Source organism: Vanessa tameamea, chromosome 23 (genome assembly GCF_037043105.1).
Source record: "Vanessa tameamea isolate UH-Manoa-2023 chromosome 23, ilVanTame1 primary haplotype, whole genome shotgun sequence".
Lineage (NCBI taxonomy): Eukaryota > Metazoa > Arthropoda > Insecta > Lepidoptera > Nymphalidae > Vanessa > Vanessa tameamea.
In genome coordinates, this window is record NC_087331.1 from 5,087,997 (window position 1) to 5,160,085 (window position 72,089).

At 32.1% G+C, this 72,089-nt stretch overlaps 1 protein-coding gene across 1 annotated transcript; it reads left to right on the forward strand.

Annotated features, from left to right (window-relative positions):
• Nucleotides 1-16,432: 16,432 nt before the first annotated feature.
• LOC113401875 (titin homolog) lies at nucleotides 16,433-42,980 on the forward strand. The gene is made up of 6 exons (XM_026641949.2): nucleotides 16,433-16,568; nucleotides 17,969-18,180; nucleotides 20,844-21,057; nucleotides 34,442-34,619; nucleotides 41,976-42,112; nucleotides 42,773-42,980. The coding sequence occupies exons 1-6, from the start codon at nucleotides 16,493-16,495 to the stop codon at nucleotides 42,853-42,855; spliced, it is 900 nt and encodes a 299-aa protein (XP_026497734.1). The 5' UTR covers nucleotides 16,433-16,492; the 3' UTR covers nucleotides 42,856-42,980.
• The last annotated feature ends 29,109 nt before the right edge of the window (nucleotides 42,981-72,089 follow it).

A 72,089-nucleotide genomic window follows, 5' to 3' on the forward strand; every position in this document is an offset into this window, starting at 1 on the left:
TACATGACATTACAGTTCATGATTGTTTGTATTAGTTTATGTATATGTATATCTTGGTACTTAAAGGAATCTTGTATAGTTATAGAATAGTTAGCTATAAGTCTTTTCAGTATAAGATTTGACAAATAATATATGTATATGGTGGAAGATAGATCACATAATTGTTTGTAAGATTTTATTACATGCAATAATTTTGACGGCAATTAGGTTGATCTAACGGACTTTAAGAATGAGGTTATATTTTAGATGTGTCTGTTTTGTATTTTATTATTTATTGGAGAAAGGCAAAATATAGTAAGTGTATTTGAAGAGTGTCCAGAAGAGTTAGGTTTCGGCGGTAGAGTATTTGATAAGTGGTCATTACCTTGGAGACGGGCTTGGACAAGAGCTATCGCAAAGTAAAGTTAGCAATAGAAACGCTCTTGGAATAAGATAATCCGATGGACCTTGACCTGGATGTGTCTCGAGTCTTAACTCTCACCAATCTTGTCGACGGATTCGGAATCATCCCCATCGGATTGTAAGAGTGAAAAATTTAGTGATTACATCTGTGTTTAAGCAAGTCTTCAGCACAGCCGCCATCATTGTCGGAAGGAATTCAAGTTTTCCTTCGTGCGTGGTAAAAATGAAGCAAGATAGCATTTTGTGTGTAATTTATCATTTACAAGTACTTATAAAAATAAAAAAAAAATTAAATCATATAAAGCGATAGTATCAAAGAAGTACCAGGAAACCATATTGTCATAAGAGAATTGAACAGCAAATGTAACTCGGGGGACAGATAGCGAATAATATATTTGCCTTTTCACAGTTCAACAAAGAGCTACGCATTGCGGCATTATGCAGAAAGGAACATACATGGCCATGGATGGGATTGCGCGATTTGTATCTCATATATTCGGAAAAACAGCGAGAGAAATTGCCTTTCCTCTTACCGGTTTAACTGTTTGTAGGGTGTAACGAATATATAATTGTTAGGGATTGTACATGAGTGTCTTGATAAGAGCTAAGGAGTCGCATTATAAGTAATATATAATGAATAAGCACTATAACACGCCTTTAATAAAAGTCTTTGATAAATTTCGAGTCATTAGACACGTTTAAAAATATTATATTTTGTCAGGTATTTCTTTTTTTATACATTTTTACGAATATCAAGTTTTAGCATATTTTGCCGATTTTCAGAAGAGGAGCGCGTTCTAATAATTTCAGCTAAGTTTAAGTTCAGTCAATATTGTTTTTAACTGGTAATCTAATATATAAAACAAGGTAAATATTAACTGTCTTTGCCTTTTTGTAATTATAATTTAAAAAAAATATATGATTTGAAATATTTTATTAAAAAGAGGAATAAGTCAAAATCGATTAGTTGGCTTTTTTAAATTATAATTTGTCTTTAAAAATTATAAATTGAAATATTTTCTCAAGTAATTAATGCCTTAAGAATATAAATTAAAAATAATTTTATTTTTTTAAAAACAATCTATTGTTTAAATGCGCTAAAATGAAAAAAATAATCTAAATACATATTTACACTGTATATACATATCTATACTAGTGGGTCTCTCGAAACTTTAACGCGTTTATTCAAAAGATTTCATAGGAATTTCGAAACCTGTGACAGATTTTAATTTCATTTTATTGTAAACTGCAAGTCACTCATCTACATTTGGCGCCAAAATCATGAAACCTCTTTTAAATGAAATTTTTAACATATGTATATATATACTTATTAGTACAGTTAGTATTGGTGTTTGTCGAAAACAATTAACTTTAATTTTGTTTACGTTTTTCATTTTTTTCTTATACATCCTTAGCGCTGTTCTCTAGCCGCCCAGTAAGCTTTTTCAAAAGAAATTCTTTGTTAATTCGAAATATTTCACCTGTACATACTTACATTGCAAGTTAAATAAAAGCTTGTAATTATGAAAACGAGTACAATGTCTCTACTAATATAACATAATTGCAAAAGTAACTCTGTCTGTTGCTGTTTCACGGCCCAACTGCCGAGCCGTATTCGATGTAATTTAGTATAAAGCAAGTTGGAGTTCTTTAAGTTAGAACTTAGGTATAAAAACTTATATACCTAAAACCGGGCAACCAACCCCGAAGCTGCGGGCAACATGGTTAGTTTCATAAAAATATCTTAAAACGTATCAAAATATTTTATTAACCCGTTAGATATTGAGCTTTATAGTTTAATAATCATGTTAAGTAATTTAAATAGCTTTACCGAATCTATACCGAAACTAACTGTAACTCAGCATAAGATTAGTCTGAATCACTTTCATTCTGAACTGTGTGATATTTAATTACGTTAAGGTTTACGGTACAGAGTAATCGAGTTAGTATAATAACAGGCACAAGAGACGTAACGTTTAAGTTCCTATGTTTGGCGGGGTATTCCCAGTGAATGATTAATTAATATTTATAATTGTACCAATGTTTATTATCTGTGGTGACTTGTCATCCTGTAGCTCATTTGCTCGTCCACTTTACAGTTCCAAATTTAAAATGTAACATTGGTTCTCCAATATTATTTTAATATTTTTTTATTAAAATGCATCTATTCGTATAGCCTAATTTTCTCATATATTATGCCTTCAAAAAAGAAGCACAGCTCTTCTGTTTTTAATTTGAATAGCTTCCTATTCATGGATTCTGAATTACGAGGATATTTAGCTTCTTTTTTTTTTCGGCGGACGAATGCAGCCAGTATTTTTCTACTTTTCATTTAAATTATTGGACTCTTTAATGGCGAGTACTTTGAATTTAGAACCGATTTCATTGAGTTCCGTGAATTATAATGAGGTATTATCAAGTATTTTCTGGTTTAATTAAGTTTAAAATTTTCATTGAGTCCCGTTTGTTCTTTTGTTCCAGAATACTCAGCATTAAGAAAATTAAAATGGTAAGTTTTGAGCAGCGAAGAAATTTTCTCTTTTTTAGTTTGAGGTAAAATTTGGCTCGGTTATTGAGTATCGTAAAATGTCCCAAACGATTTAAATATCTAGATTGCTGTTATACAATTTAACTGACAAACTTCAAGTCAAACTTCAATAGAGTAAGTAGACTTCGATTTCGTTTTGTTTCATTCAAATGCGTTATTGGCGTTATACTTCTTTTGGTTATGAAAGTTATGAGAGTAAATTTTTATAACACGCGGGTACAGAGTGATATGAAAACTACATGACGAAGTCGCTCGCTAAGCCGCCAATTACGTGTTGAGTCGCTCGATATAGACTAGTTTATTTTATTACGAATTTAAATTGTGAAATTTTAAATTTCTAAATGAGTATTATTAGTAGTGAAAGAAGAATAAATTACAAATATAATAATTATTATATATATTTTTATTAATATGTAGATTAATTAATACAATTATTTAAACAATTTTTTTTTGCCACCTGATGGAAAGCACCACCATGTAAGAAATGTTAACCATTGCTTACATCAGCAATGCACCAGCAACCTTGGGAACTATGATATAATGTTCCTTGTAACGTAGTTACACTGGCTCATTCAACTTTCAAATCGGAACACAAAAATATTGAGTACTGCTGTTTGGTGGTAGAATATCTGATGAGTGGGTGGTAGCTACCCAGATGGGCTTGCAGCTCTACCACCAAATTAAAAAAAAAACCATTTTGCTATCATACGATAGCGTTAAAATAATTCAGTGACACATCTTGACTAAAATATAAAACAGGTTAATATGTTAAGTTCAATAAATTAAACATTTTTTTTATTTACATCTTTAATAAATTTTACATTGAAACGTTCATTCGTATACCGTAATTTACCTTAAAGATGAAACTAATTTGGGTCAAAATATTAATTAAATAAACGAAACAAAAAATAAATACTATAAAGCAGACATTAATACTCCTAAATATAAATACAAAAACATCTGAGCTGATTAATTATGAAGATGTTGAATATATTAAAACTCCTGTTCTTATAACGTTTTCTCCATAAACGTCGAATATTAATTAATGGAAATTAATACAGTATGAGCCAAAAGTACTATTATTTAATTACTTAGTTTTATGCGAATATACATTTATCAATATCGCATATATATATATATATGATATATATATGTTACTACAGGCACAAGTGACATAACATCTTCGTTCCCAAGTTTGCTGACGCACGACGCGACGCTGACCAAGTTTACAGCGCCAATGTCTATGGGCGTTTGGTGAATAATTACGAAAATGTGGCTCATTGTCCGTCCGATTTCCTATATAAGAAATCACTTCCCGTCATTACGCGATCGTGTTGTGAGTTTCGAGTTTGTTCACATAGAATAGCGCTAAAGTTTATTAAATGTGTTAATTGTGAACACTTATAAACTACACTTGTCGTATTTATATTTAAGATTAGTCCATCTATAAGACCTCTTTCTATTTTACTTAAAACTCTCCCCCCCCCTCTCTCTCTCTCTTTCTATCAGTATTGTTTTATCATACGAAAGAAAAATATACAGCATAATTTAAGTAATCGCACCCATTTATATGTACGACGTTTAATTTTGAAAATATAATTTATTGAGAACAAAGATTAGACGATTAAAATAATGTTTCTCTGACAAATTAAATTAAATTAGGATCGAGTCCAATCATCGTGTCCGTAATTACTGTAATCCATTCATTCAAATCTGAAGAATATTAATGAATGAGAGTTATTTCATATTGGTCGACATTAATTATTTTTGTTATTGGAATTTTTATTTGTGTCCTCCATTTTTTATAATTTTTTTAATAACTTTTGTATTAATTTATTTTATTAACGTAACTTTTTTATTCGTATTTATTTATGAGTTTCTTTGAGATATCTCACATATGCTGGGAGTTCTGTGCATTTTAAAAAATAAACTCTTTTAAAGAAGCAATATATCGATGGTCTAGAAGACAAACACGTTAATTACAGATTTGGTAATTGTTCAGGAAAGCAATTATTTTATGATTTTCAATCATAGCCTATAATTTAACATTTTGTATTGACTGTTTTGAGAATTCAATGAAAAAAAAAAACATTACATTACATTCACATTAACAGCCTGTAAATGTCCCACTGCTGGGCTAAGGCCTCCTCTCCCTTTGAGGATAAGGTTTTGGAGCATATTCCACCACGCTGCTCCAATGCGGGTTGATGGAATACACATGTGGCTAAATTTTGTTGAAATTAGACACATGCAGGTTGTCTTACGATGTTTTCCTTCACCGCCGAGCACGAGATGAATTATAAACGCAAATTAAGCACATGAAAATTCAGTGGTGCTTGCCTGGGCTTGAACCCGAAATCATCGGTTAAGATGCACGCGTTCTAATCTCTGGGCCGTCTCGGCTCAAAAAACAGTTTAACAAAAACGGTGTCACTTATAATTTTTACATTAAAGTTACACCACTATGATTGTCACACTAATGTCACATAACTTTATTTTTCAGCTTAAACGTTGCTGAGTAATAATAACATTTAGATCCTTTTGTGAATGGTGAGGACAGACCTATGATTTGTTATTCTCACATTGTCATTAATTTATTTGAACCTACTTCGATGACAGTTAAAACAAATGCACGCTTTAAAATATGGCAGAAGGAGACAGAATTTTGAAATACCGATAAGGGTGAAAGAGCACGATTTACGAACATTTTTACACTTAGCACGTTTGTCTTCTAGACAATTGATATACTCAATATCAATCACAAATTCATATATCAATATTCACTTTAATAATGTCCTATGCGGGTTAGTTACTAAAATGTAGACAATATAGACGATATGACTTCTTTTGTTTTTTTTTGTTCATATCAGCCTAATTTTGGCAGTCTACCAATGAATACAAAGACTGTTACGCCTGGAGCCTGTTATTGCAAGAGCGGATATAGGTCACCTAAAATCACTAATTAATAATACCATAAGTGTGATAAATTAAATATTTACAAGCTGATAAAGTATATTACTCTCAGAAAACCATGGTATTATTAAAGAGTTAGTACCACCTTCTAGTCACATGTTTTCGCGGCTTGAAGGTTGTGCGAGCCAGTTTAACTACACACAAGGAACATAACATCTTAGCATAGTTAATATTTATGTTCTCGAAAGATCTATGAGTGGTGATCACTTACCAGCAGTGACCCATATTACAGTCAGCCAACCTATATTTAATGAAAGTAATGTTTGAAATCCTAACACGTAATATAATCCAGATCAGTTTATAAACATAGTAGTTAAAAAAATGCCATCAGTTTAAATCTAATTGAGGTCTAAAACTCATTACGAACAGTCATGAGTATTGTTTGTAAACAGGTGCAAAAATAGTTCGCAACTGAACTCTCTAGAATAAATTAACAGACAACTGCGCACCCATAAACGAAATAAGCTGGCGCTTAAAGCGCTTTTATGTCTTAAGGATCCAACGAATACAATTATATCCACCAGCAAAGCGCTTGTTAGCCAAAGCCATACACCCACTGTCCGTGTAATACAATTAACGTACGTATACGCCTCATTAGCTTCCATACCAGTATATTTGGAAAGCGTCCAAAAGGGACACTTTTTGTCGGGAAAATATTATTTTATTACGGTACCACAGTTCACGCGACTCTGTGGGATGGGTTAGGAGAGCGTTTCCATTTAACAATATCATTTGAATACACAAGATAAATTTATATATTTTACCTAATCGTTATTATATTTACTGTATTTACATAGTGGTAGGACTTCATACAAGTCCGTCTGGGTAAATACTACATCAGATATTCTACTACCAAACAGTAACACAGTAACAGCCTGTAAATTTCCGACTGTTGGGCTAAGGCCTCCTCTCCCTTTGAGGAGAAGGTTTGGAGCATATTCCAACGATGCTCCAATGCAGATTGGTGGATGTATGTGGCAGAAATTTATTGAATTTAGACACGTGTAGGTTTCCTCACGATGTTTTCCTTCATCGGCGAGCACGAGATGAATTATAAACACAAATTAAACACATGAAAGTTCAGTGGTGCTAACGTCTATTGGCAGTGGTACTAAATCATCATCAGATGGTCCGTTCACCTACCTATATTTAAAAAATATATATTTATATTATTTAAAATTATTTTAAAACTATTACATGCATATTAAAAACTGAAGTTAAATTGTGATTTTTAATTAAAACAAACCAGAATAATTATTATCATTTTACCAATCATCATTGTTTTAAGAAATAATAAATAAAAATGTTTTTCATAAAATTCGTTTTGGGAAATATGACCAATGAAAATAAACCATTATCTATGACGTAATTTTGAGACCTAAAAAACGAATACGAGATTGTTTTATTAATTAATAATTTATATATATTATATGAGTCGAGACGGCCCAGTGGTAAGAACGCGTGCATCTTAACCGATGATTTCGGGTTCAAACCCAGGCAGGCACCACTGAATTTTCATGTGCTTAATTTGTGTTTATAATTCATCTCGTGCTCGGCGGTGAAGGAAAACGTCGTGAGGAAACCTGCATATGTTTAATTTCAACGAAATTCTGCCACATGTGTATTCCGCCAACCCGCATTGGAGCAGCGTGGTGGAATATGCTCCAAACCTTCTCCTCAAAGGGAGAGGAGGCCTTTAGCCCAGCAGTGGGAAATTTACAGGCTGCTAATGAAAAAATGAATATATTATATCCGAAAAATAACCATAGAGTTGTAGTGGGAATGTTTTCTCATACAAAGTATTCGGGCGACCATATGTTAGGTTTTTGCGGCCAATTTACTTCGTCCCTTTTGTACGTCGTGTGGTATTTTTTTGTTCTTAATTTAAGACGGTTGTGGTATGAAAGAGAACCTTTTTTGTACGTTTTGCTAAATTTTCTTTTAAATTATTCTTGTGTACAATTTTATAGTACAATCTTATATTATACTTGCTATTCCCAAGTCCGTCTTGTTAGATATACCTATCACTTATTTTATTGCTAAACAATATAACTTTGTATCGAGTTCAGGTTTAAAGAGTTCGTTCATCAGATATTCTATCGTTAAACATCAATAGTTAGAATTTAAAAAGAAGGTGTGAAAGATGATATGGCTGGAAAGAATGTTACTTGTGAGATGACGTCAGATATCAGACCCCAAGTAAATTGGTATAAGGGCAGGAGGATGATGATTATGAGTTAGAATTAAAAAAAAACAAGAGGTGTTTTGGGACACTTGGTCGGAACGAAGTTGCTTTCGCTATTTGTATTAAATAACAGACACAATAAAATCAATTAAATTTTGATAATAATTACATGCCAATTAAAAACTATTATTAAAAATAAAACATTACCGTCTGAATTAAAACAATAACAAATAATAAGCTTAACAACAATGGAAAGACACAGAGAGAATGAGAAAGAGCGGGAAAGGTCGCTCGGAGATCACTCTGCTGTGAGCCGCGTAAAAGAATTTCGTTCCAAAAAGTTTGACTATATATTTTTCTCAACTATTAATAATTTAGCTGATAAATACTATTATTAAATATTTTTATGAAATCGATAGAAAAATATTTACATTATTATTCCAGTTGTATAGAGACCATGGTTACAATAGTCAATTTACTTGCCAAGAATATCTTAGGATTACGAGTCGACGCCGCAAGCGGCCATTTTCATCCAAGTGAGAAGTGAAAATTCCATTTAGAGTAACTGATTCTCCTCGGTGACCACTTTCCATTGGATTCTTGGAATTGTTTAAAATCGTGACCTATTAAAAGTAAAAATAAAGTGGACGAAAGCCTGTAAGTATCCCAATGCAGATGTATGTTTTTTCACGATGTTTTTCTTCACCATCGAGCATTAATTATAAACACAAATTAAGCACACGACAATTCAGTTATGCTGGTCGACAAGTGGTTTCAACCTGCAATCATCGGTTAAGATGCACCAACTGCGCCATCTCTGCCCAAAACCGATACAATCCAAAACTAAATATAAAATGAATATCAAGTTTGACTATAGTTATATGAGGCCTTATCGCTACAGTAGCGATCTTTTCCACAATATATTTGGGCTTAGAATATAAAATATGAGGGAAGGGACTAAAGTTATTTGTAAATTATAAGGAAATATTTAATTTAATACGTACAAAAGAATTAATATATCCAGACAAATAAATAAAGATATTCATGTTAGAACTGAAGTTATAAATTACGAGTTTATATAACTATAATGGATTTAGTGCTAGGTATAAATGTAATACTAATACATTTTTATTATTTACAATCGAAATATATAAAATAAATAATTAACAGGCCCGTGATATAGCGTCCCTTTTCATGGTGATACTACAAAGAAGTTTGGCAATAACTGAAAAGGATTTGGTCATCACTGTTGTAGGGTTCTATTTATAGGAACTAATCTATTTAACAGGGTCAAACATGAAAATAGTTATATTTTGTATACATTTACTATACAAAACCAACATCAACTAGACTCTCATTACTTTTTATGACAATGATCAAAATCTAAGAGTATGTTAACATTTAAGTAATTAGTATTAAAGAAATAGTTAGACGCAACTTAAATACTCGGTAGCGCAATAGGATTACAATATGGGACAAATATTATCATTAAAAAAATATCAAATCTTCTTATATAATAATAACATAAACCGATTTTTGTCCCAGTGATTATGGGACGATAGCTGCACGTAAAAAATCGGTTATGATTTCGTTTTGAAGAGCTCCAGCTGTAGATGTTCAGAAAATGGGCATGAAGAGGATCCTTGATTACAATTTAATATTTTTTTACGATTTAATTTTTGGAGTGCGGTGCTACGGCTGTATAAAAAAAATGAAAAACGTGCGAACCTATTACGACATACCTACTTTGTATCGTAGTACACGAGTGGCCGATAGATATTGTCAATATGTGAGAAGTTTCAATAGTGCACAAATTCCGGCGGCACTCGCGAGGTTTTTGTAAGTACATACATAGAAGTATTTAATTAAAGGGAAATAAAAAAAAAATTAAACTTAGCAGATTAAATTAGTAAATTACATGGTACTAGTTAATTTACGCGACAAGCATTTATGATTAAAGAAATTGTTTATAATGAGGTTATAAATTGATAGTTAAAATTTTAAAGGAACATTTTGTTTTCTTCTTTTTAGAGAATTTAAATAAAAGCTTTTTTTAAAAAGTATTTTTACTTTGAATTTATTTTTTACTTTTTAGTTATGACTGTCTAGGTTTCTGAGTCTATTCATCTCATTCAACGCATCATTGTTGCAAGGTCGTTTGCCGGTTAATTTCGAACAGTCTAAATCTTTAATAACAAGACCCTCTAATGATTTTACCCTACTTAAGGCCACGTATGCTTGACCAGAAGGAAAGAACTTCTTGCCTAAATAAACAACGGCGTGATCGACAGTACTACCCTGCATTTTGTGTACTGTGCAAGCCCAGTATAATATAAGTAGCAGCATTCTTCGTTCCACGGTTCCGTGACTATATTTTGCTGGAAATTGCACAGACTTGGGCTGAATGAGGTGAACACCGTCTTTACCGAAATCTATACGGACGGATTGTATATTGGATTAAGAGTGATTTTAGCATATTTTTCAATTTATTCTTGACAACCTCTTTCATTTGACACCCATATTACATAAATGCATAAAAAATAACTATTCTGCCATCTCGAATGTTCCACCATATTGGAATTAGAATGACGTCACATTATTTTTCGAATTACTCACATCGAGCCATTTCATTTGATACCTATATTGTAGAAGTGCATAAAAAATTACTATTCTGCCATCTCGAATGTTCCACCATAATTATTGGACTTATAATGACGTCACATTATTTTTCGAATTATTCACATCGAGTCCTATCCTTTGATACCTATATTTTAGAAGTGCATAGAAAATAACTATTCTGCCATCTCGAATGTTCCACCACATTGGACTTATAATGACGTCAAGCAGCTTATCGTGTATTGTCATCCAAACTTAACGTGTATACAAAATTTCAGTCAAATCGGTTAAAGATATCTACTTCAAAATTGAGTAGCAAGATTCCATCCGCACATACATATATACATACATTGCAAGTTAAAAAATAAAAAAAATAAATAAATAAAAAAAATTAAAAATCGTTTCATCGTTTTGGTGCCAAATGTCGAGTTGACTTACAGTTTATAATGAAATTAAATTTAAAAAACCTGACTACAGCCACAAGGAACACAACATCTTAGATTCCCAGGTTGGCGGCTCAATACATATGGACAGTGGTGCCCACTTACAATTAGGAGGCCCATTTGCTTGTCCGACAACTTATAACATAAAAAAGTATCACTGCTTGGCTTTAGAATATATGATAAGACCACCCACCTGCCCAGACGAGTTTGCACCTATATATCCCATGTCCAAAAGCGTCCTTGAGCGTCAATAGCGCAATGGTTTACTTGTCGCCTAGCGATGTAAAAAGTCGCAGGATCGATCCTGACCCCTTGGGCTATTGTCCCCACTCCTAACACAAGTGATAAGCTTAAAAGGAGGGGTAAATAGGAATATTAGTAGTTCCTTAATTAATCTGGGGCATTCGTAGTATTCTTAAAAAAATATCTATTAAATGATAATCTTTATGAAATGTAAGCAAAAATCATTATACCATAATTTTTCATCGAAAATAAAAAATATTCCTAATTTAATAAAACTTCTAATGTCTACACAGAATTGCCTGTTCAACGAACTAATAGCTGCGGGGAATAGCGTTACCACGATCGTATTCTGGTTTAACCCTTAGGTACTTTTCTTGCCTCTGTGACACACAAATTCCATTTAGGGATAAATGTCTCTTTTTACTTAATAAGATTGAAAATGTAATGGATATAAGGTTTTATTTTATTATAATAAGTCTATTAGGTTAGTTTCTTTAGGTTAGGTTTGTTTCTTCATGACTACTAATGCAAAGGCCTAGTTATAATACTAATATAAGTTATAACGACTAATTGGTTAGTACAAACACGTGAATCTTAACCGGCTATACCGGATTTAAGCCCAGGCATGCATTATTACATTATGTTGAGCTCGCCGGTACCGAGTGCCTTGGAATACCCACTAAAAAACCAACAGTGCCCATTTCGTCTCTACGGCAGGCATCACGAGATCGCTTTCGCACGCTACCGTGACGTCTCGACTGTTGGCATGCCTAAGCAATCTCCTAATACTTGTAAAACCCCTACATCCCACATACCCCTACACCCCAAGGTACAGAAAACCCCTAGGGGGTTCCCAAGGTGCAGGAAACCCCGTGGAAGACATTTTGGTGGGTGAGTCAGCGGAGACACTTTTCTGTCGCATCTGCTTCGCGGCTAAAATTTTAGTATTTTAGGAGACATTCTCTTTTGTTTTCATTCAAAATATCTCGCTGCTGGTCATATCTCTGCGATAGAGTTCGCAAACAGCACAGTATATCAGGGTATGGTTCGCCATGTCCAAGGGTGCATCTCACTCATATCAGGCGGGTGTCACTTTCTACTTGGTTATTTCGTGAAGGTACAGGACACAGTTTTATCCGGTAAGAACTTGCATCAGCCATAATGTCAGCGTGCCGCGACTCCTCCCGATCCGGAGACTGGTGCAGTCTGTTGCGGACTGCTGCTTTTTGGACCTCTAATCTTCCTCCAATTTACGAATCAAGATTCGTTCGGCTAGAATCCTGTTTTTAAAAATTTGATGACTATACGATACCCGGACGTTATGCAAAAATGCGTAAATTTACAGGTTTACCAAACAATACTTAACATTTCCATTTATATCAACAGTACGAATTTCATTTATATTGTTTTAGTATAAAATACAAGTTTATAACAATAAAAGCGCTAGTCTAAATAAATATCACAATGAAAACGAACTAATTAATTTAAATGAAACTTGTCACTGCTTCGCATTACAAGTCCGCAGTGGCCGTGCGAACTTGTAATTTGATGAATAAAAGACAAAGAACCAAATGAGAGTTGCACTTTTAAACATACTTGTAGTTGAGGAGTTTTATACGCAAGTTGAGGAGTTTGTTTTAACAGGTTTTATCACTTTATAACATTTCTCGATGGAGTTCTAAAGTATGTTGACTTTTTAAGGAAACGTATGGCGATGTAATTTAATTCGATAGTTTGTTTTATATATTTATTACAGCAAAGTTTAAATTAATACATGACTAAATTAGGAAGGTCATGAGTATTTGCAAAATTAGTGCTCCACTACTGGGCCAAGAATCAAATTACAAAAAGAATGATGAGCATGAGAGTGGAAGGAAGATCTAAGAAAAAATGGATGAAGGGTGTGAGGAGGGATATGAGAGAGATGTATGTGAACGATCAGATGATGAATAACAGAGGAGAATGAAAAAAGACATGCTTCGACGACCCCAAGTAGATTGTACGGCCGGACACGAGCAGGGAAAAGAAAAAGACTACTGGTCCAAGGTATATTGATTACGATGTATAAGAGACTAAAATTTAATTCAACAATGCAATATGACTATTCAAAAGTGAGTCTACTTGAAAGAATATTTTGTTTTTCTATGACAACTGCCTATCAAGCTTCCGAGTCAATGAAGAAATAACGGCATAGACTTCAGCAGTGCGTTTCTGTAAAATTATAATTCGTGTCTCACTCGTGGAGAGTTGAGTGAGTTTCGAGTTTCTTATTACAGAATTCAGTTAAACTATATAGTAATATTAAAGTCCTACTTAAAATTCCAAAAAATGTACAATTAGCTTAACTACTTACTAATGTACTATTACAACTTACTAATATATATACAAAGAATTTACAGCAAAAACGTAATCACTAAAATAAAATAATATTTCCTTAGTTAAAAATATAATTCCCACAATAACACTTTTAATCAGAAAAACAAACAAAAGTCGTCTAGTTTTCCTTTTCACTAAGTAAAAAGGACACTCGACATCACTTGTTCGCTTTCATTTATAAAGGAAGGAAAGAGACGGAAAACTCATTACATCACCCTCCACGCATAAATCCTTCGGATGATCGCCTCACATATTGTGCATGAAAGTAAAATGCAACTAGGGTTGTCACGCATTGAAAAAATATACCATTAAAAATTTTATAACGATTATAATACGTGAACATGGAAAATGTATGACATTTTTTTATCTATTTCTTACTCATCGTGATCTGTAGTATTTGTTGTATCATATGAAGTATTTTTACATATACATAAGTAACCAAAGTATAGGTATAGGAATGTATCAATGCTTCTGATCCTTTTTTCCAGGGAATATCGAAAAAAATACAGAAATAAAGGACAATACCCATTTTAGTATGGAGCCCCGTCCTATGTTGCGTCAATGTTGTATCAAATCCTAAGTTGTTTTTATATTAATAATATACGCTTTAACAGACTATCCGATATCAAGACGTGTAGAAAAATAATGAAAATAATTATTTTGATGAAAATATTATTTTTATGTACGGGCGCGAGAAAAACCGTTACCAAGAATGGGCATTCTCCGCTGGGCAATATAAGTGAAAGAAAATCTTTATGACCCAGTAACAATTACACTTACATTTTGTAATTGTGATCCATTTTGAATTTGGAAACGAGATGGTCTTGTGGTTTGAAGGCGTACATTGCGGGGTTAAAACCAGGCAAACTCCACTGAATTTTCATGGGCTTAATTTTTGTTTATAATTTATCTCGAGGGAAAAATCGTGAGGAATCCTGCACGTATCTAATTTCAATGGAATTCTGCCACATGTTTATCCACCAAAACGCATTGGAGGAGCGTGGTAGAATAAACTTCAAGCCCTCTCCTCGGAGGGAGAGGAGGCCTTAGCCTAGTAGTGGGGCATTTTCTTACTTAACTTTAACACGTTTTTAAGATTATCCCGCACAAATATACGCACAGAAAGAGAAATATTTTTTGTTTGATTTGTTAGGTTTTAGTAAGTTGTCAGTACTCATAGGCTTACATATGCAGTTATTATGAAATCACAAACAAATACATTAATTTTATTTATTGTTTAGATAAAAGCAGGGTATGGGGGAAATGAATCATATTATTTTATGACTGTACGAAAATGTATCGTGCCACAGACGGGAATAAAAATATAAGGCGAATATTTATGTCACGCAATACTGGATAATTTATTTATCAATTAATCAGAGTACTTTTTGTAAGTTTCTTTTAGTATCAACTTTTAAAAGACACTTCTCATCACTAAGCTGCACTCGATAACTTGTGTTGATTTTTTAATTTTATATTCTCATTTTGAAAAATGTATCACTTGGGTGACTATGTTGCTCTGGTAGGCTACACGAATATTCTTATTTTTACATTGATTATAATATATTGTCTAGTTTTGCTTATTTATATTTTGTATACTATATTATATAAATGTAACCAGGTCTAAAGTAGGAATTGCAAGATAAATATTACATTTGAGGAGATTTGCACCTATGAATATTTATATAATAGTCTTTAACAAACTTGTGAATTTGAAGATAAATTGTCCAAGTAATAATATATATTTTTAATTAAGTTGGTAGTAGGTTAGGTAGGCTTAGGGTAGGTAGTTTTACTTGGTGGTAGGGCTTTGTGCAAGCCCTTCTGGTTAAGTACCACTCACTCATCAGATATTCTACCGCCAAACAGCAGTGCTCAGTATTGTGAGTGTGCCAGTGTAACTATAGGCACAAGGAACATAACATCTTAGTTCCCAAGGTTGGTGGCCCAATGGCGATATAAGGAATGGTTAATATTTCTTACAGCGCTTGCGATGGTGACCACTTACCATCAGGTGGCCCATTTGCTCGTCCGCCAAACGATATCATAAAAAAGAGTAATTAAACTTATGTTAACAACTATAATATGAACAAAAGATTATTTGTCCTGGTATATACCAGTACGTAATTTATTGTATTTATTTAACATAACTGGAAAAACAGATTTTTTAGTTTATCTAAAATTGCAAGACTTTAGAAATATACCAAAATATTACATCAAAATAATCTACGATTATATTTTAATTTAAGTCACGGGTACTATATTCTAATTCTTTATTGGAAAGAAAAATATATTTATAATCTTAATCTATTTGTTATTAACAGTAAGTTTTAATAACATCTTTACCTACGCATTATATTAGGCAGTTCTCATAAACAAATGTTTTCACTTTGTTCATCTATTTCTTTTATAATATATTATCTTTGAAGATATAATAAAGTGTTACAAAAAGCATTTGAGAACAAATTTTCTTAGGTTTGAGGAAGCTTGGCACGGTATTCATTGTATTTTAATATTTGCATGACTGCGTCTAGTCTAGCTCTAACGGGATTAGTATCGAACTTATAAGGCTGAAAGCTCGAGGGTTAAATCTTTGGTTCAATCTTCGGGCTGGAATATATTCGTAACATATAAAAATAACTATTTTTATAGGGACAAAGGCGTCTAGCCAGATGAAATCTATGGCGTCTGCTAGCGATTGACAACATGACGTCAGCTGCCCTGCTCGTCTTCAGCGCACTACTCACCAGGACATTATGCGTGATCGCTCCCCAAATACCAGGTAACTATAATTATTGTTAAGGAAGAGAAGATTATTAATATTCATAGTTATTAATTATTCTATGTACAGAACTGTTTCTATGGTACTTTATTACTGCTTTAAAGCCACTCATCAAGTTGGTTTACAATGCAATTGTTGGTAATTATTATTTATTAATGCAATATGGCCACTATTATTAGGAACAACATTAATTAGTATTCGCTCATTCAAGTTCTTTATGTTTAGATAATTCATAAGAACGTATTTTGTTTTGAATTTGGAATAAGATATTAGTGACGTTATTCATAGATTTTATATCGATATTCACAACTTAAAAAAATAATAAATAAATCTACAATCAAATCATTTAATTAGGAATTTAAATTGGTATTTAAAAAATATGAAGCTAATTTATTAATATATTAACTCTGAGTATTCCAATTACAAAGAAAATAAATCCTTAACTCAGGTTAAATCCAAGAATATATTGGTCTAATTTTATGTCCGTATACTGAGCCTAAATAGCTCATTCCACTTAAAGTCATTCATGTTCTTGACCCCTTGGGGTTTTATTGTATCCACTCGTACAACATGTTTACAAGCAAGTTGGAGAAGAAAATTTGTAATAAAAGTAAAGAGACTAATTATTTAACGACAGTTTTTTAGCTCAGAAAGTGTTTTAAATTTTTTTTTTTAAATTTTAGTCTTGATTTTAAACGCGTGTCCTTTTTTTAGAATAAAAATAAATATTTTACAGAACACTAAAATAAATATCACTTAGGTATATTTTTATAATTCAATTATAATAATTAAGTGTTTATTTTTAAACGTTTTATTATGATAGTCAAGACCTGTCGTTCCCGATAGTGCTGTTATAGAATTTCAATTCAAATATAAAACAACATTCGTTTTAAACGAAACATCCTCACTTAACTCTGTAGCTTTAAATTTTCTTTCCTCAACAAATATTAAAGTGTCCATTTTATTTTTGTTTAATATTCGTTTGTCTCGCCTTTCGCAATTTTATACGAGCATTCTCGCTTATTTCTGCTTTCCGGGAGTCTTCAAATGGCAAAGTTGAAAAATAATGTGACGCTTAGAAAATTTTCTACTGAGTCAGTTTCAACCGTTTACGTTATAAAAATTTACGGTATTTTCGTTTATAATAATAAATAAAAATATATATTTTTGTCGTTCGAATGTGCTTCTTATATTACATCAAACGAAAATTAATCTTTTGCCTTCTTTTGTCTCTACTAATATTATAAAGAGGATTGTTTGTAAGGAGTAATCTCCGGAACTAATGATCGAATTTTAAATATTTTTCACCCGTAGAAAGCTACGTTATCCCTGAGTACTATTATATAAATTACATTATGACGTAATACTTTTAATATTTACAAATTTTGCATTTCGTTCAGATTTCAAAACCGGTGACAAGAATGTGATAAAGGGGCCGTTTTGGAACGAAGTCTTCACGGAGGTGTACGAAGATCAGGAAGAAGACATTTCCACGACCACATCGGAGCCATTGCCTTTCTTTGAAGATGACGCTTCCACGAACAATGTAACTGCACAGTTGGGAAGCCGAGTCCACTTGCATTGTCGAGTGCATGATTTAGGCGAAAAAACCGTAAGTTTACTTCCATAGTGACAAGTGATTTGTGACGCGTTTGCATCGATACAGTCGCGATGCGGTCGTTAGCTGTGGGCTCTCACACGCGTAATCACGATTCAGTCGCGATGCAAACACGATACCGTCTCGCTTCTGTTGCGATGTAAACGCGATTCAGTAACGGCAATATCTCCATTATTTTCAACAAACAAACAGAAACAGTCGCGATGCAGTAGCGCGGTAGCAGCACAGCGATCACTTCTATAGTGGGTTACAAATGCGACTAATGCGCGTTAATAGCATCGCTGCAAAAAGTCGCCGTGGGTGAGCGGCTTTAGTTTATATCTAATACAATAAGTGTCAACTCAAAGATATTTTACACACTAAATTTGAAGGCTTGGTATGCTATTCTTATATTATACAGCGTAGTGGTTTACGGGCCACTTAGCGTTGTAAAAAGTCGGAGGTTCGATCATTATCCCTCAGACCATTGTCATCCCCAGTTCTAGCACAAGATTTACTTTTAATGGGAGGAATTCCTTAAAATTATCCAATTTTGCAATATTTTTAAAAAAGTCATAATTTTCGGTGGTATACTTTTTTTCGTAACCCAAAAGTTGACTGACATAGAATTATATTTCGACAAATATTCATTAAGTCCATTATTTGTAATACGAATTATCTGTAGTCAATAAAGGTTAAATAAACGATTAATTTAAGGGACGACAAGCCGTTTCTCAGGAGGTCAAAACGTTGCTAACTATACAATGTAAGCGTAGATCGGTGCTTACCGTGCGAGCTGCTGGTTTATCCACTATGAAACTCAATCAAATCAAAATTCAACAACCATACAATAATTACGAAATATACAAAGCTGTAATAATGAGTGATACAAGAAAAATACCTTGGTGATATAAATATAAGTAGGTTTATAATAGTTTCGACACACTTAATGTTCATTAGCAGCCTGTAAATTTCCCACTGCTGGGCTAAGGCCTCCTCTCCCTTTAAGAGAAGGTTTGGAGCATATTCCACCTCGCTGCTCCAATTCGGTTTGGAATACTCATATAGCAGAATTTCTTTGAAATTAGACACATGCAGGTTTCTTCGCGATGTTTTCCTTCACCGTCGAGCACGAGATGAATTATAAACACAAATTAAGCACATGAAAATTCAGTGGTGCCTGCCTGGTTTTGAATCCGACATCATCGGTTAATATGCACGCGTTCTAACCACTGGGCGATCTCGGCTCATGTTCTATATTGACTTCACTTCACAATCACGTAACTTTGATCTTGGAGTAATCGTGCAAGAATATTTAATGTAAAATAATAATAATAACTCTTTATTGTACATACACGAGAAAAAAAAAAACTTACATTCAATAACACAATATTAAAAAAAAAAAGAATAGTACAACAGGCGGTCTTATCGCTTAAGAGCGATTTCTTCCAGACAACCAGCATGGAGGAGTTAATGTGAAAAAGCGGAAAGCGCGTGTACAGCACAGAAGTTAAATACTATATGAAATTATATTTATACACAAATTATTACACTAAACAAGATAAATATACTACACAAATACATATATATCAAAACATATAAAACATACATACATACATATACAGATATATACATACATAAGAATAAACATACATACATACATACATATATAGATATACACGTACATATATAAAAAATACACATACATACATACATATAGATATAGACAGCATGTCATAAACTTATGTACGAGTACAATCGAATACAAATATGAATAGCTAGTGATAATGTAATTGACATATACCGCCTCATTGCATACACCGGTGACAAGAGCCGGATTATTTTTCACGGAGCGCGGAATTGCAATACGACGGGGAAATGCTACATATAGTATAATTTGTTGTTTTCTTGTTAGTATAGTTTGTTGTTTTCCTGCCTAAACGCCGAAGTGCTCAGACGCACCAATGGTAAAAAAGTTGTCAGACCAGCCCTTTGAAAATTAATTGTAGCCAAATAAAAAAAAAACAAAAATAATTAAATCTCTAGTTACTACTGAGTTTCTTGCCGGATCTTCTCGCTAGAATCTGCATTCCGAACCAGTGGTAGCTTTACTTAAAATAGTTTGTTAAATGACAATTCAAAAATGCTTGTAAAAGCCTACTTGAATAAAGTATATGTTGATTTCTTTCTTTTCACAGAGAAGTGCGATTTAAAAACACCTTATTGAATTTATTAATTTTGTCGAATAGCTGAAGCGGCATGTGTTGAAATACTGATATTTTTTTATGAAGTAATCTATACGGATCGCGCGCTACCTATTGTACGTTGATGGTACTAAACTTTCACTAAAAGTATTAATAACAACTGTACAAAGTCCTAACTCAAACGATCCAACGGGAGGACGCATAGAATACAAACAAAATAGGCATTTATTTAATATTTTGTGTTGACATCAAATTTGGTTACCCGATTTTGAGGTAGCAGTTCGTTTTAAAGTATAGATTTTAATTAGTCGTAACAAATACTTAAAACTGGGCTTTCATTGGATGAAGAAGGCCGAGATCCTTTGGCTTATCTTAGGAGAGTTCTATGACCAGCAATGGAAAAGGATTGGCTAAATGATGTTAACAAATATCAATGGAATATACTAACATATTTTTATTTGAATTTTTCCATAGATATCCTGGGTAAGAAGGCGAGGAGATGACCTGCATTTACTTTCGTTCGGTCGTCATACATACTCAGCAGACTCCAGATATTCTTTGGCGTTTGAACATCCTAATGATTGGCGCTTACTCATTCAGTATGTGAGTGAAAGAGATGAAGGATATTATGAATGTCAGATGTCGACGCATCCTCCCCTCGTGAGAAGAGTTCATCTCGCCGTCGTTGGTAAGAATAAAATTTTATATAATTACTTTACACATATTATTAAATTGATTTGTTAAGAAAATACGGCTGATCCAAGATAGTTTGTTGCTAATTTATTTCTAAAGATTCACATTGAACCTTGACGTGTCACGTTGTAACAAAAATTGCTATTCCGTCTTAACCCGTGAGTTTCGTAAAAGTCGATTAGTTTACACGTATGGAACTATTCGAAATTTAATTTAAAAAATAATAAGTTACACTTATTACACCAATATCAATACTACAAAGATAAATATAGATAATATAAATATTTTTTACAGTCTATGTGAGTGTACTTATCTCAAAAAAAAATCGTTTGTTGGTGTATGTATTGTGATGTGTGTGTTAAACTTTTTTTCCTTTTTTGTATCACATATTGATAAACGATTTGCGCGCCACGTAAACATTTTACCATGATTGTATGGAAGTCAGATAGCTTCATGACACCAGAGTTTAATTGAAATCATACAAATGGAATAGGAATGCATACATATAAATTATCAAAAAATATTTTTTATGCATAAATTCTCCACTTCTGGTCTAAGGCTTCCCATTGTTTGACGAGAAGATTGGGAGCTTATTGCGTTTTGATTCCCAAAACAGCTGATTCCTTTAACGTTTTCTTTCAGAAACGAGCACGATATGAATTATAAAAACAAATTAAACTGCAAATCCAGTAGCCCAGACTGTATCCTTAAATCCCTCATATAACTGTTACTAGCAAAGCATACAAGTTTATTGAATTTTCCACTTACATAAGTGCAAACAATTTAGGAGTGGAAAAGCCAATACTCCAATAGGTCAGGATCAATAGCCAGCTACGTCACGTCACCCTGCGGTCCAGAAGCCATCGAGCTATTGATGTTATAATACTATAGATATAATGTCAGTAATTGTAATCAGTTACCTTATCTAAGGTGTATATATTTAAGTGAAAGCCTCCGATTTTTCCTCTTTTTTTATTTAACACGTATTTTAATATGTGTGAAATTAATGAAATTAGAACGCGCTCTAACTAGAACGCGTGCATCTTAACCGATATTTTGGGGTCAAATCCAGGCAAGCACCTCTGAATTTTCATGTGCTTAATTTGTGTTTATAATTATTTTTAGGATGAAACTCGCATTTGTCTTATTTCAATTAAATTTTGCCACAGAATATTGTACCAACTACAACAAAATAACAATACAGCAAAAATAAGCTCCAAAATCATCTCCTTAAAGGGATAAGAGACGTTAGTCCAGTAGAGCGACATTTTTAGATTGTTAATTTACTTTCTATAAATAAATCCAAGTAAACTTTAACAACAGATGGATTGTAAACTTTTCTGAGAATATTTCAGAGTTATACAAATCTTCCATACAAAGTTTTCAGTTATAGTTTTGTCAGCGTTTGCGGTTAAAGTAGCTGGAAGGGTGATTTTCTCAAAGAACATTTATAACCCAAGTATTGCTTCAAAACGTCTTGGCGTGTTATTTAACTTGTTATATCTCTAAATTGGTTGAAATATATAAAAATACCCCAAGTACATTATTTGCCGTGTTTACAACGAGGTCGGTAAAATGCGACCTTATAATGGCTCAGGTGTTTATTCTTTTGTATAAAATGTATTGCATGAAAACGTCTTTGAATATATATTAATGTATTCCTTTGAAATAGTTGAACTTTATAAATTCATGGCCGTATGAATTCAAATAGCATACCTAGACTTTAGACACAGAAATCCCAAAGTCGAAGGACACTTGGTCCACTAGTTTAAAAATAGCGAGTAAGGCAGAAGTGGCATAAAGGTTCTACCTAGTTAGATCTCCAAGTTTTAGCTGATGTCTTTCAAATAAAATGTTCTATTTCTCCATCGACTCGACTGCATCGAAAAACTAAAGCGAGTTTAACGAAGTTTTCTTACCATTTCATTCGCAGGCGGATTTTATTATACAATATTTTATTTAGATAATAAAAATAAATTTAAGTAATTCTGGTTTGCCATATTAAAAAAAAAAAGTGCTATCGTGTTAAACAAGATTAAAAATAGATTGCGTTATGTTTAAATTAATTTGGAAACATAAATACACATGGATGCAATCTAATTTTAAACTATCATTATCATAAACATGAATGAGAATAGTTAGTTGCTAGTAAAAATATATGGCGCTCTATAGTATTAATTTAAACTAAATTGAAAATATTAGCATTCAGACTTGTTGCTGTAAATTGGTACATAATAAATATATAATTCTATAAATGATATTTTAATATGAATAATAAATACAATCAGTATCTTTACTTGGGGTAGGGATTTAATCCCGTCTGAGTAGATACTCAGACGGGTGGGTAACCACCTACTCATTATATATTGCGCCAAGCAGCATACTTTGTATTGTTGTGTATGGCTTAGGCACATAAAAACATAGATCCCTTGGTTAGTGGCGCATTGGAGATGTTTAAAGGTGTTGGTGACCACTTACCATCAGATGACCTATTTGCCTATATATTACAAAAACAAACTTTAATTCTGATTGATCGATGTCGTTTTGACGGCAGTCTTCTTAGGTGATATTGAGTGTGTGACCAAATGTTACCCTCAACATTCTTTCACTATTATAATCGTCACGGCAATAGGAAAAGACCGGGCAGAAGTAATTTGCAGGAGCAGTAGCTTTATTTGTTTGGGCAAGGCCGTGTGAAGACTGCCAAGTTATGCCACACTTCGGACTGCTGCTGTAAATTTTTCCTGTGACTATGTTCACTTTGCGGAGAAATTATCTGCTGAGCAACGTTTTATTCCGTATTTACTTATTGGACGATTGTATAATATGGCCGGATATGACTTAAATTTTTTTTTTATAAAATATTAATATTTTGCAAAAATAAGCCGAAGGTTCTCTCGGTATTATATTATTATATAAAATAAAAAATCTTGTAATGGAAATTTTTGGAAAAAGGATCATAAATGCGAAAACAGAGGGTACTTCGTATATTGCTTAATATTATTGCTAATTGTTTTTTTTTTTCTTAAGCAAATTGACATTACTTTTCATTGAAAAAATTACATTTAAAAAAAGTTTTTAATAGGGGTTACCGAGAAAAATTTAATGAAATCCAAATAATGTCTACCTTGTTTAATATAATTAAATTCACGCTTTAATGATTTAATTTGTAATTTTTTTATTGTTCTTTTATACAAGAAAAAATTTAATTATATTCGTGAAATGTTATATTCTACACCAGCTATTGTAAGACCATTTCTAAGGTAGTCTTTATTCTTAGGTCAAACAATGAGAGAGATAAAATTCCAAGCACAATTCTCGTCTAGATAACAGAAAGCTAATCTTGCGTCGATGGCCAGCGAATAAATAACAAAAATATCTTAAATAGAAAATGTTACCAAAATATCGTAATTCGAAAGGTTTTGTTTTCTAAGTGACAAAAGACTTTTTCGTTTGGTCACGAATTATCTTAATATATCCAGTAATGTGATATGCGTAATGACATTTACTAGGGTGGCTTTGAAAGAGCTGATTTAGGTCGTGCCTCGAAGGTTAACCGACCATGTGAAGGACGTCTATGAAAGTCAAAGTGTAGTGTCTATAAGGTGTAGGTATAAAATCCGTACGATTTTAATACGAACGTGAATTTTTCCCATAAAAAGAATAGTACAATCTTACTTATTATAATAAAACATCATAATCTTACAATTTCAATATATAATTTACATAAATTGTAATTTGCGCCATTAAAATAATGATTGAGTATGTGTTTGCGTTTGTATCCGTGGGTTTGTGCGTGTAATATTCATATATGCGTTACAAGATAAAGACTCTAAATAGTATTTTTTCTTTTAAACAGCATATTGAAGAATAAATGATAGAAGCGAACTTCAGAACATCTATCTATCTATCGTCTATCTATCTTTTGCTCTACAACAAATACAACACCCCCCCCCCCTTTTACAATACACAACCAAATGGGATGGGGTTGCGGGTGGAAATTACAATTTAGGGAAGAGTGAACAGGAATTTACAGCATTTAATGAAATATTATGATCTATTTATGTTCAGTAAATAATGTTTCGCAATCATCTCACGACTCTGAGTTTTCATAATAAATGCATTCCAAGCGTTCCCAGTTTTTTATTCATACGAGAACTCACGATGCCAACATTCCAGACAGCAACGGTACGTTTTGCGGTTCAATATCATGCCAAAATAACTGTATGAAATCAAATATTTTCGTATATTTGGTCGGTATTTTATCGCAAATACAATTTATATTTCGATGACTGAATACTAACAGGTTATAAGCATGTGTAAATAATATACTGATTACAATTTTACGATTTAAATATAATCATATAACTGATTATACGATAAATCAAAATAAAAAAACATTTAATATTTGACTTTTACTGCAAAGTTTATATAAGTCTCTAACGTTACAAGGAAACGTTTTACATTACATTACATTAGCAGCCTGTAAATTTCCCACTGCTGGGCTAAGGCCTCCTCTCCCTTTGAGGAGAAGGTTTGGAGCATATTCCACCACCCTGTTCCAGTGCGGGTTGGTGGAATACACATGTGGCAGAATTTCGTTGAAATTAGACACATGCAGGTTTCCTCAAGATGTTTTCCTTCACCGCCAAGCACGAGATGAATTATAAACACAAATTAAGCACATGAAAATTCAGTGGTGCCTGCCTGGGTTTGAATCCGAAATCATCGGTTAAGATGCACGCGTTCTTACCACTGGGCCATCTCGGAAAAAGGAAACGTATTTGGTGTTAAACTTAGTGTGCTGTTCGAGGTAGGAGACCTTAAGGTCTGTTATAGCTTACCACGCAACACTTATAATAATCATCAGTAAGTCAATGACTATTTGATGCAAGCTTTAAGCTTCTTAACTTTAATGAACTTAATCGATGCCGTTATGTCCGTTATGCCTGAAATTAAATTAGCACACTTTGTGTTCAAACTTTATGGCGTAATATTTATTTTTGGCGGTAAATCATTGACTAACTAGTTCCTATCCACAGATGGACCTACAAAAAGCCCTACTACTGGTACATAGAGCATAGGTACTTTAGAATTTATTAGTATTTTGAAGATACATTAAAATATAAACTAAAATCGTTAGTGATAAAATTATATTACATACGAATATACGTGAACCGAAATAGAGTTGAGTCATAAATTTACTAATGATCCTATCAAAAACTTTGTAATAATCAGCAGTCGTAAAGACAATACCCCTTGAAGTCGAAGACTACCCTCGAATCAAAATGGTATGTAATAGTTATTATCTTCAGATGTTGAACGGTGTGATCGTAAAGTCAACTAAGTATGTAATGTGATATTTTTATTGCATTGTTATTGGTCCTTGAATAGTGGCAGCTTAAGATATTCTCTAACGCATAATTTACGCATTGAGAGACATGTACGCATTTTGAAAGTTAATGAACGATAAGGAATGAAAAACACCTCTACGTATTCCAATTGAAGTAGGAAAAAAGATAAACAAACCATAGATTTACGTATTTCATGCGATTCGCTAATAACTCAGCTATGTTGTGCACTACTAAAAGTTTATGATAATATATCTTTGTTTATAACACAACACTATTACACTTAACTACTTATTTCCAATTTAATTTTAATTCCAAAACATTCCGGTAACAGTTTCGTCGACGTACAAAACGTCATTTTTTCGCAAATCCATTTTGAATATCGTTAATTAATCAAGCTCTCGACCAATGATACCGCGTCAATTTGCCGTCAAATGTTGTAATTCGGCTTTTGTCCTCTTATGGATAGAATAGAGTATATATATTTTATCAAATTCACGCAATATTATATAAAATTAAGCCGATAATCTTTAGTTCATATAAGTAACTTTTTCCGTACAATTTAAAAAAAGGTTAAATAAATAGTTCAAAAACCAATGCTAGAAGTTTGAAAAAGATAATGAGATTTAACTTTGCACGAATACCCGACTCAAGGATTAGAGTTTAAAATTATGGTCACTCTTATACCGAGCATAATCCGATCTCAGTCTACAGTTACACGTCTATGTTCTGCTAAGAACCGAGATTAAAACAAAATATAATCATCATACTAATATTAAAAACGCAATAATAATTCGGTCTGTTTTGTTTTTACGGATAAGCCGTTAATTTTTACTGACGCTGACAAATTGATACTGTCGCTGTAATATTTACAATTTCTTACATCGCCAATGGGCTACCATCCCAGAAAGTTCTGTTCCTTGTACCTGCAGTTACATTGGCTCAGTTACTCTATAAATATAATCGGATCTGTCTCCTCAGATTGACGTGCACAAAGGCCTATCTCCAAGTAAATTCTATAAAATAATCTTAATAAGGATTAACAAAAACTAAATACTAACTTACCTTACTGTATGCAATTAAGGATTTCATACAGGTTTTGTTACCCTTAACACAGATTTTAAATGTATTACGTTTAAGTATATTTTATATGTAAATTGGATTAGTTATCAAAATTTAAATTTTATCGGTGTTTGTAATTACTCACCTAAATTAGTTGTGGACTTGTATTTTGCTTTTCATTTTGAGTAAAATGAGATTATATAAATAGTTATGAATTTAAAAATCGAATGTAATGAAAAATAAAAAATATATGGAAATTGAATACTTATAAAAGATTAACAAATATATATATATATATTTTATCTTTTATTTATTTCACACAAAAAAAAACATCTATAAACTATTATATGATTGCACTATGAGTAAAGACTTAATGTGTAATATAATATGGTCATCAAAAGAAAAACAGGTCAAGTACTGGCTATCCTAGCTAGGCTAAATTAAATAGGCTGTGTTAATCAGTCCTCTCCCCGAAAGTTGAAATAATTAAAATATACAAGAGATCTATCGCCTGGGTATTACAAAACGTATCTTATGTAAAATGTTTATAGGTAAATAATGAATTAAATTAAAGTAGGTTATAATTAAGTGTTCTTTTTTTGTTTTTTTTGTGGGTGCGGGAGTGTTCGTGCGTCTTACTGTATATGCGTGTGCGTGCGTGTGTGTGCGTGCGTGTGCGTGCGTGTAAGTGTGTATGGGTCAGTTGAAATTAGGTTATAGAAGTAATATATTTTTCTGTTTCATCGTACGTCTTGTTAAGCAGGAAAGCAAATACGATTTTTTTAAACTGAGCTAGTGGCAATTTATATATAAACAGTTCTGCATTCAGCTTATTATATACTTTTAATATATTAAAAATATAAAATAAATATTGTGTAATGTAAGTAGCTAAAGCACTTGTGTTATGGAAAATCAGAAGTAACGACGGTACCACAAACACCCAAGACAACATAGAAAACTAACGAACTTTTTCTACATCGACTCGGCCGGAAATCGAACCCGGGACATCGGAGTGGCTTACCCATTAAAACCAGTGTACACACTACACGATGGAGGTCGTCAAAATATTATTTAACATAGTATTTGTTTTTATTATTGCCTAGAACGTGATTACTGTTGCAAGTATTCGCTCAGTGGTCAAAATTTACACGACAAGTTTTACAAACATAAACGTATTATAAAAATCAACCTGTTTCGAACATTCTTTTTTCAAATAATAATTCTTTTTTTTTTTGTTCAATGGTTACAAAAGAGAACTGCTTGTCTTTGTCTATTTATAAATACACTAGCTGTTCGCCTTGGCTATGCTCCTTGGACGTTGAATATATTAACGGATTAACTTAAAATATTATGTTAATTTAAGACCTCTTTGGTGTGTATTCACCCCTTAGGGTAGAAGATCCACAAACGCTTAATTACGATCTACGCATTTATAATCAGTAGCCCAAAAATAAAATTTCATTCTTCTAACTTCAATATTGACGGACTTTCAGACTAACCAATATACCAAATGTCAACCCTTGTTTTCCCCCTTAGAGGAAGAATATCCAGAAACGATTAAATAGATATTTACTGATTTTTTATCAGTATCCCAAAAATAATAATAACAAATCTAACTTAAAAAATGACAGACTTCCATAAAAAACCTGCCTTTATTTATATTTAATTATTAATTAATTTATATTTAAAATTCAACCTTTATTTCATCCCATTAGGTGCATAATTTCAAAATTCCTTCCTCAGTGAGTGTCTACTCAATAAAACGATCCTACTCACCAAGTTCCATAGCCCTAACGTTAATAATACGCTCGGCGATTATGAATCAGTCAGTCAGGACATGTTATATTATACATATGTATACCTTAATAAATATACATGAATAGCGTAAGTCGATTTTTATCCCAGTGATTATGAGATGACAGCTGCTTGTAGAAGATCGTTTATGATCTTATTTTAAAGAGCTCTAACAGTAGATGTGCAGAAAAATAAAGAGGATTCTTGATTGCAATTGAATAAATTGTTACAATTTAACAAATAATAATTAATTTTAGAGAGTGGGAAAAATGTCACTGGCCGGGTAGAGAGCGGCGCTGTAGCTGTATACAAAAAAAAAAAAAAAAATGTAAAACGTGCGAAATGAAATCAAAACAAAACTTGTCATGGAATTCGAAATTCCTAAAAATCTGTCGATTAAACGGGAAGTTCCGCGGGCGCCCTACTAGTATAGATTGATTTATTGTTAGCTTTATGTTTAATTCAATCAGAAACATAATGATTCAAGTGCTATATGAGTTTACTTGAATAAATAATATTTACATTTTATCCACGTCATTCGTGTCCGTTAGGACCCGTAATTTACATACCTTTGTCCTTAACCGAGCACCAAACTATCATCTCTATGTAAAATTACATTGTGAACGGTTCAATTTAGCCGTGATACTTTCCAACTTACAATATTAGTTCGATGATTAAGTGCTAATTGTTCTTATGATTGGCAAAAGAAAGTACAAAATACATTGTATGGACAGTGTGAGAGATGGCCCATTGGTTAGAACGTGTGCATCTTAACCGATGATTTCGGGTTCAAACCCAGGCAAGCCACTGAATTTTCATGTGCTTAATTTGTGTTTATAATTCATCTCGTGCTCGGCGGTGAAGGAAAACATCGTGAGGAAACCTGCATGTGTCTCATTTCAACAAAATTCTGCCACATGTGTATTCCATCAACTGGCATTGGAGCAGCGTGGTGGAATATGCTCCATACCTTCTCCTTAAAGGGAGGGGAGGCCTTAGCCCAGCAGTGGGAAATTTACAGGCTGTTAATGTAATGTATGTATGTAATGAGCAATGATGTGCAGAATATGGTGAACTGTAACCGAGTATATGACTAGAGCGAGAGCCTGTGGCTACCTCGTTGGTCTAGTGACAATAGTACGGAGGGAGGGGTGGGTGATCACCTTTGCCCACTGAGGAAAGCTCCGCCGAGCCACAAGCAGAGCAATGCACGAACGGGGCCGCGGATGCGTTACATCGCCACGATCCCGCAGCATTTTCAATCCATGCAAAGGACAATCGCAGTGGTATTAGTGGGTAGGGGTCTCACATAATCCGGTTTACAATCCCCCAGATTTGGTAGTTTCGGTGATAGGGATTTGTGCAAGCCCGTCTGGGTAGGTACTACCCACTCATCAGTACTAGGTATTGATGTATTTCAGTTTGAACCATATGAGATAACATCTTAGTTCCCAAATTTGGTGGCGAATTGGTAATGTAAGGAATGTTAATATTCCTTACAGTGCCCTTTGTCTATGGGTGGTGGTGACCACTTACCATCAGGTGGCCTATTTGCTAGTCCACCAACCAATATCATAAAAAAAAGTTCTGCCGGATTTTCCATCCCATTGGATTATGGGAGTGAGTGTGTGTGCCTAAATTTGCGACCAAGCTTGAGCACCTTAAATATAGTGTATAATTCCTACACAGTTGACTTATCACGTTTATTAGGCATCGTGGCCGAAATTGTAAGAAATGTGATCATAGTCATAAAATGAAATTTATGAATAAAAGAGAAAAACATCTTAAATCAATTTGGGGCAAACCTTTACACCAGGCATTCAAAAATAATATGACTAAAACCTGTATCAGGTAATTTGACTAGAGATTAAATATTAAAGAAAATCTTACTACACGGTTAGTTATTCAATTGAATGTGTTTTTTTTTTCTTATAATTAATTTATAGTCTGCCAATAAATTAACCTACTATATCACATGCCTCTACATAACTAATAATATCAGCTTAAATTAAATTCCAGGATCCAAGATGATCCAATAGTCGTTAACATTTACTTCGACCTTAGAAAATATTTATTCATAATAACCGCATGATTATTATTTAAGCTAAATAATTTATTATTTTGTCGTAGGAATGTCGTTAAAATATAATATAATCATGATTATATTGACATTTTAACAAGTAAAATATTACCATTTTTGTTGGTCAAATATTTTCGTATTATTCGATGAAACGAGGACCGTTAGATTTATTATCGTCTAGCAATGTTAATGAAATTCCATTTTAATAAATATTGGAATAAATTTGATGTATATTATGTCATACTACCGACATATTCTTTAACTTCGTGAAATCTAAAACACTTTCATCGAATTGCAGCTTTAAAAAAACTTAAATGAAAACAAAACAAAACATTTATTTCATCAAACAAAATTATGAATTGGGTCGTTTGTTCGTTTTGTGTTCAAATAATTGTAAGTAAAACGAAATTGTATCAACTTTTATTATAAAAAAAATAACATTGTTTTTTGAATAAGGCGCTTTGTAATGTATAAATCCGATTACAATTTAAAACAAAATGTTTATGAGAGTGGTAAATCGTGTAAATTCGAGTGGACCTGTATTTATATAGCGTTACAATTGCCAGGTGAACAATACTGTACATTTGCTTTCCGTGTTTGTTAATTCTGGGCTAGTGTCACGTTTCGAAATTTATTGGAGCTTACGTAAATCATATTGTTTTACGTGTTAATTTACGGATTATTGCTTATGAGAGCTCTAACTAAACATTCGCACTTTAAACATTGAGATCATTGATAAATGGGGCATAGATATACTCATTTTACATTTGTTTTTACATTAGCAGCCTGTAAATTTCCCACTGCCGAGCTAAGGCCTCCTTTCCCTTTTAGGAGAAGGTTTGGAGCATATTCCACCAATGCGGGTTGATGGAATACACATGTGGCAGAATTTCGTTGAAATTAGACACATGCAGGTTGTTTTCCTTCACCGCTGAGCATGAAATTCAGTGGTGGTTGCTTGGGTTTGAACCCGAAATCATCGGTTAAGATGCACGCGTTCTAGCCACTGGGCCATCTCATTACAGTATTATATAGATTATTATGTTGTATTTCAATAACAAACCAGCTATATTTTTTTAAAGAATATTAGGAAAAGCAAGGTCCCTTTACGCTTTAAGCTTGTGGTAGGAGTGGAGAGGATTACCCCAATGGTACAAATATGGGTCAAAATCGAACTTGCGACTTTTACATTCCTAGGCACACCGGAAACAATTGCGCTAACGACTTTTCAGATTTTTGATGTCATTTGATTGGTAGAAAAGAATAACTACATAGTTTTTCCCTGATTGACCTTGAGGTAGCGTAGCTCACGAGCCTACCTGAATAAAGTAGATTTTTATTTTCCTCATATTTCTTATGCATGCAGAAATTAATAAATGAGACATAAACTGAGATCTTAATTGTGAACTTAGAAATTTATAGAACGACAAAATTGTCACAAGCAACCTAGTCGTGATATAGGACTGTTCTATATTAATAAACAAAGTTTATTTATACTGGTAGGATAAGGTGGGATAAACTAGTTTCAACCAGTTCTAAGAATTAATTTCGTTGTTGATTACCATAAGTTTATGTTTCTGTTTCATCCCAGATTTAAAGTCTTTGGGTATAATTAATGCGTTACTAACATTTCCAGTTAAATATAGAAACTAGATTTCACCCGCGCCTTTGCTCGCGTTTAAGGGTTTTAGGTATAAAAAAGTAGTCTACGTTAGTTTGCTTTTACCAAATTTCATCAAATTCCGGTCAGTGATTTAGCTGTGACGGACACACAGACATACAGAGCTACTTTCACATTTATAATAAAAGTATCGATAAATAAAATTTTTGCCTATCATAATCAAAATACAATTTATTAAATTAACCAATTTTACATTGTAATTTGACCAAAATAAAAAGCGTCAGACTACCGTCAAATTTATATTCTACCGATATGACTCAGCAATAAATTTAGTTTATACAGTTTATTAGCGACCCGGCCCGGCTTCGCACGAGTGTAATGCTGATACTACAAACCGCTATGGTAACCCTTTATTTGAACCCTTCATTTTAAATCTGTAATATCTTCGAAAATATGCATTTAAATTACATGCTGTAAAGGGCCATATTGATCTATATTAAATGTTTAATGTTTAAAATCGATGACCTAAATATATACATGAACAGACAGAGAGCGGGACGCGACTTTGTTTTATACTATGTAGTGACAACTAATTAAATAGTGTATGTCCATTGTTTATGAAGAGATAACTTTACTCTTTTTCAAGCATAATTATTGCGCGCAGAGATTTGCTGAACCTCATTTTATCCGTCTGTTGATTCGAAGTACCTTATACTTTTAATAACAATCAATGAATACGTATAAAAATCGATATTTTTTTTTGTCATATGTGTTATAATCTTGTATTAATATTTATATTTTTGATATTTTATGAAATTACCAGCTATTTCCTATTCGCACGGATAAAATAAGGGTTTACATGAAATCTTTGTATTGAAGGAGAAATACACAAAGAAAAGTGCTAGTTTTTATTTGGGCCACTTGTAATATAAAAAGCCTTTGTGGGATTTTACTATCGTGTTAAATATCATGGAACCGAGATATTCGAGTGGCATGTGAATCTTGACTTTTTATGTGGTTAACTTCTAATATATACAAAGTAAGCGTATTAAAGTTCATTTCGTTGACAAGGAAGACACCATAGGGAAATCTAACAACATTTTTGAATCTGGGGTTGTTCCTAAAGTTCAGTTATATAATGTTTTGAATACATTGGTTTTACTACCATTTAATGTTCGCTTAGGATTTTATTGAGACTTTATTTATACAGAGAAAAAAGGAACACAACTAGACTTATAGCTATGCTGTCTGGTAATAAAAAATGGCACACTTAAATTAAAAAAAAAAAGATAGAAATTAAAGTGTTAAGAATAGATAAACATCAAGCGCACGGACAACATGTGTGTGCGAACACAAATATAACAATAAAAAAGTATATATATTTATTTATTGAAAAACAATTTTGTATGAACGTTCCTTTTTAAAGTATAATAGCTTTGCCTTGCTGATGTTTCTTTATTTGTCCTAACAGTGCCAAAAGTTGAGATAGTGGACGAACGTGGTCGACCGCTACAAGATAAATTCTACAAAGAAGGGTCGATCATAGAACTGAGATGCGTGGTCAGCGAAGTTCCACAACCAACGCGGCAAGTCAGCTGGAAACATGGAGGCAGATTGCTCAACTATGATACGAAGAGAGGAGGCGTTAGGTATGTTGATATTGATTATATTCGACTTTGATATTTTATTTGAAGAACTATTTGCATTAAAGTTGTTTGGTTGAATAACAGAGGTTTTGAAAATTTTCTAAATAAAATTCAAGGTGTATCAAAACTCGATGACTGTTTCAAGATGGAAGATATTTTGGACAATTTTAGATTCGGATATTGACTTTATAATAATAATAACTAAAACGTTAGATAATACATATTTCTTTAATGTTGTGTGTAGTAATTAACAATTTGTTAAAACGTCAATAATTATTAACGATTAAAGTGAAATTATTTAAGATTTACGTGTATTAACCAAAACACGCATCATATTGCAATAACGGGCATTTATCTTCGCTTTTGACTTTGTATTCGCTTTTGTTGCTTCTCTGTGATGCTCGCCGCACTCCATCTGCCTTTAAAAACTAAAACACTCGTAATTCTTCCGAGATGTATAGTCATTTTTAAAGCGTAATGATTGCTCATTAAATAAAAGCGAATTCGATATAATTTTATAATATATATGTATTTAAATAAAAACCGCAGACCCTTAAATATTACATTTGAGTTCAGGAATTATATGCCGTAATTTATAACGAATCGTTTCGATTTATTCAATAGGTATAATCTCGTTCATTATACAGTATTATGTTGTAGGTATGAGATTAAAATCAATGATGAATATGTCTACAATTAAATTGCGTATATTTTTAAACATGATTTGTAAGTCGTTTAAACTTTCCAGTCGTTATTGTTCTCACATCGCTTTAGAACACGAATATGTATGAAAACTTTAAATATAAAAGTAGTATGAAATATCAGCTTTAACAATATTTTTTTTACAGCGGTAATTGCTAAAATCATGTTGTCTTCTACTTTTGAATATCAAATCAATGATGTCAGAAAGGGAGAAAATTGAGTTTAATTAAACATCGTCCCAATGTATAAAAACATCGTCGTGAATTCCTTAATATTTCAAAATACTCTATAGGAAGTTTTCTTTTGATCAGTGGTCCATGAGTGGAAGAAACGTGACTGAATTAAAAAAATAATATATTTTACAATAAAACCTTTTTAAATATGCAATGAAGTTAAAATTAAATATATATAGTTTTTAAAATATTTATGTTATATTATAATGTAATCACTGGCTGTGTGTTCGCTGAATTATTTAAATTTATTTTTATCATTTGTTGTATGTTGTTTCAAAGATACAAACATATGTATATTATTTTTATAACTCCCGACCAAAACTATGTAAGGCTGACATACCAATGCCGCGCTTTTTCGCTTTTGGGTTTCAGGAGGAAGGTTTTGTAGAATGCGGTCACGCATTCATTGCCCGCCCTTTTGTACACAAACGCGTTTTTTAAATTTTTATTTAGATATGTCATATATATCATCGTATAATTATTTTATATAGTCATATAAATAAACCGCCAGATTATAATCTATCTCGCGAGATTGTAAGCTGTCAAAAAACACAAAAGAAAACGTATTTAATTTCGATTGTTTATAATCTTTCGGTTAGTTTCGTTTTTATGATCTAATAGTACATACAATTTAACGGTCACCTACAATTTTTAAATACCTGAAGTGACGCTCATATGAAATAATTAGGTCAAGCTTATTTAAATTCATAAAGTAGAACATTGAGAAAAAAGAATAAATAAATGATATGATGATGATTTGAGTTTCTTACCGGTTCTCAGTAGAATCTAAATTTTAAATAAGTTTTTATTCGTTGGCCATACTTTAATTGAATATATATAATATTTTTATCTTAATATCAATAATTCGCTGCAGACATTGACATCTGATATGTTATTGTTATGTATCAAAATATTGTCTATGTTTTATAGCTACAATTTGTGTGTGAAGCATGTTTATGGATTTGTTAGAAACAATAAGTATATTTGTTATCTGTGTGTGTTGTTGTCCTGTTTATATAACGGGACACAATAAAGTTTTTTGTTGTTTGTTAGTAAAATAAATATTATTAATTCAAATTCCTTTATTTATTATATAATAACATCAATTACGCATAACAGTAAATAAAAATGAAAATATTGTGGACATATTTGTAATCTATGTACGATATCCAGTAAATTCGATGTGCAGAAATCCTGTCCTGTAAAGTGTTGAAGCTTAATTCTCCACGCTGTTGCCATATGACATAATACTGTGAAAATAACCAAAATATACTAGACACCGCTCGTCTATATCAGTTAGTTGTCTAACTTTTCTAACCGCGTATGCTGCGGAGCTGAGTCTTCCTGTCAGGGACGATAAATGAGGACTTCGCTGAAGTTTGGAATCCAATGCTATTCCTAAAAACATCGTAGTATCGGCTACATCAAGACGGCCATCGTTTAAAGATATATTATAATTTTGCTATCTAAAATTGGGTAGGGTAAAAGCCACACGTTTTGTTTTTTGACCATCAAAACTAAATTATTTACTGTAGACCAATCCTGTATCTGTGAAAATACACCGTTCACATCTACATACTCAGTTTTTTCCTGTCGACCTTAAAAATCAGTAAAGTATCGTTAGCAAACAACACTATACCCTTAAATAGAAAGGGACACAAAATTGATCCTTGTGGAACATCAATTTTTAACGTAGATCCAGAAAACTTTATGTCATTAATAAAACTTGCTGGACTGTTTAACTTAAATATGAAGCAATGAGATCAAGACCTTTAATACCGTTGTATTTCAGCTTATAAAGAAGCGTTTCGTGTTCTACACAATCAAATGCTTTAGACAAATCACATAATACTCCAATAGTATTCTATGATTTTTCAATTGAATTTACATACGCAGGTTGCCTCACAACGATATTATTGAAAAAATACCAATGTAAAAATTATCAGTATTTTTCCGGATGTGTAACTGGAATAACAGAATAAGATCTATTCTTTGTTCAATTCGGTTCAGAACCAAAGCGATATAGTTTCAGTTAATACGATAAACAGTGATAGTATTTACGTATTCATATCAAGGAATCACCTGCCACCTTTATTACTATCGAACATCATTACTTTGTATGTTAGTGAGTGTAAAAGGAACATTTTAGGCAATAAGTACATATTATGTTAAATCGAATGGTGTGACGTCCCATAAGAATTTCTTTTTATTCTTTATACAATTGTCTATCGCTAAAATTTACCTGTTACCGTCAGACGGCATCTTGTTTTCGAACAATAAATTAAAAAAATTATAATTAGCAAAGGAAGTGTAATTAAAGTTCTACGGAATGATAATTCCCTTTTCTATTTAGACTTAATGAATACAATCGCCCATAAATCTTAACGGCTGTTTAAATAAATAAGGGCAGCTTTAATTTAGACAATTTCTTGGGAAATAAAGTGTTTTGTATATATTTGGAGAAATTTAGTCTTATTTACTTATTAAGTTAATGACGTAACATATATGCTCTGTTTCTAGGCAAGTAATATGTATGTAATGTATACACTAAAACAAATATAGATTACATATGAGAAAATGATGTTTTAGTGTATGCGTGATTTTTTTTGTGATTATTTCATTAAGAAAACTATTGCTGCTATTTCAGTTTCAAAATTAATCTACTGAGCAATGGGCCGCGATGGTAGAAACCAGTCAGGATGACATCATAATCATCATTAATATTTTTTTCTTTTATTTCGATAACGCTTCTAATGATTTAGCTACAATTTTGTATTTAGATAAAGTTTTACTTTTAAAATTCATTTACATAAGTGCATAGTACTTTTCATTATTAAACGAATTTAAAAAAATCAAATTGTTATCAGTTTACCTTTTTTAATGATTATAGTGTAGAACGCGTTGTCATTACTTTTATTATACAATATATACTATCTATATTAATATTATAAATGCGAAACTCTGCCTGTTACCTCGTCACACTTAAATCGCTGAACCGATACAAATAAAATCAGCTAGTACAATATTATATGAATACTCTTTGTTATACAGACATAATACTTATACATCTAACGTCACAATGAAAGCGATATTTTCTACACAATATAGCAGGGAAAATGAACGAAACATTACATAAAGACATTTTATAATATAATCAAAAAAAACAAAATATATTCAATTATATTTATGCCTAAAATAACATTTATAACATACATTCGGAAAACAGGCAACAGCTTAAATATTTAATCTTATACAGAAAGGAATTTTAATCATATTATGAATATTAATGTAATATTTTATTATTAAAAAAAAGAATTCTCATATTGTCCTTAAAATGATTTCATAATTCACTCTCTACGCCGTAGGAACATTTAATATGAAGAGCATAAAGCTTTTAAAAAATTAAATACATATTTTTTACGTACGGTTTTATAAAAATTAAATACAATAAGTCTTTTTTTTTAAACGATAAATTTTACTTTGTTTGAATATAAACTTTAACATTGCGTGAGTAAAGGACGTTAATTGGTCAGCTTATGATCCTAAGCTTTGAATTCTCTCCAGTCGACGCGAGTATCTGTTGCTTTTAATGGCAACATTTTATACGAAATAATCGCAACCGTGTCTACAGCTGTTGATAATTTAAAATAAAACATGTGCGCTTAGATCAAATACATTTATTATCTGTGGAAGCGATTAATCACTTTGCTAACTGATGTCCTAACTGACGTCTTGATTTGTGGTCACTTTATCTGATGATACAGATAATAAAGATGGTATTTATAAAGAGCGTCGTGTATAATGTAGCAGCTATGAAATCAACTGAACGAAACTGAAACAAAGAATTATTACACAATTAAAAATATAAAAAACGAACATTTTAGTCCGAATCCGTACAGCCGATTCCAATCGAAGAAGAAATGAATATAAACAAACCTTACATTTAAGTAGTCCATGCGATTTGTTAATAGCTCATTAAATTTGTGGACCACTTATTCTTCTGACTGTACTTAGTTAATATAAATTTATTTATAATATTACAGTGTTCTACTTAACTGCTTATATCCATTTGAATTTTACTTCCAATGTTCCGACAGTAGTGTCAACGTTGAAACCGATTTTTTTCGCAAATTTCAATAGTCAGTTCGATTTTAGATATTGTTTATTTGGCTTTTGTCCTCTTGTGGTTGAAATAGACTATAGTGTTATAGCTTCGACCATTTCAATAGTAACTTACCATTAGGAGCCCAATTTACCAATCCATTTACCATTTAAATTTATTTTTAATATTTATTTAATAAGTGTTAAAAAATTAAGCCTTTCAAATTTGGCAGGCGCCCAGGGCTTAGCCGCTGAATAATTTAATTGGAGCATATTTGAATTACTAAGTGATTCAAATGCTTTTGACTTTTTGTCTTTTTTTATCATAGAATGCATAGTTTGAGGCTGATGATAGGCATTTTTTAAATAAATATTTTGTAACAACTGTTTTTTTTTATCAATTCATGATTTTGTTTTAGCAATAATTCCATTTATTTCGTTTTCCAACTAACTTATCTTTAGTTGAATGATTTTTTTGAACCAGCGTTACTAATTTCGTTATCAAAGTTATTATTAAAAATTAATCAACTTCACGTAACAACGAATATCATGACAGTGCAAGATTCACGGAACCACACGTTTTAATTTTAATAAAAGAATACCTACAATAGGATGAAAACACTAGGATCAAAAATCATAATTAAATTTGTTAATGGCATAATATAATAGAATACACTTTTATTTAATAAAAGTATAAATACCAAGCAAAAACAAATGAATACTTTCTTAAAGCTAAAAAAATAACTAAAGGAAATGCTGAAATAAATATAAATAAATAATAAATAGATTAGTGTCTGTGAGATCGCGGGCTAAGGTTCTTAAGGTTAGGTGGTTAACAGGTTCCCTGAAATCCAGTTAATCCCTAAAACAAATCTTTTCACAATTTCATAATAAAATTCCGCAATACTCAGAATCGCTTTATAAATATAGTAATAAACGCTGTTGCCAAATTGTGCTAAAATCTAAAACGCGGCTTAAATAGAGCAAGGTTACTCGTTCTTTTGTTAAAATTGTTATATTATTCAATCTCAAACGAGAGCGACGTTCGGCCACCGTCGCTAGCTTCTGCGAAAAACTTCACTCTTGAGATTTGTTAGATCTGCATAGTAAGGAATTGTGTTGCGATATTTTTTTGTATGCGGAGTATAATTTGATTGAAAACATTTGTTTTAAAAAAGCAAAATCCATGTCCTGAAAACTGACTTTGTAGGAATTACTAACCACTTAAATACTTTACCGTCAAATCGATTGTAATTATAAGTCCTAAGATATCATATTCCCTGTGCGTACAATTACACTATATCACTAAACCTTGTACCGAAACACAATTCAGCACATTGATTTTTGGCAGCAGGTAACTAATAAACGAATACAGGTCTACATAGTATTTCACTAAAGAGTTATAACTAGTTTAATAATTATAGTCAATCGCATAAACGAAGAATATGTTCTATACCAATTAGACATTTTGGTTCAAATAGAGCGAATGGTGATGCTTACTCTTAATTGACTAATTATTATTTATTTTGAAATTTTATCATTATAGGAAATATACAATATACAAACCAACAATATTATAAGAATAGAAACACGAAATCCCCGACGCAATCAAAAGGAGTTATAGAAGTATATTGTTTTGCGATCAACTTTCCTTTATCCGGCTCGACGGACCAATAAACAGAAACAATGGTATCTGTAATTGAACTGAGCCCTATCACGAAATTCCATGAAACATAACGAAAAGGATAGCCGATCTGAGCGTTAATTTCACTGCCAATTTGCATCCAAGAAACTTGAACAAAGAAATTGTTTGCGGTCCTTTGTTAACGTATGTGGCATTTTCGGGGGCAAGTTTTATTTGAAAGAAATATTGCGGTGTTAAGTCTCGTGAATTTTGTTTGAGAATTATAAAAATCGAATAAGTTTAATTAAAACACTGATTCCATATATTTCTAAGACGTTTCCAGGTCGTAAGTGTCATTACGTGTGACTTGGCACGTTTGGAAAGTTATGATCTTACAGTTTGAAATGGACCGACTTTTATATATTATTAAAAATGTCAAGAACTTTTAACCGAGGTAGTTTTAGCGTTATTTTATAAAATGTATTTTTAAAAATAGAACAGTGGCTTTTTTTAAATAAACAGACGATGAAAAATTGTATACTGTATCTGTTTGCAGTAATGTTTAAGTTCCATCGAATTATGACAGCAATTGTGCAAATATACAATATAAAACATGCGTATATTTAACTAGAAATAATGTCGACAATAAAATTTTAATGCCATGTATAAAATTAATAGTAAATGATCTCGTTTCAACAGTGTCAAGACAGAAGCCACATCTAACGGCGCCTTGTCAAGACTCTACATAGCAAATGCGAATAGAAATGACTCCGGTAACTACACGTGCTCACTAGCGGATGTCGCAGCTTCAGCAGTATCTGTGCACGTGCTCAGGGGTAAGTATTTAGAGTAAGCATATTCATTAAAAAAATAACCCAAGCAATATTCTCTTTCTCTTGTTATTGAGGTATATTAATGACATGAAATTTCCTAGAAGGCTGACAAAATAGCCTTAAATAATAGACAAGGTGAAGAATAACAGTCAACTATGTCTTTATTTACTTTCTTTTCCAAGTAGTAATGTAATTTAAAATTACTATAAATGTTTGTCATAAAATGCATAAAAAAAATTTCAATGCAAATTTTAAAGTTAATCAAGCTTGGATTCAGGTTTGAAGGTTGTGCTTAAACCTTTGTAATTACAGCCACAAGAAACATGACATCTTAGATCCTGCGGCTGGTATTATATCGGCTATTTAAGGTCAATGACCTTTTAGTAAGAGTGACTGCCTTTCTAAAATATTCAATTAATTATATTTAGAATAATGGGCATTCTTATTAACGATTTTATATCATACGGAATGTCATCATTATTCTGATTCATTTTAATAAAATTTTTTTTCTAAGTAATTGAATAGTATCCATTCTTTTTATTGACGTCAAAGAAAAAAATAAGTTTTAATTTTTATGTTAAATGTTTATACTATAAGAACACACAACAATTTTTTTTCGAATATACATTTTTACGAATTGTCAATTTATTCAAATCGTTACAGGCGAGAATCCGCTAGCAATGCAAAGAGGAAAGGCGTCCATCTTACATCCATCGCTGATTTTGTTTGGCAGTTACATCAGCTGACATATAGCCAGCGCGTTATGTACGCGCAACATTCTGTAAAAAATAGACTAGATTTAATCATAGTATAAGGACAAAGATTTTTGTGGAAATTTTGTGGTTATTATATAAATTTTAAAATGTCTCAACTTTAAATAACTAATTTTAATTATTTTAAATGAGGTAAAGAATATTCGACATCTTTCTGACTAAACATGATTATTAATTAAAATTCAATCAAGCACCTCCTTATTTAAATATTTAATCTCTATTTGTACATATAAATAAAACCGTAACTGATCGAAATTTGTACACAAAACATATTTGAGAAAAAATTGTACTGGGGGTATTTATTAACGCAACAGATAAAAAAAATATGTTTGTTTTAAGAATTTTTGTCTGTTTGTCTGTTCGTTTGTTAGCGCTAATTGCGGAAACGTCTTTACCTATTTGGACGCGGTTTTCATTGATGTACTGTAGTAAACTCGGGGTAACATATAGGCTTGTTGTTGTTTTATTAAAATCAGTCCACAAATAAAAAAGCTATGACAATTTAAAAAAAAAATACATTTAAATATTCATTGATCAACCATATAATACCCTACTACTTTTTAGGCTTAAAGTCACGCGAACGGAGTCGCAGGCACCAGATTGTTTGAAATAACATCGTGCATAAATTCACAGAAACTATATGTCAACCAATATTGAATTAGTTTTACCATCAACTTAATTTGAAAAGTGTTCATTTATTTGTCACTTTGGTCATATCCTGGAAAAAACAGTGAAAGGATTATAAAAAATAAACAAAACATTCCAAATGGACGGGTGACATCCATATTTATTATACTATTGTCAATATTTGTTGTGTAGTCATTACTGCATTCGAAATTCAAAAATAAAAATATCATTCGCACGTTGTAGTCGTTTAAATTTGTCTCCAATGATAAGGTACGGTTGGTGCTCGTGACGAATATTTGCTAAAGCCATACACGGATATTTATTGCGGCCAGTGTAAGTGTCGTCTATGTATGCGTTATGCGTATTTCAGCTTACAGTGAATAATTAACAGTCAGATACTTTCCTTCCAATATTTATAATTTTTTCAGAAAGAAAATAATAGTTATGTGATATATGATTGTCACTAAATGCATTGGTTAAATAAAATCGCTTCTTGTTTGGCTTAAACCGTATCTTTTCACGTCAAAAGGAACTTTTTTAATTTAAAAATTCTACGACAAGTATGAAACTACTTTATTGCTAAAACGGCGTCTTCCATTTCGAAATGTAAAGTGTCATAACACTATCTTACAGCATTCGTTTTTCTTCCGTTTCACATTGTTTTCTCTAGAACAACGTGTATAAATTTCGCATTGCCGTCTAACTGCAACTGTTTATGATGAAACTCACTCCACTCGAGATTAACTTTGAATTTCAACGAATATAACTCGACTCGTATTTCCTTTGCCTGGTGAAATTAAAAAAAAAAAAAACCTCACGAGACTTTCAAGTAACGTAAAATAAATGTTGATTTGAAATTAAATAAAATATCTCAACGTGATGTTCATTTTTTAGCAAACTGGAATGGTTTGTGAGCGGTTGAAGTTTGTATATGATTTGCATATATTATGGTAAGAGTTGTTTGGGCTAATAGTAAAAATTGCGTCATAATTAAAATGAACCATTAAAGTGACACGACGGCGTAGTGGATAATGTTAATATTAAATCATTAAAAGATTAATCTGGTGTTATAGGTTTACATTTAAAACAAAAAAAATATTATAAATATCATTGACGCAAATTAACTACGGTGAATATAAAAAAAATATATATTTTGATGTAGCTGTACGTAAACATACTTTGTTAAAAATATCCCCATGGAGTTGTCGAGCATTAAGACTATAAATAAACAATATTGCTCTTTTTAGTAGAATGAAGGTAAGTTTCAATATCTGCATTACCCAGATATATACGAACGATATAGCATTAAGAAAAAAAAAAAAAAAATTGAACAGTATCAATATCAATTTGTGGTCTTACCTGTTGTTAACGTCTTGGGCTGTTAAGCTGGATGCGTGGAGTTAAAAAAGAAAATTAAAAAAAATGTTTAAAAGTATCATAGTAAAAAAAAGCGAATTGAAATTTTTCGTATTCTGCAAGTTACACTAAAACAAATGAACGTAAAAAATAATATTTGTATTCATTTCCCTATCATTATGTTAATATTTGTTTAGGACGATCAGCCTCTGAATTAGATATTGTAGAAGATGGAAGAAGAGTGGGGAAAACATATAAAAAACAGTGCCAGCACCCCGCGCGATCTCTTTGCTGTTCGGCTGTTATCGAGTCAACATCTCGGCAACGTCATTCTGTTTGTTGGGTTTTTCGTTAGATTGTTCCGTAATTGTTGTAATAGTTTCGGAGGTCTTACATTTTTAGTTTTTGTTTAATTTAATTTTGGTTTGTTAAATTTAATTGTTTTCAAAGTAGATTCGTTTTGTGAATTGTTTTCTTAAGGGTAGTAATAAATTTGTATTTAAAAAAAATAACTTCTGGTCATATTTCTAAGAATATAAAATTATTGTTACAAATTTACAACTTTAACTATCGTTACACATGGCAACACTGTGACGGAATATATCAATTATCAAATACAATACCCAATCATAAACCGAAATGCTTATCCACTTCGGTTTTATTATTGAATTTATTTTTCATTTAGCTTAGGCTTGTATATGTATGCGGAAAAACGCGTATGTTTATTTTTAGTATATTATATACCAACAAATAACACAATAAAGCAGTATAAAGAAAATCAAAACATATGGGGTAAACCACACATAAATGGTGTCTCAATTTAATCAGCATTTAGAACGGGCTTAGTTTATAATAACAGTTTAAATTACGTCAATTGGAGTCATAAGAATGAAACATTTAATAAATGGTTTTTTCCGAAATCTTACCTAAATGAAATAAAAAAATAGGTGTGCGTTTCGGGACGCCCGATTAAAAAAAAGTCTGTCCGAAATACGGCTATCGCTGTGGGTTAGAGTGAGAGAGGAATAGCCTGCCTACCGCTGCCGTATGCGTAACAGACTGGTGCCGTAATGCGTTACGTAACGAAGCGGTTTACCCTCCCATAAGAAGTTATCGCTTCAAAAAATAAATACTAAATAATGACAGTTTAAAATGAGTACCTACTTCTTACAAGAAATAGTTCGTTTCCTAATTCGTTTTTTAAATATGAACATCACTATTCCAAAATTCCACCTAGACCCTGAAATATAATTATAATTAATGTTTCATAGTAATTTAGATGGCGGATATCTAAACAAAAAGGTTTAAAAATATATATTTTTTTTTTAAGATTTTCGTCGTAATTTTTTTAATTTATTAATTATTAAATTGGTTTTAGGAGACTTTTAGTATTGACTTGTTTTAAAAAATCAAAATCAAAATATACTTTATTCAAGCAGGCTTTTTTGATGCGTCATTTTAGAGAACTATATTAAAAGTAAACCTACCACCGGTTCAGAATAGATTCTACCGAGGAAAACCGGCAAAAAACTCAGTAGTTAGGTACTCTTTGTCAACATTTGTTAATACATGTTTAATATTTGTAATTAAAATTTCTTTGATATATTTGCAGCAACAAAAGTACTTGCAAGTATTTTTAAGTTAGTTGGCTTTAAATATTATTTCATTAATTTAAACGATAACCTTTCGAAAATTTTGTATTTATTTATAGTTTTGATAATTATAAGAGAAAATGTGTTATAATTTAAATACATTATATTTACGAATACAATATGATAAAAGAGATTTTAAAAATATCTATAAAATATTAAAAATGAAATAATCCGCAAAATTTCCACAAAATATTATATGTAAGATATGCAATCTAAACTAAACTTAGCAATTATAAAATAAAATCGGTTGTTAGTATATCTTTCGTTAGTTTCCGAATAAAACCAAATACCAACGAATTTTGATTTATTATATCAAACTCAAAAATAACGCTAATTCAATTTTATGATTGATTTATTGTAATTGAAATTCGATCTGGCAACACTGAGCAGTGTTATTTTCATTTCAATCGTGTCGGCACTATCGAAAGTTGTTGCCCGCTATGAACATTTGTCGCTTTGTAAAGTCGACTGATCAAATACAGTCGGTCCATTCGCATCGTTTAAAAATTCTAAGAATTATATACATGGACTATATTAAGTGTTTGAACAGATTAATAAACTTCAAAGGCAAGCAGGTTTCATATTATCACTCTATATTTTTTAATTTTCCTCTCAATTGTTACTTGACAGAATATTATTTGAATATCATTACAATTTTAAAAGTTCGACAACTTCGTGTTGAAACATCTCGTAAAGTTTAAACAGATATGAGTAAATTAATTTAAAAAAAAAATCGCATTTCAAATTATGTTGAATATATATGTGACGTCACAGTATTTTTTTTTTCAATTCGGACAATATTAAAAAAAAAATGTAATTTAAAAGTGCCAAGATACTAATTGTTATGTTGGTATCAACGAGACGTGTTTATATACTATGTATATGTTTGTTTAAGTACTATTCATTCTTGGAGGCGACGACCCTCTACGTTTATTATCGGTGTGCATTAGTACGAGTGCCGAATGAGTAGTAAGTTATCTTAGTGTGGATGAGACCAATAACAGTAAAGACAAAAAAAAACAAATTACATTATATAAATAATAATAACTTGACAGACAACATAATGTAGGCAAATATGTTATCCTGTTGAAGATAATATTTGCTATACTCTGTAACGATGGTCTTTTGCTTATAAACACAATCTTTAACGCTGATTTTCATATTTCTATCTTAAATAATGACTGCCTTTCAAACTTGCATCGCTAATTTCATCCTTTTATGTGATGAATTTTCAAAAACACTTTAAGAGCAGTCTATAACTAATATACAAAAGGCTAAATAACAATTTCCATATTTCTAACTTTTAAAAATGATGAACTTTCATACAGACTTTCATCCCCAATTTAAACCCTTTTGGAGATGAATCTTGAAAAATCCTCTCCTACTGCACACATATATTCTAAAAGATTTTTCGTTGCATTTTAAAATTTTATTGGGTTTTAATATTTAAAATCATTAATAAACAATACTTTAATTTAATAAATATATATTTTTATGACCTAATTATTATATATGTTAAGGATAAATGTATAGGAATTTGTTACGAGATATACTTAAAAAAAAGTAATCTTATAACCAAATTTTAAAACTGTTTTTATTTTGTTGTTTTTATTTTTATGTTTACGGTCTTACGTGGAAGGACGCACTTTCGAGAGTGAATATGGGTATGCATGTGTGTTATAATTTTTACATTTATAAAGTGTTCATTATACGGACGAGAAGTAATTAAACTGTGTTTTAACAAAATAAATTTTACTTAAATTTATATAATAATGCGATAAAGAAATACCGCTAATTTGTTTTTTTTTTTTTTTATTTACTTTAAATTTGAAACTCGACTGGTAGTCTCGGCTTCAGTGGTAGCAAATATATAAATATATTTATCGGATTTATTATTTAATTTATAATTAAAATGAATGGCCGTGAGTTAGATCAATAATTGTTACAAAATCTATTTTCATATATTTTCGTTATGTATATAATTTACACGTCCGATATATAAAACAGATTATTTAAAACCGGATTTTCGCTATGGGATATTTCTTCTGGAAAATCATATTAATCATCTAAATTGGTTTATTTGAATAAATACATTTTATATCACATAGTGAAAATTAAGCCTTATGTAAAATTATTGCATCGTATTTAACAATTTATGTACACTATAATTATTCTCGTTGTAAATAATAATGTAGATAGAAAAAAATGTGTAATATATTGAATTGTTTTACATAATAATGTTATGTATTTATGTATATATGTATAATTAAAATCACTGTATCGAATAAATACTCTTATAATATACACAATGGTAAATTACTTAATTTAAAGTAATCAATTTAATAAATTTATTTGTTTCCAGTTAAAATGTGAAAATTATTTCGTTTCGTTAATCGGATTACAAAATTCAATTTTGTTTGTTGTTAATTTGAAAGTTACAATTAATACTGTAATGTAAATTATATTAACTTCAATTGACATTATTTTAAATATTAGATGACCTTTCAAGTTCAGCAGTATGCTTGTATATTGAACTTAATTTTCAGTTTTTTTTTAATTTTTTTTATTATTGTACAAAGTCACTTAATATTCAGTGTATAAATGTGTATAAAACATAATTATATATTTTAACCTGTCTTGTATTCAATTTGTCTGATATTAATATTGTAATTATAAAGGAAGAATATGAATGATTGTTCATAATAAAGAGATATTTGAAGCTGTATTTTTTTTATTTTATCACACGAATAATTTTTTAATAATAACTGTTATTAATATAATAGAGCCGAGATGGCCCAGTGGTTAGAACGCGTGCATCTTAACCGAGGATTACGGGTTCAAACCCAGGCAAGTACTACTGAATTTTCATGTGCTTAATTTGTGTTTATAATTCATCTCGTGCTCGGCGGTGAAGGAAAACATTGCGAGGAAACCTGCATGTGTCTAATTTCAAAGAAATTCTGCCATATGTGTATCCACCAACCCGCATTGGAGGAGTAGTGGAATATGCCCCAAAACCTTCTCCTCAAAGGGAGAGGAGGCCTTAGCCCAGCAGTGGGAAATTTACAGGCTGTTAATGTATGTAATTAATATAATATCTATTTTTTATATCATTGGTAGGCGGACGGGTAAATAGGCTCTCTTATGGTAAGTGGTCAGTACCACCCATAGACATTAGCGCTGCAGGAATTATTAACCATTCCTTACAAAACCATTGCGCCACCAACCTTGGGAGCTAAGATGTTATGTCCTTTATGCCTGTATAAGTAAGTATAATTACACTGGCTTAACCACCCTTCAAACTGGAAGAACTACAATACTATATAAATGTTGTTGCTTGGCGCTAGAATATATGAGTGGGTGGTACCTACACAGACTGGATCTCTATTAATTATTCATAACCTTCCACAGCATTTGAGTGACATTATATTTTTAATAATGCATGGATACAATTACGCTAAGGTTTTTATGTGACTGAATTATTTAAAAGTATTTTAAAAATAGAAGTCGTATAAAAATACTGTGTACCATACTAATTATGGTCTGATAAAGTATCTGAGTAACCTTGAATTTGTGGACTAGTTCCATTGTTGTTGTATATGTTCGGCGCTGTATTTATGACACATATTGGGAACCACTGACTCTTTCAAATGATACGGTATATACGATGTCAATATTTTCCATACACTGTCGAATGTTCTACTTTACAATTTAGAGGTTTCCCTTAGATATTATCCTTACACGACAAAACCTAGGATCTGAATATGAACAACACACAGCAACGACTTTTGTCATACGGAGGATTTAGGTGAGTTCAAAAATTAAAAAAAAACCGTAAAGAGAAAAGTGTTATAAAAGTATATTTATAAGATCTTATTGCTTAAATAGTGATTTCTTCCAGACGACCTTTAGACCCAGACTTGAAGTTGAAATTGCGTCGAGAAGATGTACGTGAGTATACATAAATTAATTAACACAAATTTGCAATATTGACGATATCAGGGTTAAATCAAAATTTACTCGCTTTAAGCTGACTTTATATTCAGTTTTTTTTTTTTTTATGATTTCGGTAAGCGGACGAGCAAATGGGCCACCTGATAGTAAGTGGTCACCACCGCCCATAGACAATGGCAATCTATTTTTAGTGCACACGCTGTATCCGCAGGCACGTATTTGATGCTCAATTTATTGTAACACAATTTAGTATATATAATCAAGTTTGTTTTGTAATCCAATTACCTCAAACTATATTGGCTTATTAGTAATGATTAAAGTATCCACTATCCACCTTTCAGATCCGTCATCAGATCTTGAGAAAACAAAACAATAATTTGGTATACCAAATTATTGTTTTGTTTTCTGAATTACGTATATTGAAACCTTTCGATAAAAATGAAATTTTATACGGCTGATGAAATTAATTTCCATCCGATATCTTTTCAAATAAATTCCAACCGAATATTTATAATAAATAAATACCAAGAGGCATTCTTCTACGAAAAAATAATCGAATTCTGAGAAAGTATATATTTCGTACTTTAGATATTTCAGCAATTCAAATTCAATTACCTTCATCGAAATTTCGTTTTAAGTCTATCCATATATATATAGAGTTAAATTAGTTATTAAATATAAAACATGTTACAAATGAAGGGAAACATTACAGAAATAAAATCGCGTAGAGAAAAACTGAACAAAATTAAGGATTAAAATAATAGAAAATTATCCTCTCGTCTACAGCGAAGTATTTCATCACGATCAAAGAGGCTAAAACTGGCCATTTTTATAGTTTATCAACTTTATTGTGATTGACTCCGATCTTTTTAGTAAACAGAACGGTATTGCCTTCACCACCATTATTGTAGTAGGTATAACCAACCGTGTCACGTGACAAACGTATTTCAGACGCGAGGGGAACTGCGGGAATCATACCACGGAAGGCTGGGCAATCACTGTCCAGTAAATTTATCTTCGAATATTTTAAGATGCTTGAGTCTGTACAGGATTAATGTCGCTCCGTTTTTACGGATGGGGATACCTTTTCAATTTTAGTATATATTTTTAGATATATGTTATATATATAACGAGTTGTCCACCTGTTTACATTTTCTACTCAAATTATTTTATATAGCATAGGTAAGCGGGTCGGTAAATAGGTCATCTGATGGTAAGTGGTTACCACTACCCATAGACATTGACGACGTAAGAAGATTTAACCATCCCTTATAGCGCCAATGCGCCACCAACCTTGGAAACTAAAATGTTCCTTATGCCTGTAGTTACACTGGCTTACTCATATTAGTGGATGGTGTCTATCTTGCACAAAGCCTTACAACTATAAAAAAACAATTATCGGATTCGAATTTCATATCTATATGGTATTCTTAGCTTGATTGATACTGTAAAGTTGTTGTGTTTCAGTGCGTACACAGTTCAACGCTGATATAGGCCACCAGGTTTGTACGAGAATAACTCCAGTAAAGCCTACTTCTATGATATGCCGGTAACTTTTTTTACTCCTAGCACAAACTGACTGAGCCGATGTGCATCAGTGGGTAGAAAACGTGCATCTTAACCGATGAATACGGGTTCAAACCAAGGCAAGCACCTCTGAATTTTCATGTAAAGGAAAAAATCGTAAGGAAGCCTGCATGTACATTTATGATTTTAATGAAATTCTGCCACATATTTGAATAACGTCGTGGTACTTTCACCTCAAACGGAGATGCTGCATTCCCAGCAGTGGGATATTTACAGACGCAACTCACCGTATCGATTCACGATTTTTTTATATTATAATACGAGAGTTTGCATAACTTTATCACTGGATCGGTGTATCAATCATCGATAGAGTGACTTTCGTCTGTAAAACACGGGAATAATGTCGAAATATCGAGCTCCACCAAATAAAAATAAAAAACATCGTAAATATCCCGTTTTAAATACTTGTGGTAATAAAAATAACCATGTTAATTTAAAATCAAAAATTTACTTGAATAAAATCTATAGCTGTAGTTTATATATTCCAATATGGGTCTATTCCACAGGATATACAAATACCACAACGCGAGCAATGCATTGTTTCTGCAAACGTCCATGAACGATGGTAATCGCTTAACATTAGCTGTCAGAACTGGGTGTTGATTCGAAAAAATATATATTCTTAAAAAAATAAGCTACTCAGCGTATATATCTATAAATTTCTGATAAATAAATCTGTAGACAAAATATTATAAAAATAAAAGCAATGGTAGTTTAAAGTATAAATAATATTTAAAAAAAAAAAAACTTTAATTCTGGAGGTCCCATTTGCATGTTACGTAATAATTTACAATTCCTATTAAGATTCTTTACAATCTTTCTCACAACTAATTCTGACTATGATTTTACCTATAATAGGTATTCTGTAAAATAATATCGAAAATCACCGCAGATAATATGAATATATGCATTTAATAGGTATAAGTAAAAATGAAATATTTTATTTGTTTTAGTTAATTTATATAAACTATTGTCCATATCCTCAACTTTTACAACAAGTCCTCTACCCAAACGTCATCTCGAAGAGACCGATATTTTAGCGATAAGACCGCCTTTTGTACATCCTTCTTCTTCTCTCTCTCTCTCTTCGTATGTTATTTTATCAAATTAATTGGTTTTGCTTTGCAGTACATTTTTATCGCATCATAAATTTATGTCCCATAAGACATATGTATGTTTATATTTATTCACAGTAAAACTGACTTATTTTAGTAACGAAATTACTTAAAACTGATTGTAAAAATTTGTAACGTCCAAAGTTTTCCTGAAGTTCGTCTTAGTTTTAGAAAAATCACGGTCAATTTATTCAAGCGTGCGGAACTGTTATTTACTGGTTTTGTATAAAATCTCAAGTTTCTCCGACCCTTTAAAGGGCGACCCTAATAAATACAGGTAAGTAATGTCGGTGAATCTGCCGTTTCGTGTAATAAAACGAATAATCTTTTAATTTCTTCAAAAATATTCTATTTTTAAATTATTTTTCATAACTTGATTTGTTTCGTTTAATTTGTAGATATTATTATGACTTTTAATTTAATTTATTTCACGATACAAATACAATAGTTACTCCAAATTTTTTTGCTTTAGTATGTCAGACGTGCACTTTGTATGGTACAAAGGGAAGTGCTAATTATAGCTTAGTTAAATAGACTCTTAGAATCATCTGTCATTTTACAAGATTGATTAAAAGTGTGAAATTGTAGCTACGAGTTTTCAGATGTACCATCCTCTGTATTTGTAAGTAAGCTCATTCACCAGCACCAGTCACTTTTCGAACTAGCACATAGCTGTTGGTCAATAGCATTTAAATAAATAAATAAGGCATCAGAAAAAATGTTGTTATACCCAGAGCAAAGTTTGTTTTAATCACAGTATCAATTCGAGTGTGTAATCTTTTACGATAAAGAATTATCTCTAACAATATATGTTATTTAATACATGTTCGAAATTGAATTTGAATTCGTAGCTATGTTACATACGAAATTCCTATTTGAGTTTAATTTCCACGGGGACGAGAGTTTGTCGACGTTTGAATTTAGGGTAAGGATATATATATCCAAATATGAAATAAACATCTTAATGTAAAGGTTTTAAGATGATGGTTGTGATTATTATCCTATTTTTTTTTATATTTATCCGAACTAATATTATAAATGCGAAAGATTGGTTTTTCTTACTCAATCACACCAGAGCGGTTGAACCCATTTGAATGATATTTCGCACAGAGATAGAGATTGGTCAAAAAAACAATTATTATATTTTTTTTATCCCGGAAAACTGAACAGTTCCTGTTTTTTAATCATTATATAGGTGAACGGACGAGCAAATGGGTCACCTGATGGTAAGTGGTTACCACCCCCCATAGACAACGGTGCTGTAAAAATTAATACACCATATTTTGTTTTAAATACACTATAAAAGACACTATAAAAAATCAACAAGGTTTGAATTAAATAACAATAAATATATTCTTATTAAATAGTCTCGTGTGAAAGAAAACAATAACAAAACTTTAGTTTACATCGTATACGATAGAAAGTGACAGGCATAAAGAGAAAGAGAGGCAAACGACTCCTGCATAACGCTTCTTCCTTGATGAAATCATTCCAATAGTAAAAATAAATTTTTTAAAATTTTTTAATCCGTATATTTATCAGTAATTCTGTAATATAAATACGTGATAGTACATGTGTTTCAATTAATTCCAACGTATAAATAATTAAATTGGCTTCGTTTAGCTGAAACTAAATATAAAATTATTCCGTTATATGATAGTCTTACGTAAACGTAAATTATTCAATCAATCAAATTATTGAACGTGGAATAATAAAACGGCCAAATTTAATTTTTCAGGTTTCAAAGTTTATCTTTAATGAAGTAATAATGTTGCTTATAATTAATAAAGTACGTTTTACACTGTCGCGTGTGACTAATGAGTTTGCAAGGATCTTAAATAAGAAAATAAAGGTATAAAAATAATCTTATATATTGTTAAAATAAAAAATATTTTAATAATTTTAATTTATTAATAATTATCTAAAACAACATAAAAGTGTCAATTCGCTGGAATCCGTGCCTTTAGCTCATTGTCTACTTCGTATATTTTGGGGTTGCTAACTCAAATCTTCAGTTTTGCATTATTTTATAATTTAAGTTATAAAACAAATTACATTTATAGTAACGGTTGAGTGAAATTATTGGTGGAATTAGAATTTACAAGCTGATTCGTTTATTTTATTAGCTTGGCCGTTATTTTGCATCGTTTCCTGTCATTTTTTACCTGTCATCCATGATTGAGATTAAAATTTTTATAAAAATTGTTGGTGTTTTTTTTATGAACAATTTATTTTACCATATAAGGCTTTTAATTAATTAATTATTCAATATTTTTTTCTTTGATTTCAATATGGATATAACTTAATAAATATATAATTGAATTTAAGGTATTTTAAGTAGTGATACTGGCGACACTAGATGGTCAGTTTGTGAATGAATAGTATTTTAGTGATTTAATAGTATATATCTTTTCATGTAACTAAAAGCCATTAAACTAAGAATTGAATTGATTTTTTTGTTAATAACAATGGAGTTTTGGAGTTTCTTAAAACTTTTTACAACATGTATCTACCGACTTTTAAGTATTCTTTAATTCTTGTTTGTGCTTAAATGCTTTAGTTTGCAATTCAGAAAGTCGAAGGCATGTTTAATGTAAGTATAATACATTGATTTTAAATCTTTTTTTTTTATCCCAAGTGACCCACACTGAGTCTAGTCGGCATAATGTTTAGTTATAGAAAAATTCAAACAATTGTGTCTATGTATGTTTAGTTATAGAAAATTTAAAACGTTATTTGTATTAACAATTTTTAAAACCAACATAATTTATTTGTAACTTTTAATTAGACAGTTACACAAATAAAAAACATGTAACTTATACGCCAGTTTTTCCACAATAAGACGATTGTAATAAGAGTAATTTGGACAAATAATTACGTACATATCTAATGACTTGAGTTTTTTCGTAGGTAAGTTTATATTGATCACGATTAACTACGCAACGCAGTTCCTATAAACTAAACTTACGCACAATGTCTCTGTCTGAGATATGATAATATCACATTTTCTCCCATCCCTCTCTATAATTTCCAATATATATTTGTTAATTAAAACGTAAAAAAAAATCGTTTGATGATACATCTTTATTCAGTAATAATTGATCGACCCTTCTCCCGTTTTTTGTTTTCATGAAACGCAGGTGCGTTATTCAAACTCAAACTCAAATTCCTTTATTCAATATAGAAGCTATTATTGATTGTCAAATTAAACACTACCACCGGCACCGGTTCGGAAAAGAAAATACCCTGATCTGAGAAGAACCGGCTAAAATAAACTCAGCGAGTCTGTTATTTTTTGTCAATTTTATTATTTACATAATCATTATTCTTTTTCCGTACATTCCATATTCTATACTTAATAATCTCATATGACTGCCTCGTTGATCTAATGGCCAAATATATGGCCAATCCTGGGTTTCATTCTGGGTTTAAAGCCCAGGTTGGAACCTATCGACTCCATGATAGATATCGACTATCGAATCGATGAACAGTTATTAGGTTTTTCTGTCGAAAAATTCTTGGTTACAGTCCGAATCCTGGAAGTTGAAAGTGGAAAGCACGTAAACCCATTGGTCCTGCGCCTGAACTCTTTCTGCTCGTGTAGTATTTGCCCTCCCATCAGATTATTATAGTATGTGCGTGAGGGAATAGAGTAGAATAGAGAGAGTTTTTTTTATAGTATAGGTAGGTGGACAGACAAATGGGCCAACCGATGGAAAGTGGTCACTACCGTCCTTAGGCATTGGTGCTGTAAGAAACATTAACAATTCTTTAATACAATAATCCACCAAAACCTTGAGAAACTAAGATGTTATGTCCCTTTTGCCTGTCGTTACACTGGCTCACTCATCTTTCAAACCAGAATTCACCAATACAAATTATCGCTATTTGGCAGTAGAATACTTGATACTTATCCACCTTGATGAGCTGGGACAAAGCAAATTTTCATAAATTTCTATAAACATCTTATACGTATAAATGGCCACTTACATACACCAATCATTAGGCTAGAACGCGTGCCTCTCAACCGATGATTTCGGGGTCAATAAAGCACCCAAGAAAACACAATTGAATTATCATTTGCTTAAGTTGTGTCTATAATTCGTCTCGTGCTCGGCGGTCTAGGCAAACATCATGATGAAAACCTTAATCTGACTAATTTCAACGAAATTCGGCTACACGTGTATCAACCAACTTGCATTGGAGCAGCATGGTGGATTAAGGTCCAAACCTTCTCCTTAATAGGAGGCCGTAGCTCAGTAGTGGGAAATTCACAGACGGTTACATTGCTTTAAGCTTAGGAATAATAGTGTTTTTTAATAATAAAATACATTTAACTTATAAGTCGTATAACTAACCGACAAATGTCAGAAACGTATATTACAAACCCAAAAGATATATCACAATGGCGTTAGTTTATTTTAATTTTAAGACGAAAAACACGAATTATATAAAAAATACTGTCACTAAATGGTAAATCTTGTGAGTACGTACATGTCTAGACAATTTTAATTGGATCGTAAAGTTTTCTAAGAATTTCTCAAATACAGACATATTTGAGTGACGCTTTATATTTATGATAAACATGTTTTCTTATATATTTTCAAATAATCGTTGAGTCTTAGCTTAAGATATATTTAAGCTTAAAAAAGATTAAGTGTTGCCATTGTGTTAAGATGGCCCAGTGGTTGATATACGTGAATCTTACTGGATTTTTATCTCATTGTTGATCATGCGATGCCCATTTTACTTTACCTTTAGGCAGAGGCAGTATTACGCGATGCCCACTATACTTTACCTTTGCGCAGAGGCAGTATTACGCGATGCCCATTTTACTTTACCTTTGGGCAGAGGCAGTATTACGCGATGCCCACTTTACTTTACCTTTGGGCAGAGGCAGTATTACGCGATTCCCACGATATAGATCCATCGAGCAGAGGCAGTTTACGCAGTACTCATATTATGACATGATGAGATAACGTTTGGCACACTTTCAATCAGGTGGCTTACTTGAGAACTTCGCTTTACATTACTGTTTTACCTGTCAGTCTTTCATGGTCCGCCATCGTTTGCATTACACATAAACTCATAGCTGTAAATAAAAGCGATTGAACTCACCCTCGAAGAACGATGCGCAACTTTCAGGGCACCATTCACCCTTCCAAGGTACCATGTATTGGGCCGCCGCTTGAGTGGTCTTGCCACGAGCGCCACTTAGAAGTTTTAATTCATAGCGGCCACCTGGCAAAACTTTGATAACATATTGGCGAGCCGCTTCCTGCTCGGGGCCCCAATTAAATTTAGTGTCTTTTTTTGTTAAGCGTGAGATACTAGCCGTCTTTGTCGCATACCCTTCAATGTACCGCCGAAAATATCCCGCTAGACCGAGGAACTGGCGAACCTGTTTAACATTACTTGGAACCGAAGTGTTTACCAGTGCCTCAATCTTTCGGGGGCTAGGCCTAACCTGACCGTGCGCTATAATTCACCCCAGGTACTCAACCTCAGATGTTAAAAAAGGACACTTTTTGAGGTTTATCGAAAATCCCGCTTCAGTGAGAGTTTGCAAAACTTCTTTTAGTAAGTTAATACTGTCCTGAACCGTTAAACTCATTAAAAGCACGTCATCAATGTATTACCAGCTTCGATAAACTTTTTGAGGGTCTTTGTGATGATTCTCTGGTACACTGTTGGAGCATTACACAACCTAAAGGGCATTTTACGATATTCGTAGTGCCCTTCGGGTGTAACAAGCCCTATCAGGTGCCTCGACTCCTTGCTAATCAAAATCTGATGGAACCCTGATGCCATATCGAGGCTCGAGAAGAATTTAGAGCTCCCAAGACGGTCTATGTGATTTACAATCAACGGTATCTGTCTTTAATGGTAATTCTATTAAGGGCGCGAAAGTCCACACATATTCTGTCCGTACCGTCTTTCTTTTTTACTAGAATAATGGGACTCGCGTATTCAGATGTTGACTCCCTTATTGTTCCTTTATGCAATAAGTCCGCAATCATTTCTCTAACTTTTAGTTTTTCTGGATAAGACAGCCGATAAGGATGGTAAGTGACTGGTACTTCACTGGTAAGGCGTATTTTAATTTCACCCGTTTTTACAGCAGTAGTAGCAGTACACAAAATACAGTGATGTATTTATATCATCAAGGGGATTTCGCATTACCTTATTGACCCCTAGAACTGCCTGATCTAAAGATCGAGTCAGAAACTGCTTATCTTTGGTGCCGACAAACGTGACCCCATCCCTATTTAATACATCGGTTCCGATAATAGCCGGCGTATTCATATATGACGACGGTACGATGATTAAATCTACCTCAAACGAAATGTGACTAAACTCTATGGCAAGCGTAACGAATTCGCGTGCGATACCCTTCAAGATACAGTGAGTCGGCTTACGTCTGCACGAGAAATGCTTAACGGCGTCTGACGATACAAACGACACGTTTAAGGCGCCGCTGTCTATCAGTACATCAACCGGTATGCCCTGTATAATCGCGGCACCAATGTCGCTACAACGAGAAGCGACCGACAGTTCCTTACATAGATTAACTTTCTTCTGGTTATTATTCTCGGTCCTACTTTCTTGCAAAAAGTACATGTTACTTTAGAGTAACCGTCAGACGGTTTTCGCTTTTTAGGGCAGGTATGCCGCGTGTGACCCGTGTTGTTACAGATGTAACACCTAATGTTAGAATTCTTCGAGTCACGCTTCCTAACCTCACTAGGCCTAACTCCACGGTTATCTATTTTAACGATGTGATTCGGTTTTACATAAATAGCAAGGAATGAAACTAAAGTATCTACCGTCAGATTAGCGTTCATGGCGGCCGCCCTAATTTGTGCGTCAGTAATACCACAAATTACGATTTCAACCCTTAGGTCCTCATTCAACCCTTTAACTATGCGCAGTCGCAACAAGGAGCGGCGTGCGTATTCGGCATACGTGGAAAACTGATGAGAGGTAGTGGTCATAACCTCAAAGAGAATATTTGCCCTGTTGATCCTTTGTGGGCAAAGAGACTTAAACTCCCTCTTGAAGTTCGACCACGACCGATCATTTGTTGTCCACTCGTCAAGCCAAACCCTCGCGTCCCCCTTTAAGCAACCCGCAACTCGAGATAAACATTCTGACTCACCCCAGTAATTCGCAGATTTAGCACGTTCCACTTCGTCACACCACATCTCAAAATTATGGATAGTCGGATCAAAATTAGACACAGTAATCACGTTGCTTATTGCGGGTAATCGAGAACAAAGCGTCAGCGAAAGTATGCGCTGATGAAACTAATTCGCTATCATTCTGAGATGTGTTGGGCACGTTACGCGGAGGAGGCGTTTGCGAGATATTCGTTGTGTTTTCCTCAACCGCATTTAGCTTAGCTATGATTGTACTTAACGCCTGTTTCACCGAACTATCACGTTCAATACGGCGAGAGCGATGATGACGAGACCGTCGTTTCGACCTACCGCGAGGTACTTCGACCGAATTACTACGCGAACGCGACATATTAGACATAGCAAAACAGATTGATGGTTATTTGCTAATATTGGTACCAAGTGGGCACAGGCGAATCCCACTTCTGATTTTAGAACCAGAAGTAGGAATTACTGAAAGAAAAAAAAACAAATGGACTAACCTCTACAACAATGATCTTTAATTTACAATAACAATCAATCTACCATAAAAGAAGAAAAAAAACATTTAATCTACAAGACAAATAACCATCAATAATCACACTACACAGTCAAAATGATAATCGCGATCCAATGTGTCTGCCGCCAAAAACTCCCGCCTTTTTTTTTTTAAAAGTGTATTTGTTTGACGTGACGCAGATGTCGCTCGGCTAAGATGTTTATTCCAACAATAATTATAATGATAAATTTAATTTCTTCTTTTTCATCACTTATAGAAAACTCATTTACAAATTTATGGTGTGAAGTTGTCTATTTGGAGCGACTTGACTCTTAATTTTTAATTCAACGCAATGTAATTTTAATGCCACCCTGTGCGTGCACATCATCAAAAATTCAGTCTTATAATTTTTTTAACGCGCCGAAAGAAGTACAAACTCAAAACGGATATTATTATAGTTGGCCGTTTTGTAAAATAAGTAACAAAAGGTTCAGTTTTAAACAAAACGCTTGCGGCATGTGATCACGTCTCAGAAAACTTATTCATTGTGGTATTTCTCACTAACATTCCAGAAACTGTAACGATAAATTTTAAAAGAGATACATCGGTTTGTTTTGTAATTAAAGTTTTAAGGAATTTATTTTGTTACTGCACGAAATAGTATTTGTTTGATATTTGAAGGAATATTGTTTTTATTGTATAACGAATAAACAGCTTAGTACAAAAGTAAAAAAAAAGAACTCTAACATAACTAAGGGTTGTCTTTACGACATGCTAACTTATATAGACAAAATACTTTTCACTCGCGATTTTGCTCCTTATGTCCTTCCTTGGGTTTCAAGCTTGCTTCATGACAAATATAATCAAATTCGATTCAGTAGCATGGTCATGATAGAACAAGAGACAGACAGATAGACAGACAGTTAATTTCAAATTTATTATATTAGTATAGATGATCGGAAAGATACATTACAAAATAGAATAACAGTATCCGGAACCCTAATGACACAATATTAAAAATGAATGAATATAACTCAATAAAAAAAAAACAAGAATTGTGAAAATAGTCTTTAAGCAGGCTTGAATTTCGATATACTTTTGCGGACTAGCATCGCCCATAGACAATAGCGATGTAAGACATATTAAACATTCCTTAAATCTTGAACTAAGATGTTACATCCCTTGTGCCTGTAGTTACTCTGGCTCACTCACCCTTCAAACCGGAACCCAACAATACTGAGTACTGCTGTTTGGCGGTAGAATATCTGATGAGTGGCTGGTACCTGCCCAGACGGGCTTGCACAAAGCCCTCCCACCAGGTAAAATGAAGGACATATGCCACTTTTATGCCTAACTCTTGACAACCAACTCCTAAAATGCGAGCGAAAGCGCGGTTGACAACTAGTCTTTTAAAAATTACTCTCAGTAAAGGGAAAAGAAACGACAACTGTATTTACTTACTTGTTACAAAATATTCATAAATATTATAATACATAATATAAATAAGTGCTTTATTTACACCTACATGTACATATATAAATGTGTAAATATTATTTTTAAGTGTTTTATTTAAATAAATACTGTCTATTATACTCTGGTATTGGAACTAGTTTTTTAAATATTACGGACGAATGAAACGTTCATAAAAAATACGCAGGTCGTTTTGTACCACATAAAATTACAACAGTAATAATGGCGAAGAGAACGTTGGCGGATATTTATCTCATGGATTTAAAAAGATGCTTCGGATAAAATATTTATTTTATTTGTACGAAGTCGGGACAGAGAGCTAGTATTATTATAACGATGTATATACATACATTATTTTATGATAATCTATTCATAGACAGTCCATAGTTTTAATAACATACTTGAAATGAATTGAAAATAAGCTTATATATTACAAAGTATAATAAAATATTTATCCTTGAGTTTGACAAGGGTCGTATTACCAAATTAAATTAATGGTTATTCTGAAAAAAGCACAATACTCGACATCAATTTCGGTTATGGCAAAGATTATTATCAACGGTTTTTTTTTTCTTCCAATCGTAGTAGGTACTTGCTCGAGTTTGAACTCGAGATCTTCGTTTAAGATACACAGTGCTATTTCGTACACTAGCACTTAAAATTCAAGAGGCAAAAATATTAATTTCTTAATTAATACACAAGTCGTAAGATATTTTTATATGCGTCTATAGTTTCGAATCCTAATTTACGATTTCCATTTAAAGTAACTTAGTGAAATCCTTCTTATATTGTAAACGATGTATATAATCTTAACGAGAAAAGTGTAAAACTTTTGCTTAAATTACTGATAATTTAAGCGTGTTTATTAGAAGCGTGCTTAAATAGAAATTTTAAACGATGTTATAAAAATGTAAATTCTAAAACTTAAACAATTATTGACATAATGAAATTGTTAAACAAATATTTCAACGTAAACACTGGAATTATGGAATTTATTTCTAATATTTTTATATTATTTGCGTATTAAAATGATAATAGTAAGCCATAATTGAGTCAGTGGCAGTCAAAGAAAGAAAAAAATCATGTTTAACGTCTAATTATAATTTAAATATAAATATTTCATCAGACATCTTCCTAGGCTTTGTAAGCCAAGACCTTTTTTAGTACGATTAATTTTATTTATCCGGTTGAATGGATTTGTGCCAAGGAAAACGTTTTTGATCGTGTTCAAGACGTTATTATTCGTAGCATAGTGGATCCGCCGAACTATAATACAATATTTCATCGGACATTGAATTTAACTGTTTAAACTATCAGTCGACCCGAAAATAAATACGAAAGATTTAAGTGAACTTGCAAAATAGCAATAAAAAAAATATTTAAAAAACTATATCATTGTTATAAACAATTATAATATCATTAGAAACTATACATACATATAACTTTATATAACTATACATACCTATAAATGTGTTTATAGTCTATATGATATATATGGGACTATCATCAAACTATAATTAAATAAAATGCAATTAACTTCAATGTGTCGATAAAGCTAGAACGATAACAGTGGCAACTCTACCAGGTTTCCAAACGAATTCCACTATTAGAGACACTTTCGAAATGAAATCAAATAAAAACGGATCAACTTTAGAAGTATCAAAATCGTTTGACAATCAAATTCGAGACAAGACAAATACCACGTTTACATAATTTTGTCGCATTTTACATTTTCCTCACGTATTTTAGATCAATAATTGTATTAACTGGAATCTATATATTATGAATAAACTTCAATAACTTAATCAAGAAACCTTAAGCATTAGTTGCCGCGGGTTGATAACAAATTTGGGATCGTAATGGAAGTAATTTAATTTGAAATCAATTAGAAAATTATCTAAGTATTGAGATATAAATTAATCGTATATAAGATAACATAAATTCATATTGACTTACCAAATTTACCTTTATACAAGCCCGTCTGTATATGTAAAATCCACTTATCAGATATTCTAGCACCAAAACTACAGTTAGTGTTTTTGTATTCCGGTTACAAGGATGACTGAGTCTGTATAACTACAGGCACAAGGGACATAACAATTTTAGTGCCGAAGTGGTTACAATTTCATAATGCGCCAATGATAATCTGGCACTGGCAGTAGTAACCTCTACCGAAAGGTAATTTGCCCATTCGTCAACTAGTATATCACCAAACAGCAATATTTAGTATTTTTGTATTCAAGTATGAATTCTGAATGAGCCTGTCACTTCATGCCCAAGGGACATAACATTTTAGTTACGAACGTTAGCAGTGCATAGACTATGTAAGGAAGTGTTAATATTTTTTGCAGGTTGTGGTGATCGCTTATCTTCCTGAAATGACATATAAATTCTTCACACTCTACATAACTATTGTTTGTAACGAATTCTAGAATCGGTTTGTCAATCTGATTAAAATTTAGTTTGTAGATTGGTTTAATGCTGAAATTGCTCCTTAGACGCTTTACGTCACGTTGAAATGCATAGTTCCAGTGGGAACCAAACTAAGCCGAAATTTGTAACGCCTGAACGAATTTTAATCAAATTCTGTGTTTGTGTGTTTACTGTCTACAATCTACACGATGATTTGTACGGAGCGGTGACATCGTGCTAAATATTAACACTAAGGTACTTAGTTGTATAAATTCGTGTAATATGTAATGTCTTTTTTGATATGGCAACATGTAAATTTTCTTTCTACTCTTTTATTTGTACTATACGCTTTCTGAATAATAAAAATTATTAAAAAGAAAGAAAAAAAAAATCATTTTTTGTAACTAAATTCTTTTAAGCGGGGTACACGTAATGAAAAAGCGCTATGTTCCCGGGCGACCTCTCCCTTCGTATCTATATATATCTTTTATAAACGCTTTTATATAAACTTATTTTATGCTATCAGTTTTCTATTAGAATTCACATAAAAAAAAAACAAAAAGTCACAAGCCATCACTACTAATTTCACCCCCAAAGGGATGAATTTAAAAAAAATAGTCTATATCCTTTCCAGAAATATTTTATATAACAAATATAAATTGTTTGATAGAATAATTTGCTTTCAGTTATTTATAGAATGACTAATATATACATACTATATTAAGCCCTAAATTAATTCTGGTAAACCTTTAAAATCGGATGTCAGAAGGACATTCCAATTTATTTATTTTAATATATGATAAATAATTCTACCAATATGTATACTTGAGTTAGGTTATAGAAACGGCAAGAGTTTAAGTGTTAGTCAAACGCTTCAATTACATCACTTTTGTAAAATGAGATATTGTATAACACACTTATTCATCATTCCTTCCATGACATGGTGATGGTAGGGCTTAATGGAAGCCCTTCTGGATAGGTACCACCTACACATCAGATATATTGTTGTGTTCCGGTTTTAAAGGTCAATGAACCATTGTTACTACATGCACAAGGGACATAACATCTCAAGAATGGCTAATATTGCTTACAGCGCCAATGTCTATGGACGGCGGTGACCACTTATCATAAGTTAGCCCATCAGACCGTCTGTTCCTATAACGTAAAACAACCCACAGGAATCTTTAATGAAAATAATTACTTTTAATAGAATTTCAAAAAGTTCTTCCACCTTTACATATTAAATTGGGACTAATGAAGAACTTTGTCATGGCACTCAACAAAGATGGAGTCTTTGAGTACCTGTGAAGTAAATTTCTGAGTTGAAGCGAGGCTAAACTAAAAGAAGGAATCTTTATTGGTCTTCAAATTCAAGCGTTTCTGAAGTACTAAAACTTTAATTTAGTTTTAAAGGTCGTTCAAAAAGAGCAATGGTTGTCATACTATATACATATTTTTATTTATTTGTTCATGTTTTTTGGATAAAATATGTACCAAAAAAATTACTTGTGTTTAGTAATATTTGAATATATAGGAAGACTGCTTTGGTGCACCCGATCCTTAAAAAAACAACTCAAACCGTCACATTTTCAATTGAAATAAAAGAAATAATTTGAAGCATACATTCAATTCATTTGAATTAGAACGATAATATCTGTACTAAAATTACAAGCAGGTAAAATTATGGGGCTAAATCACCGGAAGTGATGATCTAATTAAAAGAAATAAATACTATTTTAGAACTGCATTATTCCTGAGTGACATTGGGTCTGAATTATATTTATATAATATTATTTTATATATTAATAAATTGCACCCTTGGATTTTTTTTTCTAGAATGAATATTACGTAAAATAAATTTTTTGACTTTAAAATTTATATTGAATAAATGATCCATACCTAAATATTCATTGATACTGTATTAACATGTCCATCGCAAGCGATGCCATATATATTTTAAAAAATCACAGACGTATTGATTTTTTCTCTTTTTTCCTCTTTTTTGAAGTCTGTTAAAAACAGTGAAATTTATATGCAATTATACTTAGAATGGTGTTGGTTCTTGCCCGCGAACTGCGCACGAGCGACGTATTGTTCTTTCGACTGGTTGTATGGAAGCAGTTGTCTCGCGTCTCTGCTAACATGTCCAAGGCATTGCATGAAGTTCCAACTTCGCCGATCAAAAACCAAATTGCAATACAATGCACACATTTAACTTTATATTAAGAACGCAAACACTTTGGCAATGGTAACCAGAGAAATAGGTTTGTAGTTACTTTTGTCTGACAACACCAGTTTTATTTTTCACCTTAGGCCATTACACAACTACAGCCTTCATGAAATCGGAAGCAGTTAGGAATGACCCACAATTGTACATTGTATAAAACTCGAGATAGGCGGACCAGCGTGTAGTAAATGCCAAATAATGAGGCTATCGTGGACAGGGCATCAACCCCAAGAAATGGATTAAATAGCCTCTGTGAAGTTCTTGCGGTACGTAAAGGAGCACCAGCTGATTAGCTACCGTTTGGGTTGATAAGACATTGATCTACTTATTTATCTTACGCATAGAGCAGAAAGCAGTTGAGTTCAAGGGGCAGGCATTAGCAGTCAGTTAGGACATAGCTTTGATCTGGGAGAGTACAAAGCGCTTTTTTCGAAATTTCCTTTCTTCTCGGGAAAACAGGCATCTCGATCAAGAGCTGATTGCGCGTGCTTAAATTCATCAATGATCGTAATCCATAATCCTGCGCACTATCTCCTACACTATTTTTTCAGCATATCAATGACACGTGCAAATCAGCAACATGCTATAGTACCATAGACACCATATCATACACTGGCCGCGTTTATATTTCCCGGGAATATGTCGACGAGAACCGGAACAAACCTGTGTGACCTCCTGATAACACTTTTAAGTATATTGGTTAAATAGTTATTTTTATTTATAGTTATTTTGAAAACGATACATCAAATAGAGCGAAGTGGAAACAAAAGATTTGGAAGGCAGACCCCACCATCGGGCGAGAGAGAAAGAGAGTTATTTTCAGCTAGGCGTTATGAAAAATAAACATCGTCCCATTTTTAATAAAGGTTTTTAATTGGTTTTCATTTACCACTTTCATTAGTACACGGGAAGTTCTAAGTCCCAATTCTAAATATCCAGAAAAAACAACTATCAGAATACATGAAAGCTAAAAGGCTATGGATGAAGAGAAATCCGTATTTCCCTTTAAAGTAATTAAAAGGTTTTTTTACGTTTACTTCGATTCAAACGTTTATTCAACTCTAAGCTGTGTGAAAGTTTTTAAAAAAGTAGTTTTAAAATTTTGAATGAACCTTCGAGGAGTTGAGTGAAAACATTAATACCTTTGATATAAAGAGTTCCATTGAAATCCTTTTCAAATTTCTAGTAGACGGATGTTTTAAAATTACAAACAGGCTTCATATTCGACTTAGCACACAGTAAAATACTCTATTGTGATATTATGAATAAGTATGTTTTGTAATATCATTTAAAAAAAAGACAGCATAAAATTAAGTCAGATAATTTTAATGTTTTCATGTTGATGTACTTTTAGTAAAAAATATAGTACGATACGAACTTTTAGCACAAAAATAAACGAGAAAGCAAATTAAATACAAAATTTAATATTTCCTATTACTAATGATAATGAATTCAATATGAATGAAACAATGTGAATAATTTTATGTGTCTAACAGAAAAAAATCGGGCGATATAACATTGATCCTCGTCATTATAGCATAATAACTACGTAATTACTAAAACTATTGCTGAAATTCAACTAGGGCATTAAAAATATTAAATGTCTTATCAATAAATTGTATGACAGATTAATTTGAATAGATGGATGGAACGACAATGTTCTAGAACATTACCCCGCATAGAAATAGCTGGTTGTAAAAATAATATTATGGGCTATGCTGCTTGCTTGTCTTTCTTAAGGATGGATGGTTCATTGAGGCTGAGTACTTATTACCAATGACCCTATTCTGTAACCGTCTAAGGATCCCTGCACATATAACAGGTTATTTAACATAAATATTTTTTTTAAATTTATATTTTGAGCATCGTATAATGGTTGATGATATCTTTATGAATAATAGATTTCGATACCATTTGACTATGGAAGTTATTAAGTGAAAACTTTTTATCCTATTTATTTCGTTATGACCAGCATTGCAGTGCATCAAATATATCGTTTAGAAAAAGACCATGACTATTGGCTTTTGTAAATACCTATATTATAAATATGAAAACTCAACTTTTTTATTCATTTTTATGAAATCTGCTTACGAATTTGTGGCGGAAGTCAACTTAGATTTGTAATTTTTCATGGTATATGAAAAAACTAGTCAAGCCCTATCATTTGATACAGATATTGAGATGGCTGTAAAAAAATTTGCTAGCCGCCATTTTGTGGCGACGGCCATCTTGGCTTTACATGATATCAGTTCAATCGGTCAAAAAGAACAAGAGGAAAGGGTATAACCGGTAAATTAACCGTTTGAAATTAAAGTTGAACAACGGGAACATAAGAGTCAAAAAATGGTAACGACCATAGTATTGACGAAGAAATATATATTACAAATATAATTATGTATTTACAAAACAGCTTCGTTTGTGAGTTTCCTAACTTTAAAGTCGGTTTACATTTTAGTTCCATCGCAAGTGTCCGTCTTCATTTCCACGATGCTGTCGTGCAATTGAATTGAGAGCAATCCGGTTCTGAGAATTTCTTGGAGTTAAAGTAAGCTATATATACATATAAAATACATTGGACGAGGTTATTTAAAAAAAAATCAAGTTTAGTTTGTTTTAAAGAAGATCTGCCACTTGTGTGACTACCAACACACATTTAAGCAGCTTGGTGGAATAAATTCAAAACTTTATCCTTAATAATTTATATTGCAATTAATTTATTGTATTTGACACACATTTGTATTCCAAGTGTTGGAAATAAGTAGCTTCAAAACTTAGGCCGTTTCTTCTCGGTTAAATCTACATTCCGAACCGGTGGTAGTTTTCCGTTTAATATAATTCTGTAGTATAAATATTCAAAAGTGTTATTCCAAGCCTTGCGATTTTAAAGATTATTGCAGTTAACACGCAAGCTAGACATCAATAAACTCATCACATATGAAGCTGCTTTATCGTTCAATATACTGCGCTGGCTATTAATATTGCGGACTAGCTTCTATTGACAGCAAACTGTATTAAAAATGGCAATCGAATACGTTACGTTTGATGACGTAAAGCTAATCGAAACTTTATAGTCAAGTTGATTATAACGATTCCAATACTCGTTTTAATAATCGACTTTATATTCTGTTTTAATGGGCGTTTGAAAATATAGGTATTTTATATTTGTTATCTTTATTTTTGAATTGGTAGGCAGAAGGGCAGATAGCCAGTGTGATATTCAGTTTTATTTTTAGACGTTTATTTATAATTTTCATATCATATTTTTTAAATACTCAATTACATGTACGTGATAAGGTTTCTTCTGTTGTTTCTGGGACTGCATAAAGCTACCAAGAAAATATTGTCAGGTTGGCAGTATGAAATTAAATAAATTATGTATTTCATGATATTTTTCAAGGACATCTGCAACACCGGGGGGCTTGCAGTTGCGTTGTCGGCCTTTCAGGAAGGAGTACGCTCTTTTCTTAAAGGTTCTCAAGTCGTATCGATTCGGAAAAACCGCCGGCGAAAGCTGGTTCCACAGAGTGGTTGTGCGAGGCAGAAAATGTCTTAAAAATCGCGCTGTTGTGGATTTTCGGACATCTAGGTGGTGCGGGTGATATTTAGAATTTTGACGAGATGTTCGAAGGTGATATTCAGCAGCCGGGATTAATCCGAACAATTTCTTGGAACATTCCCCGTGATAAATTCTGTAGAAGATGCAGAGCGATCCAACATCTCTACGCAAAGCCAAAGGATCAAGCAGATCAGAAAGGGCTTGATCGTCGATAATTCGAGCCGCTCTACGTTGGATACGGTCGAATGGAAGGAGCTGGTACTGGGGAGCACCCGCCCAGAGGTGAGAGCAGTACTCCATGTGAGGCCGAATTTGCGCCTTGTAGAGTCTTAGACGATGGGCCGATGTGAAATACTGTCTTGCCTTTCTGAGCACACCGAGCTTTTTTGATGTCAATTTGGCTTTGCCTTCCAATTGACCGCGGAACTGAACGAGGCTTGAAATATCGACGCCAAGTATTCCGATACTAGCTGTGGCGGCTAATGGAATGTTCTCAAAAAGTGGAGATACGACAAATGGTGTTTTTTACACTACATGCTACATAAATGACACAATAAATTAACAAAGTCTGAGAATAATAAAATGATGAGTGCTAAAATTGTTATTAAAAAAATATGTGAATAAAAACAATAATAAACAATAACTTTAAATATATCTGTTTATGAAAAAGAAAGAAGTAATAGTCGCTTGGATAAAGGTTTTTCCTTAGGTGACGATTTCTGTCAGGTCACCCTACAATAAGCAGTAATAAGTAACTTCGTTCTAATTAATAAATGAACTTTATTAGCAACGAAGAAAACGATGAATGAAATTATTCAAAACAAAGAAAATCACTCGTTAAACAGGGGAGAAAAAGGTACTGAATTTCTCTGAATTATATATAGATTTTTATATGCACATATTTTTGGATTTTGATTGCGATAGTGCTATATATTCAAGATCTCTTCTCCCACGAAGCTGTGCTCCTCCACGTTAAATGATTGACGTGCTAACAAATATAATATATTGTGTTTTTTTTTCAGACGTATTTAAATATAAATCTTACATCTCTCTTATCACTCACCACTTATCTCACGTACTGATTAAGCCTAGCTAGGTAGAGGTGCTGGAATTACCACCAGCGTCCTTTGTGGTCATTTTATAACGGTCGCTTCGAAATAAGTTCCAAGTTGTTATACATTTTTGAAGAGCTAAGAAAATGGTAATGTTTGTAAAATAATCTGCGGGACAGGATTCATAACGTTTTTTTTAAGGATTTTTTGTGGAAAAATAATTTAAATTTGGACCGATAATTGTATATCATTGTTTTAATATTGATGATGATGATATTGATTAAATGATCAGTGTTTAATCGTTTTTATAAATCAGAAGAAAAACATAGATTTAAATTGATACTTTTTTTAAATTAATTTTTTGAAGTTGCAATTTTGACTTATTTTGAAAAAAGTTAAAAAACACGATAACTCAAAAATGGTTCAGTTTTGCAATGCATACGGGGGTTAAAATTATTGTAAAAAGGTCACCTCTATTACCTCCTAACGGAAATACTTTGAATTACCGATAACCATGTATAATAAAGGGTATCATTAAACGTG

What these genes read in the sequence shown, in the direction of transcription:
- LOC113401875 (XM_026641949.2), top strand. Translation starts at nt 16,493, where the DNA reads ATGACGTCAGCTGCCCTGCTCGTCTTCAGCGCACTACTCACCAGGACA. An exon ending in ATGATTTAGGCGAAAAAACC is followed by an intron (nt 18,181 to 20,843) that starts GTAAGTTTACTT and finishes ATTTTTCCATAG; the next exon opens with ATATCCTGGGTAAGAAGGCG. An exon ending in ATCTGTGCACGTGCTCAGGG is followed by an intron (nt 42,113 to 42,772) that starts GTAAGTATTTAG and finishes AAATCGTTACAG; the next exon opens with GCGAGAATCCGCTAGCAATG.